Genomic DNA, 72089 nt, shown 5'->3' on the forward strand with positions numbered 1-72089 from the left:
CATAAAATTAAGGATCCTGGAAAACTAACTCTGCTCATTACTTTGTAAAAGGTGTTAGCTAAGAAGAGCAATGGTCCACATGAACTGGTCTAAGTTGCTTATATGTAATTCTGTAGTATTTCGATCTCACATCTTCCCGTGCAGCAGGAACTTCTGTAGCTGTTTTGTTTTAAATGTCCTGCTCTTTGGGTCTGCCCAACTTGTGAGGAAACAGAGCAAACAAGTCAGTTGTACAGGTAAATAACTGGGCTGACAGCTCAAAGTTATCACTGCTCTAGGATATTACTGAAAACCTTTTGTGAACTACATTGCTAATTGTAAAGGTAAAAAGAAAAAGAAGATAAAACTAAAGGGTGTGAAAAATATTATATAACATTTTAGTGGATACCTGAGCCTATGACTTATAAAGGGCTCTGAATTAACTGGTGCATAAAGTTAGAATACACATTACGTGTGGTTAATCAGCAGACATATTACATGTGGTTAATAACAGACTGTTATCCTAGCAGTATTAAAATTGGTTTTCTGTATTTTAGTTTTAAATGATTCAATCCTCAAAATAACCAACACTCCTTGTGTATTATTTGTTCGTTAAAAAATTGTAAGACAAGTTCACAGACTCTGTGTACATATCAGAGGCAGCACTGTGTAGTAAATTCCCAATAATTCCTATTACTCCTGGGAAAGCCAACTCTAAATTACATAAAGTCATAGAAAATACAAGGAATATTTTAATTTTTGGCTTTGGAAGGTGCTCTTTTAGTTACACGTAATGTAGCTGCAACTAATACTTGTGAATTCAGGGCTATAAAAATAAAGATAGGAGACTACGTTTGGTCTCAGTAGGCAATCTTTACCTATCTACCTAGTTTCTCAAACAGTCCCTAAACTCTAAACTCAATCCTGTTACACACTCTTAAGTATATTCTCAATACTAGCCTAGAAGAAATTACTCTTTCTCCTACTTCTGTTGTTTATATATTGTTTAGGGAGAGACAGAATGCCAATCATTGCTAAAAGGTATTATGTTTGCTTGTAGGTTGCATAGAAAGAGTAACCACAAAGATTTTGTCACAAAATGATTTTTGAAAAATCAAAACTACATGAAGCCATGCAGAGGTGATCAGGGGTTGAATTCCCTATGCTTTTTTTCTTACCTTCTGTGCTCTCTCTGTCCTCTGGAAGCTGTGATTCACAAAGGTCAGAGTTTATAATCCTCTAACAGAAACACAGCTCCAATATTAATCTTTCCTTTATCTCTGTGGGTCATCTGTCCAAATTCTGTGGATGCTGACTGATTTTTGTTCATTGACAGTGACACAAATGGACACTTACCTTCAGTTTTCAGTTCCCCAGGTGTCTGATTGGACACATCACTGACCGTGATACCAGGAGAGACCGAACCTGAAAAATTGGAAAACAAGATTTCCATGTATTAGTCTGTAAGTAATGATACAAATTTGGCTAACTTATGCAACGTGTTTATCAGAGAAGCACTCCCACGTCCTCCCCTCCCCACTGAGACACACTGCTCCCTCACCGCTTAAATGCCCTGTACTGCCATTCACGTAGGTAAGCCTAATTAACTAACCCCGTCTTCGCACAGTTGTCCAGCACAAGCCACTAGTGGTTGCCATTCTCCCAGGAGACGAAGGCCACCTACCAGCAAGAAGGGATGTTCTCGCAGCCACCACATGTGCCAGTTCCCCACAACTACCTCTATCGCCATGAAAAGGCAGAAGAATTTGACACAGGTAAGTCCAACCCAGACATCCTCCCCTGAGAAGGAATCTGGGGAGATAGACCTAACCAATCTCTCTGAAAAAGAATTCAAAATAAAGTTTATAACCGTGATAATGGAGCTGCAGAGAAACATGCAGGAGCTAAGGGATGATGTCTGGAAGGAGATAACACAAATGAAACAATCTCTGGAAGGATTTATTAGCAGAATGGAAGAGATGCAAGAGGCCATTGATGGAATACAAACCAGAGAACAGGAATGCATAGAAGCTGATGCAGAGAGAGATAAAATGATCTCCAGGAATGAAACAATATTAAGAGAGCTGTGTAACCAATCCAAAAGGAACAATATCCGCATTATTTGGATACCAGAAGAAGAGAGAAAAATGGATAGAAAGTGTATTTGAAGAAATAATTGCTGATAACTTACCCAAACTGGGGGAGGAAATAATCATTCAGAGCACAGAAGTACCCAGAACGTCCAACAGAAGGCACCCAAGGAGGACAACACCAAGACACATAATAATTAAAATGGCAAAGATGAAGGACAAGGACAGAGTTTTAAAAGCAGCTAGAGAGAGGAAAAAGGTCACCTACAAAGGAAAAACCATCAGGTTAACATCAGACTTCTCAACAGAAACCTTACAGTCCAGAAGAGAACGGCACAACATATTTAACGCAATGAAACAGAAGGGCTTTGAACCAAGGGTACTGTATCCAGCAAGATTTTCATTTAAATATGAAGGTGGGATTAAAAAATTCCCAAACAAGCAAAAGTTTAGAGAATTTGCCTCACACAAACCACCTCTAAAGGGTATTTTAGAGGGACTGCTCTAGAAGGAAGCACTCCTAAGGCTAAACAGATGTCACCAGAGAAAATAAAATCAGACCTAAGAAAGCAGAACTATCAAATATTAACTAAAGGCAAAAAATGAAATCAACTACCCCCAAAAGCAGTCAAATGAAACAAAAAAGAGCACACAAATAAACCACCTAACGTACAAAGAATGGAGGAGGAGGAATAAGAAGGGAGAGAAATAAAGAATCATTAGACTGTGTTTATAATAGCTCAATAAGTGAGTGAAGTTAGACAGTAAGATAGTAAAGAACGTAACCATGAACCCGTGGTAACCACGAACCTAAAGCCTGCAATAGCAGTAAGTACATATCTTTCAATAATCACCATACATGCAAATGGAATGAATGGACCAATCAAAAGACACAGAGTAATAGAATGGATAAAAAAGCAAGACCCATCTACATGTTGCTTACAAGAGACTCACCTCAAACCCAAACACATGCACAGACTAAAAGTCAAGGGATGGAAAAAGGTATTTCATGCAAACAACACAGAGAAAAAAGTAGGTGTTGCAGTACTAGTATCAGAAAAAATAGACTTCAAAACATGGAAAGTCACAAGAGATAAAGAAGGACATTATATAATGATAAATGGGTCATTCCAACAAGAGGACATAACCATTATAAATATATATGCAACCAATACAGGAGCACCAGCATATGAGAAACAAATATAGAATTAAAGGAGGAAATAGAATGCAATGCATTTATTTTAAGAGACTTCAACACACCACTGACTCCCAAGGACAGATCTACCAGAGAGAAATTAAGTAAGGACACAGAGGCATTGAACAACACACTAGAAAAGATGGACTGAATAGACATCTATAGAACTCAACACCCAAAAAGGACAGGATACACATTCTTCTCAAGTGCACATGGAACATTCTCCAAAATAGACCATATACTAGGCCACAAAAAGAGCCTCAGTAAATTAAAAATGATTGAAATTCTACCAACCAACTTCTCAGACCCAAAGGTATAAAACTAGAAATAAATTGTACAAAGAAAGCAAAACAGCTCATAAACACATGGAGGCTAAACAACAAGCTCCTAAATAATCAGTGGATCAATGACCAAATCAAAATACAGATCAAGAAATATATGGGAAGAATTGACAACAACACAAAGCCCCAACTTCTGTGGGAAAGCAGTTTTAAGAGGAAATTATATAGCAACCTAGGCATATTTAAAGAAGGAAGAACAATCCCAAATGAATAGTCTAAGGACACAATTATCGAAATTGGATAAAGAGGAAGAGATGAGACCTAAGGTTAGCAGAAGGAGGGACATACTAAAGATCAGAGAAGAAATAAATAAAATTGAGAAGAATAAAACAATAGCAAAAGTCAATGAAACCAAGAGCTGGTTCTTTGAGAAAATAAACAAAATAGATACACCTCTAGCCAGACTTATTAAGAGAAAAAGAGAATCAACACACATCAACAGAATCAGAAACGAGAAAGGAAAAATCACGACTGAGCCCACAGAAATACAAAGAATTATTAGAGAATACTATGAAAATGTATGCGCTAAGAAGCTGGAAAACCTAGGACAAATGGACAATTTCCTAGAGATACACAACCTTCCAAGAGTGACCAAGGAAGAAACACCAAATCTAAACAAACCAATTACCAGCAATTTAATTGAAGTGGTAATCAAAAAACTACCCAGGAACAAAACCCCCAGCCCAGATGGATTTACCTCGGAATTTTATCAGACATACAGAGAAGACATAATACCTCTTCTCCTTAAAGTTTTCCAGAAAACAGAAGAGGAGTGAATACTTCCAAACTCATTCTATGAAGCCAAAGACCCTACCAAAAAAAAAATTACAGACCAATATCCCTGATGAGCATAGATGCAAAAATACTCAACAAAATATTTGCAAACCGAATTGAAAAATACATCAAAAGGATCATACACCATGACTAAGTGGGATTCATCCCAGAGATGCAAGGATGGTACAACATCTGAAAATCCATCAACATTATCCACCACATAAATAAAAAGAAAGACAAAAACCACATGATCATCTCCATAGGTACTGTAAAAGCATTCGACATAATTCAACATCCATTTATGATAAAAACTCTCAGCAAAATGGGTATAGAGGGCAAGTACCTCAACACAATAAAGGCCATATATGATAAGCCCACAGCCAACATCATACTGAACAGCGAGAAGCTGAAAGCTTTTCCTCTGAGATCGGGAACAAGAAAGGTATGCCCACTCTCCCCACTGTTATTCAACATAGCAGTGGAGGTTCCAGCCACGGCAATTAGACAAAACAACGAAATACAACCAATCCAAATTGGTAAAGAAGAACTTAAGCTGTCACTATTTGCAGATAACATGATACTGTATATAAAAATCCCTAACGACTCCACTCCAAAATTAACACACAGAAATCTGTAGCTTTCCTATACAGTAACAATGAACTAATAGAAAGAGAAATCAGGAAAACATTTCCATTTACAATTGCATCAAAAAAAATAAAATACCTAGGAATAAACCTAACCAAGTAAGTGAAAGACCTATACCTTGAAAACTACAAGACACTCTTAAGAGAAATTAAAGGGGACACTAACAAATTGAAACTCATCCCATGCTCTTGGCTAGGAAGAAATAATATCATCAAAATGGCCATCCTGCACAAAGCAATATACAGATTTGATGCAATCCCTATCAAATTACCAAAAGCATACTTCAACGAACTGGACCAAATAGTTCAAAAATTCATATGGAATACCCAAAGACCCCGAATAGCCAAAGCAATCCTGAGAAGGAAGAATGAATTGGGGGGGCAGCTCACTCCCCAACTTCAAGCTCTACTACAAAGCCACAGTAATCAACATAATTTGGTACTGGCACAAGAACAGAGCCACAGACCAGTGGAACAGAATAGAGACTCCAGACATTAACCCAAACTTATATGGTCAATTAATATATGATAAAGGAGCCATGGACATACAATGGGGAAATGGCATTCTCTTCAAAAGATGGTGCTGGCAAAACTGGACAACTAGATGTAAGAGAATGAAACTGGTCACTGTCTAACCCCATACACACAAGTAAATTAGAAATGGATCAAAGACCTGAATGTAAGTCATGAAATCATAAAACTCCTAGAAAAAAACATTGGCAAAAATCTCTTGGACATAAACATGAGCAACATCTTCATGGACATATCTCCCCAGGGAAGGGAAACAAAAGTAAAAATGAATTAGTGGGACTATATTAAGCTGAAAAGCTTCTGTACAGCAAAGGACACCATCAATAGAACAAAAAGGTACCCTACAGTATGGGAAAATATATTCATAAATGACAGTTCCAATAAAGGGTTGACATCCAAAATATATAAAGAGCTCAGGCACCTCAACAAAAAAAAAGCAAATAATTCAATTAACAATTGGTCAGAAGAGCTGAATAGACAGTTCTCCAAAGAAATTCAGATGGCCAACAGAAACATGAAAAGGTGCTCCACATCGCTAGTGATCAGAGAAATGCGAATTAAAACCACAATGAGATATCACCTCACACCAGTAAGGATCGTCACCATCCAAAAGACAAACAACAACAAATGTTGGCAAGGTTGTGGAGAAAGATGAACCCTCCTACACTGCAGGTGGAAATGTAAATTAGTACAACCATTGTGGAAAGCAGTATGGAGGTTCCTCAAAAAGCTCAAAATAGACATACCACTTGACCCAGGAATTCCACTTCTAGGAATTTACCCTAAGAATGCAGTAGACCAGTTTGAAAAAGACAGATGCACCCCTGTGTTTATCGCAGCACTATTTAGAATAGCCAAGAAATGGAAACAACCTAACTGTCCATCAGTAGATGAATGGATAAGGAAGATGTGGTACACAATGGAATATTATTCAGCCATAAGAAGAAAACAACTCCTTTCATTTGGAATAACATGGATGGAACTAGAGCATATTATTCCCAGTGAAATAAGCCAGGTGGAGAAAGACAAGTATCAAATGATTTCACTCATATGTGGAGTATAAGAACAAAGAAAAACTGAAGGAACAAAACAGCAGCAGAATCACAGAACCCAAGAATGGACTAACAGTTACCAAAGGGAAAGGGATTAGGAAGGATGTGTGGGAAGGGAGGGATAAGTGTGGGGATAAAGAAAGGGGGCCTTACGATTAGCATGTATAATGTAGGGCGGGCATGGGGACGGCTGTGCAACACAGTGAAGACCAGTAGTGATTCTATAGCATCTTACTATGCTGGTGGACTGACTGTAATGGGGTATGGGGAGGGGTGTCTTGGTGAAGGGGGGCGCCTAGTAAACATAATGTTCTTCACGTAATTGTAGATTAATGATAAGAAAAAAAGTGTAAGACAAGTTGATAGACTGTGTACATATCAGAGGCGGCACTGTGTAGTCAATCCCAATATTTTCCATTACTCCTGGTCGAGCCAACTCTAAATTACATAAAGTCATAGAAAATACAAGGAATATTTTAATTTTTGGCTTTGGAAGGTGCTCTTTTAGTTACACTTAATGTAGCTGTAACTAATACTTGTGAATTCAGGGGTATAAAAAATAAAACTAGGAGACTAAGTTTGGTCTTTGGCTATCTACCTAGTTTCCCAAACAGTCTCTAAACTCTAAACACAATCCTGCTATACACTCTTAGGTATATTCTCAATAGTAGCCTAGAAGAAATTACTCTTTCTCCTAATTCCCATTTTACATGCCCTGTACTGCTATCCACGTAGGGAAGCCTAATTAACCACGGTCCCTCATTTTTTCTACTTTTATATTTTCTACTATCACTTACTTTGACTTGCTCATCAATCTCTGTTACCTATTCTATATTCTGTAGAGCTTAATGAGGAATTAAGATTCTTCAAGGTATGAATTTTATTATTAATGACATTTATGGGTAACCACTTATTTTATGTTTAAGCGTGCATACTGGTTATTGGGTGCTGTAAAGACATAGGTTTCATAAAAGTTGTCAGTGAGTGGCATCACTTTAATTACAGTATGCACCAGGATCTTCAGAATTCACTTGTTAAACCTGGAATAAGCACAGTCAGTTATGTGAGAAAAGACAGCCTTGAGTGGCCTGTTTTCCAAGTTAAAAGAGGGCAAGTTGACTCCAGAGTATAGAGTGCCATGAGTTAGGAAATGAATATATAACAAAATTATTTTCTTTAAGACAAAATCATCAGATTTAAACTCTAAATTTTAAGCAAGTGAGCAAAAAAAAAAACCCAAAATTTGGATGGAAACTTTGAAGCCCTTCCATCACAAGGACTGCTAAAAGTTTCATCCATGAGCCTGGCCTGGCTTAAAGTGGTGGTTGTGAAACATCACCTGGGAGTCCCTGGAGTCCCAAGATCCATCTGCTCATGGGGTCCAAGAGGTCCAAGTATTTTTGCTATAAAGCTCAATGTTACTTGCCATTTCCATTCTCATTCTCTTTACAAGCATACAGTGTAATGTTCCAGAGATATGGTATGTGATAACATCAGAGCTCTAATAGTTAATGCGATGTATGATCATGTACATTTGTATTTAGAATGTTTCAGTTTTAACTTCTAATGTCATGACTATCAATAGATACAACCCATTTAACTAAAACTTCCTAGGAATTCTCAGCAATTTTTAATAATACAGAGGAATCCTAAGACCAAAACATTTCAGAATTACTGTTTTAAAAGTCTCCCAATATTTATCAGGGTATAATTACTTTTCGCCGTTTTAATAATGAAAGAGCTCTCTCCCTCTCTCTCTCTGTCACAAATGGCCAACATTGGAAGTTGAATAAATTGAGCACCCGGACTGTGTTCATTTCAGTACCATTGGGTGAACACCTCAAGATGGGCTGATATGAGTCCAAAGAAACAAAAACTTCCTTTGGCTGTGTCACCTTCTGTGTTTTCCTTCACTGTGTCCTCTATATGAAGGGTCATCAACTGTGGCCCGCAGGCCAAATCCAGTCTACCATCTGGCTTCGGAACAGTCGTCTGGGAGCAGTCATGCTTATTCACTTATGTCTTGTCTACGACTGCTTTCAAACTATTATGGCCCCACTTAGCAGATGTGACAGCACCTGGCCTCTCTCATTCAGGTTTGACTTAATGAGGTATGAAGCTGGTAACAGGCCATGTTAGTGTAACAGTATGTAAAATAAGCTGTGTTTCTCAACGAGGCATGGCTTTTCTGACTCCTGTACTTCCAGCAGGAGTCTTTAAGAGCCTGTCTCAGCAGTACTGCTGCACACCAGTGAAGTTCTGAGTGTCTGCCATTTATGTATGGTTCTTCCAGGAAGGTATTGCTGTGTTCCCAGTTTTAAAGACAGTTATTATTATTAGTGAGATAAATCAGTATGTAATAAGAAACATTCATGTACTAAATGTAATTCACTGTTATAAAATATTCTATTTTTATTTATCATATTTTACCTTATTTTCTACTTTATTATGACAAGTTCAATTTGTTATAATGTGATTACAGAGGAAAGATACAACATTTAACTTAAAAATCTTTTATGTACACAAAGATATATGGGATTTTAGGGGTCATGACTAAATGAATTCCTTTTCAGACTATTGAAATAAACACCATCTCAAATTTTAAGTTACTTACATTAGCTTTAAGAATAATTCTGAATATTGAACTATTAAGAAAGAAATTAAGAAAGAACAAATATACATGTAACTTATACACCGTTTTTCTTCATTGGTCTTTCATTATCAAAACTCCCTTATTCTTACTTTATCTATGGTAGACCACCAAGGGCAATTCAGTATCTCAACTCTTACCTGGAGAAGAGTTTCGATTATTTTGAGAAGAATTTTTAATTCCCTTGTCCACTTTGTACATATCAATTAGTTGGCAAATGCTATGTGTAAAGAAAGGTTACAAATAATATTACTACTTTAGTACTGATTTGAAAAACATTTATCAAATAACATTCCTAAGAATATTTTGGATAATAACAGCTAATACAAAGCCTTAATTAGCCCATATACTCCAAATTTCTAAGTGTTACAAACTTTTTATCAAGCAAATAATTAAATATGACAAGCGGTAAGATAGTAAGGTGGACCAGTCATGAACTGAGGGCACTATAGCTCAGTAAATGAGTCAGACTTAGCGTGCCATAATGGATGGATGTGTCTTGAACTCAGAAGGCCTAGCTCTATAACCAACAGCTTTTTGTTATTGGACAAGCTGCTTCTCTTCAATTCAAAGTCTTGCTCTAGAAATTAGGGATCTTGCTCTAGAAAGTAGGGATCTTGCCGCCTCATTTTACAAAGTTGTTGCAAGGGTTTCATAAGCTACTATACCCCCAAAATGCTCACAGGAACACTCAAGGAATGGAATGATTTGCTCTTCAACTTGAAACTATTTTGGAATACCAAATAAAACCCAGTGGGTTTTCACATGTTCTAACAAGTTAGCTGCCGTGTTCAGAAGACGTAATTATTTTCGGTTAACTGTTCTTTCTTTTTGGTAATTTAGGTGATAAGTAACTTATAAATATACTACCTCATTAAGTTGGATGACAGCATTGTCCCCTATCACTGTAGCTAATCACACCGACGGCACAAACCAATAGAAGTCAAAACCTGGCGCCGACTGCTACTTTTTCCTCTCCATCTACTCAAACTTTGAACTAGCAGGTCTTTATCTGAATGATGTTTCATCTCCATGTCATCTCCAGTTGACTTGAAAGACTTACCCCTACTCTTGTACATGTGGACATGGATGGGGCTTAGCTCTCCTAATGCCAAGTAACCTACTTGAGATTCAGAGATTCCTGTTGAGTGGCTGGCTTTCTTGTGAGGCAGAATCTGAAAGTATTTTGAAACCTGAACTCCACTCAAGGCACTTTGGAAATTTTCATCATTATGGAAAACAGACCACTTAAGGGGTGAACCTTAATTATGGAATCTCAGGCAAACTGGTCCCACTATTTAGGTCAGGGCAATATGGGGTGTTCCATGACCTAAGAAACCTGCTACCCTGTGGGTACAGAACATCCTACGAGAAGGCAAGTCTAATCTCTTCCTGCAGCCTTATCTGAACCTCTCTGCTAATATCTGCAGCTAATGGTCCCACCTAATATCGGCAAACAGGACAGACAATATCCTCAAAGGGTGAGTCATTGTGAGGGTCTCAGGCTAGGGTGCAGGCTCTCCATAAGGCTTTTGAGGGTGTGCAGAAAAGTGTGTTGCTGAAGCTAGCAGGCCCAGCTGCCAGAACAGGGAGCTCATGCTCTGAAATAGTGGCTGAACATACAAGCATATGTATGTGAACTGAGAAAAGGTGTGGCTTTTCCAGTCTAGTGTGGATCACCATGAAGACAGGAATCTAGAAAGGCAAGGACATCCTGGGAGCAAAGGTCAATCAGCACTGCCTGTAGGGCCATTTCAGTAGCAATGCTGCAGCAGTACAAGCAGTGGAAACAAACAGAACATAGAGTGTCCTTTCCCGCCCCCTCCAAGGGACTTATGAAAGAGCACTGTCTCTTTGGTCTTAGGGAAACCCTTGGGTTCTTGGAAAATTCAGGGGGGAGAGTATAGGGGTAGTACCCAGGGAAAAAAGCAGGATTTTCTGCTATTGTGAACATGTCCAGGTAACAGTAGAAAATTCGGAGATGTGACATTATTTGTGCCTCATGCATAGCTGATATACATAGAATTAAATGGATAATGTTATATCTTAAAAAAAGTCCTGTGATAAAGAACTGGGCACCATTGCTACCAGTCTAGCTTTTTGCAGGGTTTCTGGCTGATGATGTGCCCTATGTGTAGTGCCAGTCCAAAACTGACTGAACCAAACTACGAAATCACCTGTTACATATTGAGTAACAGTTATTTTAAACATTAGTTCAGTGGTAGCTAGCATTTTAATGTAAATACTTACGTATTCAAACCTCTCTTATAAGCATAATTTTCTGCAGTCCATCCAAGGGTATCTTCCGAAAAGACATCAATATCTTGCTGAAGAAGCAGCCTGGCTATAACTGTTGATCCATTATCTATAGCAAGCATGAGTGTTGTTCTAAAATGACAGAGAAATAACTTCACCCTTAGGAACTTTGTTACTTAAATAGCTAACTTGATACACTTTACCAAGTTAAAATCTTGCCTGTCTGTGTAGAACTGACCATTCTCATGGTCAAGGGTTCATCTTTGTAAATTACCTCCAAGACTAAAAGGAATGGACAAAAAGGAAGCCTTTTGTCCCACTTGGCTATTATGTAGTAGAAGTTGCTACTTTCAAGTCCTCTGGTGGACAAGAAACTATAGTGAGGTCACTTTTCTGAAATCGGTGAAGATTTAAATGAAGAATCCCCCATTTCTTCCTTAGTCCAGTATATTATACTTGAAAAAGACTGAAGTCTGATACATTAAAGCTATTTGCAGGCTTATAACAATATTAGTAATAATGGTAGTACTCATAGTTGCAGTTAAGATGCTAAGTATGTGCTAGGCACTAAACTAAATGATGTATCTATAATCTTATACACAACCATTCTTGAAGGATATATTATAATCCTATTTTATATCAAACATATTGGTGCTGATAAGTAATGTTCCCAAGGTCACACGCCTAACAAGCAGGAAAGTGAGGTATCACACCCAGTCTTGTGAGAACCTAAAGCCCACCTCCTTTCTCTTTATCACCCACCTATGACTTGTCTTCAGTAAATGGAAAGTTTGTTCAACTAAAGCTATCTTTCTTCCTTCTACCATACCAATGAAAAATAAAAACATCAAAATATATTAGAAGTGAAAAAGGATAAAAACTCATGAGCCCATAGTATCTGGTAATAGTCATTAACAGTCACTTAGGAATAACCTAGTAACATCATTATTCTTTAAAGAAAGCAACTTAAAGCAAAGACACTTCCAAAAGACAAAAATCAATTCCTTTTTAAGCTCAAGAAGCATCTTTTAGGAAAAAATGTATGTAAAGTAGAGGTAAAAAAAATACTATAAAAGCATTAAGAAGTCCAAAATTGTGTCCTTAAAAAGCCTGTATTTTATAAAAACCAATATGAAACCCACCCTTTAGCTAATCTAAAAATCATGAGCAAAAAAGTCAGATTGCAAATGTCATCAGCTAATATTGTAAAAGAACCCTGCTGTACAGACTGTTGCCTAGTCAGAATCATTGCTTTTCTACTAATGATGTGTTGATATTTTCCACTACGTAATTATCAATTAATCCTACACTTAATCTTCTGATGTGTTTATCACGACGCTAGAGAAATACAAGGTTTAAGAAAATACTGTACCTTTTTTTCTTATCAACAGCATGTACATTTGCTCCTTTAGTTAACAAATACTTTGTCATTTCACACTTTCTTTGCCTTATAGCAAGCAAAAGTGGTGTGAAGCCTTCCTGTAAATCAGCAAAAACAATTTACAATTTAGAAAATCATATATTTCTAAACTGAATAAAAAAGTTATGAAAGATCCTCTGCCCTTAAACATATAATATAGAAGGAAAATAAAAAGTGGCCCCTTCCTTCTCAGCCCTCAGTTTTCACCTGCTGCTCCTTCTCTGGCAATGCCCTTCCTCTACACCTCTTCGACAGACTACCTGCAAAGGCATTCTCCACAACTCACTGCAAATACTGAAGTCTTCCAGGAAGTCTTTGCTTCCCTTCACAGTATTGACCATGGTGTGCTGTACTTGCCTTACTGCTTCCCCTCTAAACCAAGAGTTTCTTGAGGACAGGGGCTATTTCTTAATCTCTCTGTATCTCCAAGCTTTAAGATGTAGTAGGAAGTGCTTTAACTATTTTTACTGAGTTAACCGAAGTGAGTCTCTCTAGGGTACTGTTTCTTACAACAATTATTCCAAAGAATATGTACTTTACCAAAAGTTAATGACTATGCCACAGTGAGAATTCCATGTTCTGTATTTGAGAAATATTTTAAAGCTGTGCTTTATATGTCTAGTACTAAGGAAATCTGTTTAACTTTGCTTACTCCCTATCTGCCCAATACTTCTTTGTTGCAAACATTAACATTTGAGGAATTAAGTGTTTCAGGGATAGTTCTGACAGCTTTCCAGTAAAAATGAGGGTTTTTCCCATGTGTACAAAATTGCTTGATTCTTCTATCAATGGTGTCAGGTTCCAAGATGTCAATGTCAGGCACTACTGCTTCGAATGGGTCACTAGAAAATGGACTCTGAATTAAAAACGACACGCTTCGAATGAAAGGATTGCTTATAACCAAATGGTCCATGGGTTTTGTCCTATAAGAAGATAGTTTTGTTTTACCTTTGCTGTTAGTAAGCTCAATATGAAATTTTAATCCCAATTGTAATGATAACCCTGGGCCCACTAAAAAATCTTTTTATTTAGGATTCCATTTTAATTGCCACTTAAAATTGTATTCCATGCAAAATATGAATCAAATAAAAATATAATGGCTTATCAATAAAACTTCTAATACTGATCTACATGGATTATTTGTAGCATAATGGAAGTTAACTAAATCACTTGCATTTTTAAGGAACAATGCTGAGGGAAAAGATATAATATTGTCTACACTAAACAGATAACCTAAATGACTGTAACCATGATCAACCTCATTAGGTTTATAGACATTCCAGTGGGGATAGGATTACCAATAATACATGTAAAAAAAAGTCATTTAAAAAACCACTTATAGAAAAGATGGCAGCATAAGAGGTGAGACAGAGAACTCCTAAAATGACACATAATATGAAAATATAATTAATACAACTAATCCTGAAAGAGCAACAGGAAAGAAGGCTGCACCAGACTGCATACACATGGAGCAAAGAGCAGACCTCACAGAATATGGTAACATACCTGACCTGGTGGGACCCAACCCTTTCCCCTACCCCAGCCCAGCAGAAGAGGAAGAAACAGAGCAGGGGGTGAGTGGACGCCTGGGACTCCTGAACACCTAGCCCTGGATATCTGCTCTGGGAGCACGAACCTACATTGCACGCTGCTCTGATTTAGTGCGGTTGGAAAGCTAAGACAGGCTGAATACCTGCAGAGATGGAAATTCCAGCTGCTTGTGGAAAACAGGGATTCATATCTGGCTGATGTGGGTGGGCAGTCTGAGAGACTTCCTAAAAGTGAGAGGGCTGCTAAAGGGACAAGGATTGTGCAGAGCTTACTGCTCAGGAGAATGGACAGGTAGCCAAAATTGTCTGGGTGCACTCTTCCCAGCAGGTTGGGAGCTTAAACTATCTTTAGGCACTCCATCCCCCTGGCTACATACACAGCTCCAAGGCCCCCACCACCACTATGATACACAGCCTGCTGTGTCTTACTCCTGCCTGGCTAGCGTGCAGCTGGCTCGGGATCACAAACCAGCAAAACTTGCCCTGCCATCAGGCCAGCCAGAGGGAAGCTCCGCCTACGGCAGCTACAAACACACAGCATAGAGGCTTACACCTGTGTGTTTGGCCCACTGGTTTGGGCAGTGGAGACAGGCATAGCAGCCCGGAAGCAGGAAACAGCTCTTTCCTCCACCAAGGCACCAACACAGCTCTGCTGCGACCCCCGACATTGCTCCAGGCGCTAAACAGCTCCAGAGAGTAGAGCTTCTGGGCACTACAGGGCACCACAGACAAACTATGAACTGTCAAAGGAACTTGGTTGAAAGCAAAATGATGAATACACTTGAGAAAGATTGAAATGAAATCGACCTCATGAATCTTCCTGAAAGATATTTCAAAATAAAAATCATTGACATACTCATGGAGGTATAGAAAAATATTCAAGATCTCAGGAATGAATTTAGGACAGAGATCAAATAGTTGAAGAACACAATGGAGGGTATTAAAAGCAGATTAGATACAGTGGAGACAATAAATGAAATAGAAATTAGGGATATGGAAGAGAAATACAAAGAAGCTGAGGCACAAAGACTGGAAGAATACTGAGAGAACTGTGTGACCAACACAAATGGAACAATGTTTGATTATAGAGGTACCAGAAGAAAAAGATAGAAGGTGTCTTTTAGGAAGTAATTGCTGAAAACTTCCCCAATCTGGGGAAGGAGATATTCTCTCAGGCCATGGAGGTGCACAGATCTCCCAACACAGGGACCCAAGGACAAAAACACCAAAACATATAATAATTAAAATGGCAAAGATCAAGGATAAGGACAGACTAGTAAAAGAAGCCAGAGACAGAAATAAGATAATATACAAAGGAAAACCCATCAGGCTTTCATCAGATTTCTCAGCAGAAACCTTACATGCCAGAAATGAGTGGAATGATATATTTAATGCAATGAAGAAGAAGGGCCTCAAACCAAGAAAACTTTATCCAGCAAGATTATCTTTTCAATTTGAAGGAGGGATCAAAGAATAACCAGATAAGGAAAAGCAGAGAGAATTTAGCTCCCAGAAACCATCTCTACAGTGTATTTTGGAGGGACTGCTACAGATGGAAGTGCTCCTAAGGTTTAATAGCTGTCACCAGAGGTAATAAAAAGGGATAGACAAAAAGTACAGAATCTGATATATAATATATAAGGAATGGAGGAGGAAGAAAAGGAGGGAAAAAGAAAAAAAAGAACCTTTAGATTGTATTTGTAATAGCATACTAAGTGAGTTAAGTTAGAGTCTTAGATAGTAAGAAAGTTACCCTTGAACATTTGGTAAACACAGATCTAAACCCTGCAATGGCAATAAGTACATACCTATTGATAATCACCCTTAAAGTAAATGGTCTGAAAGCACGAATCAAAAGACATAGTCACTGAACGGACAAAAAACAAGACCCATCTATATGCTGCCTACAAGAGACTCACTTCAAAATCAAAGACATGCACAGACTAAATGTGAAGGGATGGAAAAAGGTAGTTCATGCAACTAATAGGGAGAAAAAATCAGGTGTTGTAGTACTAGTATCAGACAAAATAGACTTTAAAGAAAGTCACAAGAGAAAAAGAAGGACATTACATAATGATAAAGGGATCAATCCAACAAGAATATATAACCATTATAAATATCTATGCTCTGAACACAGAAGCACCTACATATGTGAAAGAAATACTAACTGAATTAAAAGGGAAAATAGAATGCAATGCATTCATTCTAGGAGACTTCAACACTCCACTCACTCTGAAGGACAGATCAATCAGACAGAAAGTAAGTAAGGACACAGAGGCATGAACAAAACATTAGAATAGATGGACCTAATGGACATCTACACTACTCTACACCCAAAAGCAGCAGGACACACATTGTTTTCAAGTGCACATGGAACATTTTCCAGAATAGACCACATACTAGGCCACAAAAAGAGACTCAGTAAATTAGAAAAGATAGAAATTGTGCCAACCAACTTTTCATATCATAAGGGTATAAAACTAGATACAAACTGTACAAAGAAAACTAAAAGGCTCACAAATACATGGAGGATTAACAACATGCTCCTAATCAATCAATGGATCAATGACTAAAGTAAAGCAGAGATCAAGCAATATATGGAGACAAATGAAAACACCACCACAACGCAACTACTTCTGTGGGATGCAGTGAAAACAGTTCTAAAAGGGAAGTATATAGCAATTCAGGCCTATTTAAAGAAGGTAGAACAATCCAAGATGAATTGTCTAAATTCACAATTATTGAAACTGTTCAAAGAACAAATGAGTCCCAAAATCAGTAACAGGAGGGACATAATAAAGATCAGAGAAGAAATAAATAAAACTGAGGAGAATAAAACAATAGAAAAAAATTAATGAAACCACTAGCTGGTTCATTGAAAAGTAAACAAAGCTGATAAACCCCTAGCAACACTTATTAAGAAAAAAAGAGAATCTACACAAATAAACAGAATCAGAAATGAGGAAGGAAAAATCACTACAGACCCCACAGAAATACAAAGAATTATCAGAGAATGCTATGAAAATCTGTATGCTAACAAACTGGATAACCTAGAAGAAATGGACAACTTTCTAAAAAAATACAACCTGCCAAGACTGACCCAGGAAGAAACAGAAAATCTAAACAAATCAATTGCCAGCAATGAAATTGAATTGGTGATCAAAATACTACCCCAGAACAAAAGCCCCATACCAGAGGGATTCATTGCTGAATTTTATCAGACATTTAGAGAAGACATAATACCCATTTTCTCCTTAAAGTTTTCCAAAAAATAGAAGAGGAGGGAATACTTCCTAACTCATTCTATGAAGCCAGCATCACTCTAATACCAAAACAAGGCAAAGACACCACAAAAAAAAAAAAAAGAGAAAACTACAGACCAATATCCCTGATGAACACAGATGCAAAAATACATAGCAAGATATTAGGAAAGTGAATTCAAAGATACATCAAGAGGATCATACACCATGATCAAGCGGGATTCATCTCAGGAATGCAAGGACAGTACTACATTAGAAAATCCATCATCAGCATCCACCAAATTAACAAAAAGAGGGACCAAAACCATACGATCTTTCCGTAGATGCTGAAAAAGGATTTAACAGTATTCAACATCCATTCATGATAAAAACTTTCAAGAAAATCGGTATAGGAGGGTGAGTTCCTCAATATAATAAAGGCCATATCTGACAAAACCACAGCCAACATCATACTTAACAGCAAGAAGCTGAAAGCTTTTCCTCTAAGATTGGGAACAAGACAAGGATTCCCACTCTCCATGCTTTTATTCATCATAGTACTGGAGGTCCTAGCCACAGCAATCACACAACACAAAGAAAGAAAATGCATCCAGATTGGTAAAGAAGAATTCAAACTGTCACTGTTTGCAGATGACATGATACTGTATGTAAAGAACCCTAAGGACTCCATTCCAAAACTACTAGAACTAATATCTGAATTCAGCAAAGTTGCAGGATACAAAATGAATACAGAGAAATCTGTTGCATTCCTATACGGTAATGATGAACTAGCAGAAAGAGAAATAAGGAAAACAATTCCATTCACAAAAGCAGCAAAAAGAATAAAATACCTAGGAATAAACCTAACCAAGGAAGTGAAAGACCTATACTCTGAAAACTACAAGAATCTCCTAAGGGAAATTAAAGAGGATACCTATAAATGGAAAATCACCCCATGCTCTTGGAGAGGAAGAATTAATATTGTTAAAATCGCCATCGTGCCTAATTGAATCTACAGATTTAACACAATCCCTAACAAAATACCGACAGCATTCTTCAATGAACTGGAAGAGTTCTAAAATTGATATGGAACCACAAAAGAACCCGAATAGCCAAAGCAATCCTGAGAAGGAAGAATAAAGCAGGGGGACCGCGCTTCCCAACCTCAAGCTCTACCTCAAACCACAGTAATCAAGACAATTTGGTACTGGCACAAGAACAGAGCCATAGACCAGTGGAACAGAATAGAGAGTCCAGATATTAACCCACGCATATGTGGTCAATTAATGTATGATAGAGGAGCCATTGATATACAATGGGGAAATGACAGCCTCTTCAACAGCTGATGTTAGAAAAACTGGACAGCTAAATGTAAGAGAATGAAACAGGATTATTGTGTAGCTCCATACACAAAAGTAAATTTGAAATGGATCAAAGACCTGAATGGAAGTCATGAAACCATAAAACTCTTAGACATAAGCAACTTCTTCATAAACATATCTCCGCAGGCAAGGGAAACAAAAGCAAAAATGAACAAGTGGGACTATATCAAACTAAAAAGCTTCTGTACAGCAAAGGACACCATCAGATTAACAAAAAGGCATCCTGCAGTATGGGAGAATATATTCATAAATGACAGATCCAATAATGGGTTGACCTCCAAAATACAGAAAGAGCTCAGGCACCTCAACAAACAAAAAGCAAATAACCCAATTAAAATGTGGGCACAGGATCTGAACAGACACTTCTCTAAAGAAGAAATTCAGATGCCCAACTGGCATGTGAAAAGATGCTCCACATCACACAAATCAGAGACATGCAAATTAAAACCTCAGTGAGATATCACCTCACACCAGTTAGGATGGCCAACATTGAAAGGACAAAACAACAACAAATGATGGTGAGGTTGTGGAGGAAAGGAAACCCTCCTACACTGCTGATGGGAATGTAAATTGGTTCAACCATTGTGGAAAGTAGTATGGAGGTTCCTCAGAAAACTAAAAATAGAAATACCATTTGACCCAGGAATTCCACTCCTGGGAATTTACCCTAAGGATGCAGGAACCCAGTTTGAAAAAGACATAGGTGCACCCCTATGTTTTTGGCAGCACTATTTACAATAGCCAAAAAATGGAAGCAATCTAAGGATCCCTCAGTAGATGAATGGATAAAGAAGATGTGGTACATATACACAATGGAACACTATTCAGCCATAAGAAGAAAACAAATCCTACCATTTGCAACAACGTGGATGGAGCTAGAGGGTATTATGCTCAGTGAAATAAGCCAGGCAGAGAAAGACAAGTGTCAGATGATTTCACTCATCTGTGGAGTGTAAGATCAAAGCAAAAAGTTAAGGAACAAAACAGCAGCAGACTCACAGAACCCACGAATGGAGTCACAGTTACCAAAGGGAAACGGAGTGAGGAGGACGGGTGGGAAGGGAGGGATAAGCGGAAAAAGGGGCATTATGATTAGCATACATAATGTGTGTGGTGGGGGGAGACACGGGAAAGGCAGTTTAACACAGATAAGTAGTGATTCTATAACATCTTACTACACTAGTGGAAAGTGACCTTAATGGGGTATGTGGTGGGGACTTGATAATGGGGGGAATCTAGTAACCACAATATTGTTCATGTAGGTGTATGTTAATGATGTATCAATAAATAAATGAATGAATAAATAAAAATAAGCAAATAAAAAGGGAATAAGTAAATATAAACCTCTTATAAATTCTAATTTAAGTCAAGCCTATTCCTGAGATTAATATATGACGTAAACTCTACATTGTAAATTAATACAAACCATCTCAAAAATCTTGAATATTTATCAAAAAATACTATAAAATAGTCTAACGTCAAATTGTAACCTCCAGTGTTTATAGAGGGCAAAGTAGGTGACTCAAGGAAGTAAAGACCCCAGGTGGGGACAGGGGAACAGAAAAAGGGGAAGCCCTCTGCACAGCACCACACCTCAGAGTAGGCATGATTCCACGTTGCAGATATGATCCTTTAAGAGAAGCCTGAAGCCCAGATTTCTACATGAGTCCCCTTCATTTTAAATATTGACTCAATTTATTGGGGCAAATTAAATGTATTCAGGGGCCACAGTTAGTCTATAGTTCACTTGTTTTACATTTTTCACATTTCCCAGTGGTTGTGTATAAAACAAATCGGTGTATGCAAAAATCTCCCCTTTTTTTAGTATCATATGGTTTACCAAAACACTGGGCCCCAACATGCTATTAAGATTCATAATACCCAGAAATAGGATCACTCCTACACTGTTGGTGGGACTGCAAATTGGTACAACCACTGTGGAAAGCAGTATGGAGGTTCCTCAAAAGACTAAAAATAGAAATACCGTTTGACCCAGGAATTCCACTCCTGGAAATTTGCCTGAAGAAAACAAAATCCCTGCTTCAAAAACATATATGCACCCCTATGTTTATTGTCACACCGTTTACAATAGCCAAAATGTGGAAGCAACCTAAGCATCCATCAGTAGATGACTGGATAAAGATGTGGTACATATACAATGGAATATTATTTTGCTCTGAAAAGGAAATCCTGCCACTTGCAACAACATGAATGCATCTTGAGGGTATTATGATCAGGGAGATAAGCCAGGTGCAGAAAGACAAATACCATATGATTTCACTTATTTGTGGAATATAAAAAGAAGAAAAAGAAAAAGAACAAAACAGCATTAGACTCACAGACACTGAGAAGCGTCTAGTGGTTACGAAGGGGGAGCAAACTAGGCAGGGATGTTGGAGGGAGGAGGAGGGGTACTATAGAACCATCGTGCTGTACATTTGATAAAAACCAAAAATGATTCATAATACCACCTCGAAGAATTTTTCCAATGCTTATGAAAGCTACAATCTATTTTTATTTAATTCTCCCAGATTGTTAATCAAATGGATAACTAGTTCTTAGGACTGCTGGACCTAAACTATTAAAAAAATTCCCACCTCTTTTGTCACTAACTACATGGATTTCGATATTTAAAATTGCAATTCTAATTATGCCAGGGATCTATGAATTTAACAGACATACTGAGACACTCTATCACACGGCTTCAGCTAAAAAGAAGGTCCATGATTTACTACTATTGCCATCGGAGAACCCTGCTTGTGATAACCAATTTGTTGGCCTAATGGCTTTAATGATACCAAAAGATGCAAAATCCTTCAAGGGTCAGCCTCTACTTATTAAGACTATCCAGAAGCAAATTACTAAAGACTCTTTGAGTGCTAGGAATAACTGATGGCTGGAAGGAAAAACATGTTTTGTTTAGGCCAACAGATATCGCCAGTAATATTCTTTTTAAACTTCTCAGTCACAGAGGTAGGGCCAGATGGAAGTCAGGCTAAAATTGTCAGAAAGGAGAGAGCTGAAGGAAGTAGTAACCTATCAAACTCCAACTCTTCTAGGGATTTCTTAAGTTTGTGAGATCTGCAAATTTATATATTACACTTATCCATTCAGTAGTTGTTAAGCAAGAGCTGTATCAGTACCTCAAGGAAATATTTCCAAATATACATACATATCCAGGCCTTACTGGACTTGGTTTTTTAAAGTTTCCCAGGCAATTCGATTAACCAGCACAACCCTAGCTGAGCACTGGTGCACTGGACAATCACGTCATTCTCATCTCTCACATATGTGGTCAATTCCTGCTATCACTAGAGGATTTTATCAAAGAAAGGAAAGCACAAGAGATGAGTCACTTAGCAAAACTGCATTCAATTTTTCTCGGTGGGGGCAGAACAGGGACTTGTAAGGAAACCCAAAATGTAACTTGATTTCGTTATTCATAAACTCCTCCCTTCCCATCAAGATGTTCTAGATCTGAAGGCAGAGTTTAGCTCCCGTCTACGTGGCTGTTTCTGAGAGAACGGGATATATCAGTTCATTACATCATCTTCCCTCGTTTCCCACCTCATCACCAACTGCTCCCTGCCAGTCTGGTTCCTCAGAGTCCTCCTAATGTTGATCTCTAAGCAAGTTTACAACCCATTCATCCTCTTTCCCAAACAAACAATTATTTTCCCTCAAGGCTGAAGACATCTTGCCTAAACAGAGAAAAGCAAGAAGGACAAAGCAAACACAAAACACCTCGTCTTGTTCTTTCCCTTCATGTGCCCAAATTCCAAATTGGCCTCCATATTTCTGATTGCACTCTCTCTCCTTTTCCCTTTCCTTTTTGCCTCTGAAACTTTAGCCAGTGAAAGAGGAATCGCTTTTACGTAAGTCAGTTTTTTTAATAAAATAGAAACTCGTCAAGAGTAGCCACAATTTCAGATGATAAAATGCATTTCTTTTGTTTTCTTTTTAGATAAAGCCTATTTCCAAAGCAAACTTGGCTTTCCTGTGTTGCTTGACACCAATTAGAAAAAAACTTGGGTGCGGAAAAAATATTTGAAAGAAAAGCTGTACTTCAGCAAATTCAGTGTTTTCACAAACATCTGCCATGAACGCATGTAACAAAGCTGTACTCTAATGCTTTCTTAGAAGAGCCATTATTTTGAGTGAAATCTTAGTTATTTTAAAATATTTTCAGTCAGGAAATGCTTGATTTTCCAAATATGTAAAATTGATCCTAACTATATTAACCTGTTGGGGCTGCCGCATGGGAGGTAACGTACGTCCAGAAGAAACAGCAGGCAGATCAGCTTCACCATCACCTGTTCCCTACATGCAGCTATAAGCTGGTGAGGAGCTGCATGAGGCTGAGCAGGAGCTACTTTGTGATATGAAAACCCTAAGGTGGTACATGGCTGGCAGAGCAGCTGCCAGTACAAGGGAATTGCCCTGCTGATGTCAAGATGTGACCCAAACCCCTCACTGGATCTTCAGAGCCCTGGGGTCCCAGAGTGCCCAGGTCCTGTGGTGTGCCGCTTCCACATCCCACATGCACTCACCCAGCTCCTCTGGCCTGGTACCAGTTCTCCACCTCTCCTTCCACCCATCCCCAGCAGCACCCATTTCCTAAGGCTCTGCAGAGCAGTCAGCCTCCACCATCACCTCACAGCCCCTCAGCCTTCAGTCCTTTGTGGGCTCTGAGCCTACCACCCCCTCCCAGGCAGTCAAGGGAAGGTCCTCCTCCTCGGGGAAAGCAGGGCCAGGAGACTGTTCTGCCCTCTGTATGGGCATCCTTTCTCTAGCCCTCCCTGACTTGGCTTTGGAGGTGTTTCCATGGTGACAGGGCCCGATGTCGAGTATGCAGTATATGTATGTGTCTACATACGGATGTATATGTAAAAGAATTTTATACATCAATGGCTACTAAAGAAATTAGAAACATGTTATTCAAATTTTTGTAGATAAAGGTGGTGGGTGCATACCTCATTGTTTGCCTCAATGTCTGCGTTGTGCGAAAGGAGCTGTGCCACTGTTGTTACACACTCACCACAAGCTGCATAGTGTAAAGCTGTGTTGCCATAGATGTCACTTACATTGGGATCGGCACCATGGTTTAAAAGAATATGTGCGCATTTCTCTTGCTGGCATTGCACGGCCTGTAGGTATTACACAAAGAAACACAGTATAAATTCTAGGATTTCAAAGTAGACACTCTACAGGTTTCACCAGTGAGTTATACTTAAATGAGAGAAATTGATTTATCTTCTCAGCTATTACATCAAATCCATCTCAGGCTGGCATCGACAGCTCCTACATACCTTGATCAGGGGTGTCCTCCCTAGGTTGTCACGGAGGTTAAGCTCACATTTTCTCTGTAGCAGAACAGTTACCACTTCTGCATGGCCGTTGGCACAGGCCAAATGCAGAGCAGTCCTAGGAAAGTGAGTGGACTTGTTAGGAACAATGCACTCTTCTCAAAACATACAATTATTCATGTAATTGTGAACATTAAAGAGCTAAGTCTTCAAAACAAGTCTACTTTTTCTGGAGAAGGTACAATATTTATCAGCCTTATTACTCACCACATTAATGAAAGTGCAGACTACTTGATAGAAATAGCATGACCTGGGGATTCAGCTCATCTTAGGTTTGAATCTTACACCTTAGTGATCAGTTGGCCTTTTGGTGCCTCAATTTCCTCATCAACATAATGGGGATAAAAGTAAGTTATCTCATGGGATACTACTGTTATATTTAAATAAGAATCTATGCTAAATGCTTTAGAACAGTTCCTAGCACAAACAGCAGGTCAGCAATTATTACACTATTGTTATAATTATTACTATTACTACTCCTTTATAAAGGGAATCCAATTTAGTAAAATGATATAATTGTGCCTACTTTACAAAAATGTTTTAATTAGAGCACTGTGTTTGAATCATTTTAAGATTCTCATTCCCTCACATTTTAACATCTCACATTGGAATGCAGTATAATTCATAACGCCTGATAACTAATTGGCAGCATTTAAAACGTTTCTTATTGGTGCATAAAATAGTACAGCATCAGACAATCCACTGAATTACATTAAATGAAATAATGGTATACACAACAGATCTACTGCAGTTCACATACTTGGATTTAAATAAATTTTAGTTCTTAAAAGCATTATGATATTCATAAATGACAGATCTGATAAAGGGTTGACATCCAAAATATATAAAGAGCTCACACACCTCAACAAACAAAAAGCAAATAATGTGATTAAAAAATGGGCAGAGGAGCTGAATAGACAGTTCTCTAAAGAAGAAATTCAGATGGCCAACAGACACATGAAAAGATGCTCCACGTCGCTTGTCATCAGAGAAATGCAAATTAAAACCACAATGAGATATCATCTCACACCAGTAAGGATGGCTACCATCCAAAAGACAAACAACAACAAATGTTGGCGAGGTTGTGGAGAAAGGGAAACCCTCCTACACTACTGGTAGGAATGTAAATTAGTTCAACCATTGTGGAAAGCACTATGGAGGTTCCTCAAAATGCTCAAAATAGACATACCATTTGACCCAGGAATTCTACTTTTAGGTATTTACCCTAAGAATGCAGCACCCCAGTTTGAAAAAGACAGATACACCCCTATGTTCATCGCTGCACTATTTACAATAGCCAAGATATGGAAGCAACCTCAATGTCCATCAGTAGATGAATGGATAAAGAAGATGTGGTACATACACACAATGGAATATTACTCAGCTATAAGAAAAAAACAGATCCTACCATTTACAACAACATGAATGGAGCTAGAGGATATTATGCTGAGTGAAATAAGCCAGGCAGAGAAAGACAAGTAGCAAATGATTTCACTCATATGTGGAGTCTAAGAACAAAAGAAAACTGAAGGAACAAAACAGCAGCAGAAGCACAGAACCCAAGAATGGACTAACAGTTACCAAAGGGAAAGGGACTGGGGAGGACGGGTGGGAAGGGAGGGATAAGGGCGGGAAAAAAGAAAGGGGGCATTACTATTAACACGTATAGTGTGGGGGTGGGGGAGCGTGAGGAGGGCTGTGCAGCACAGAGAATACAAGTAGTGATTTTACAGCATCATAATATGTCGACGGACAGTGACTGTGAATGGGTATGTTGGGGGAACTTGGTGAAGCGGGGAGCCTAGTAAACATAATGTCCTTCATGTAATTGTAGATTAATGATACCAAAATAAAACTAATAAAAAAAGCATTATGAAATAGTGGTTCTTCTGAAATATCAAAACAGAAGCAGAAATTTTAAAAAAATAAGTATTTTGATTTTCATGAAACTTTAAGCCAAAGGAAATTCAGGATTCAGTGATAAGGATAGCTGGTTTTACTCAATATTTACATTTACAGGTTGTAAGAAAATTAGATATGTGCGATGATCAACTTAGGACTGAATACTATTATAAACATTCTAGAAGGCAGGCAAACATTATCTTTTACAATTTTGTATGATCAGAAGTGCTTTTGTTTGAAAGAGTAGGAAAAGCTTCAGTTGAGATTAGATCCTAACACTTCAACTTAAAAATTTTCATCTTGTTCACATGGGAAACATGAAGTTTTTAAGAAGGAAAGAATCCTGAGAAGAATTTGTTTGCTGTTGGAGAATTAAGTATTTTTTTTGGAGTTTTGTGTGTTTTATTTAACAATTTAGGCCATAATATTTGTAACTTAAAACTCTCTATATACTATGTGCATGTATCAAAGAAACCTGAAGTAAATGCTTGATAGGAATGTCTTTCCATGGCTTCTTTATAAAATCCTCAGTTATCTTCTCCTTTTTACATCAGGATTATATCTAAAGAGATCATCAGCAAGGGATTCTTCTTTTGCATGTTGATTTTGCACCTCCATTTCCTGCTTTAACCACTCTTCTAATTCACTATTCTTCCGAGTATGATGGGCTATTAGATCTGATCCTCCAATGATGTGTGGAAGTTTTCCTGCTCCAGGAAATGTGACCTTTCTGAATTTCTTGAAGTTCTTTAGTTGACCATAATCATCACTTCCACCAGATGCATTTCTGGAGGTAGAGTTATTGACCACCAGTGATGTAAACTCAGTAACACCTTCCTTGGAAGCATCTGAGCATCATCCAGAAGTTCATCATTGTTAGAGAGTTCTTTAGTTGACCATAGTGAATCTTTCTTGAGCTCCCATTTCTTCCCAATTCCATCTCCTTCAGATACTTTGTTAGTTTCTGCTTTTACTTCATCATTAAAAATAAAATGCTATCTATACTCCGTTTTCCTATTAGTGATGTTTAGTTAAATGTCTGCCAAACTGTCCATAAGTGCTCTGTAATAATTATGAGTTAGTCTGAAATCACTTGTTTTTGTCTCTTCTTCTCATACTGTGGGCATGGGCACCAGGTACCCTTTGTCAGGCTTCCGGGACCCAGGTCCTGTGGGGCCTTGGTGCCAGGAGGCACGGCTCCCCAGGTGAGCCTGGAAGGTGAGCGCTTTCCCAGGTCCACCCACCTCCTCCCAGACCGCCTCTGGCCTCCCGGCCCCTCTTACCTATTCTTCTTGTCCGTGTCATTCAAGCCATTTTTCCCCATAAACAGAATCTGCTGCACTCTGGCTACTTTGCCCTTACTGGCAGCCATGTGGATCTTTCTGACATCTTTGCTTCGGATATGGTACTGGGCCTGAAAGTTGACTTCCCAGCAGTCAACCTCTGTGTTAGTGGAATGGTTTCTGAAGGAGCGCAAAGATGGCCAACACTTCAGGCCCTGGGATCCAAATATCCTCTCCATCATAACAAAGCCACGGGCTTCAGGAGACCTCAGCTCCCCTGTTGCCGTCCACTCCACAGCACTAGTGCTGTATAAGCCAACCTAGGGGCCACAACAGCCCAGACCCCTGTCAGCAGTTAGCACACAATAACTCCAGGCAACACAAGTGCCCCGCCCAGATGACATCACAGGGCAGGGCACTCAGAGACCAAGGGTGTGGAGAGTGTATGTGCTGGGCCCAGACAAGGCTCATTTCGGCTGATGCTTGAGAGGAGCATTGGGGGGCGGTGTGTGTGTGTGTGTGTGTGTGTGTGGCTGAGTTGGGAAATTGGCAGAAGGTAGACTAGTCCATACGGAAAAGCTGTGTATGGGGGCAAGAGCAGCGTGAAACTTCAGGATGGTGAAAGCCTCCTCCCCACAAAACTAGACCTAATATTGGAATTGAGCAAAGTTGCAGGATATAAAATTAATAGAAAGAAATCTGTGACATTCCTATACACTAAAAATGAACTAGCAGAGAGAGAAATCAGGAAAACAATTATTCATGCCTCAGAGCACACATTATCCTGGATTATCTAGGTGGCCTCAATCTAATCACATACATCCTTCACAGTGGCAAATGGAGGCTGAAGAGCCCATCAGAATAATGTAGCACAAGAAAGAACAGAGATTCAAAGCATGAGAGGGGCCTCAAGCCACCATTCCGAGTTTTGAATATGTAGGAAGCCAGACAAGTAATACAGCAATCTGGACAGCTAGCAAGGAGCAGAGGATCTCGGATCTTTGACTGCAGGAACTGTCCTCCGCCTACACCTTGGAAAAGTTGGAGAAGGAAACAAATTCTCTTCCTGAGCTTTAGTCAATGAGACCATGTGAGACTGCTCACCTCCAGAAATGTGAGATAATATATCTGTATATTTAAGCAGCTAACTTTGCATCAATTTCCTATGGCAGCAATAGAAAACTAATACAACCATACTACATTTCTACAGACATACCTAGAAGGGAGGCTGATGAGTGTGAGTCACTACAGTTCAAGTAGGAAAGGGTTAAATCCAGGGCCCATGAAAAGAAAAAGATAAATGGGAGTTTAGTCAATGTCAACCGCCCAAGGAAATGCCCACTGTGAGCCATGTGTCTTATACTGGTCGCGAGATGAAGGCAGAGAGAGACCCTCCTGAATTGTAAGACTGCAACATCCTTTTTGGGACCCAGTTTTACTATTACTATCAAAAGAACTGATAATATTCATATGTGAAAATAAAAACACATTTCTAAAATACATTTAAATTCATATCTGAAACACTGAACAATTTGTATGAGCCATGATGTTTATTGGAGTGTTATTAGTGAGAGCACCATAGTGTTCTCATTAGAGCTCAGTAATAAAGAATCTGCATAATAGAGAATTGAAACATGCATATAATACAAAGTTTAAATTAATCCCTCTGTCTTTCCGATTCTACTAAAACTACTAAAAGGCACAAAGCTCTATGTGATGATTTCAAAATACAATATTAAGCGTTTATTTCCATTGTAAACTTTCTACAATGCCCATTATGTTTTCATTTGTGCTTTAGAAATTTAAAGGTAGCCCAAAAGTAAAAGAAATACATTTAGTATGGTGTAAAATGGAATACCATAGTCATTTATTTTATGCCTTTCTTCTAATAAATTTTCCAAAAAGTTGATTATCATGCTAGATGGAAACCAGTCAGATAGGAAGCTGCTTAAAAAGTATGCTGTATATCTACAGTTTCCCTGATAAGTCCTAATTTCCATCCTTCTGCAGTATGTTCTGTGACTGGAAGGCTGACTTACTCCATGAACATACTCTCTTGCCCTCTTGCTTTGTTCTGTGAGAGAAACTAATAAAAGAAAAGAGGGCAGAAAGTATACCAGGTGATTGTGTATATTTCCCAGCCCTGTCCTGGCAGAGGCTGCTAAGGGTTCACCAAGACCGGCTGCCAAAGCACGTCTTTGTCAGGCATCCTTATGCATATAAAGTGTCCTTCTCATGCCTCTTCAGGCCCAGGTATAGCGTACATATACTACATGCCTTTTAGGTTCTCAAAATCAGCCTTATGTTTTTGTGAATAGTTTATTTAGCTTTAATACCTCAAATTTCAAGTTTTGTTTTTCACCATAACATCTACCAAAATTGTGCATGATACAAAAAAACATTTAATACTACTGATTTTTGAAAAGGTTAACAAGTGATAATTAGATCAAACAAGTCTAAAACTGGAAACGGTTGTCAAAAACAACCATTTCAGGTCTCTAGAGATTGAAGACAGATAAAAAACTGAAAAATGGTATTCTTCAAAGCCTGCTAGAATTTTGGGCATCTGTGGGATTGCTGCCTCAGTGCTTCCATCCTCCAACTCCATCCTCAGTGATCAGTGAAAATAATTACCTTAGTCACGTAGGCCTGGAAATTAAACCCAGTATCTTTGATACCAGAAGCTTAGAATCAACTGGGGCTGGTAGCATAACTTCTGGCATTGACAGCTAAACTAGCAAACTTGGTAAAATACAAATGGGTGGATGTCATAGTTTGCCAGTATGACATCGTGATATCTGTTGAGGAAATCATCAAATTGACAGATTTAACAGATTGACCCTGGAAAGGAGATAGTTAAATAGGCTCTCCATACATCCCTGGCTAACTGAGAAACTGTGGACAAGGAAGACCCACCAAAATGAAGTGGAAGAAAAGCCTAGGGCACTTGAGAGGAGGCTGAATTTCGACTCCATTTTCCAACCTAAACAGAATAATCAGGGTATAGTGGAAGCCTATGGGTTTGAGATGTCTTCACACAATCTCTTCCCAAATCATTCGCTAGCCATTAAGATACAAAGATATAGAAGTTATCCCTTAGAAGTGAGGCAAAAAATAAAAATAAGAATTAAGGAAATAACTGAACAAAGATATCAGTGACTGCTCAGCATAGGGCAGACAGATTCTGCAGCCAGGCATACTGGAAAAAAATAAAACAAATAAACCGTCAGAAAAAAAAAATCCAGAGCTGATAAAATGAATTATCTAAAGTGTCTAATTATCAACCAAAAATTATAAGACACAGACACACACATACACACACACAAAGGAAAATATGGTCCATTCCAGTCAGGGAGCAGTCCACTGAAACTGACTCTGAATGAACAAAGTTGGTGATATATTTAGTTAACAAAAAATTAAGAAGCTATTATAATATGTTAAAATTCTTTCTTAAGGAAAATATGGCAGTATCTCAACAAATAGGTAACCTCCATAGAGAAATTTAAATTAGAATGAAAGAACCAGATGGAATTTGAAAAGTTGAGAAGAACTGAAAACAGAATTAATAAGAAAGAAATAGACTCATAGATGAATAGAATTTATCAAAAAAATTATTATTGAAGAAAATTAAAAGGACATGGAGGCCTGTGTGACAATGATTAGCGTAGTGACATAAGTGGTGAAAGTTCAAGAAGGACAGAAGAGAAAGGGATGACATTATTCTAGGAAATAAAGGCTGAAAACTTAAAAAAATTCAAAGAAAACATTAACCTATTATTCAAGAAATTCAACAATCTTAAATAGAATAAACACAAAGAGATTTATGCCCAGATACATCATAAGTCAAACGTCTGAAAGACAAATATAAGAAAAAATATTAAAAGCCTCAAAACTTTCACTAAAAATCATCAGCATGCTTAGGAGCTAACTTTATATCAGAAATGATGTCAAATGACTGTGGAGTGACGTATTCAAAGTGTTAAAAGATACAAACAAAAAAGGTAAAAAAGGTCAAACAACATTTCTACAAAACTATCCTTCAAAGTAAAGACAAAATAAAAACTTTCCCAGGAAGGGGGTGGGAGCAGGGGAGGGGACAAAAAAAACAACAACAAAAAAACGTTTCCCAGATAAGCAAGAAGTGAGAGAGAATTCATGGCTACCAACAGACCTTCCATCCATGAAAGATTCAAAGAAATCCTACAATATGGACAAAAATGCTATCAGACAGAAACCTGGTTCCATAGTAAAGACTAAAAAGCACCATAAATAGTAAATATGTTGGCAATTATAAACCCTTCTTCTTTCAGTAACTTATGAAATAATGACTACTTAAACAATAAATATAATGCTGTATTTTTCAATTTATAACATATATGTAATGTATATCTGACAGAAAGAGCGGAAAGAAAGGAGGTTGAAATGGATCTATATTAAAATGAGGGAAAGTTTCTAAATAATACCAAAATTAAGTCAGTATAAAGTTAAAGTGGACTGTGTTAATTTAAAGATGCCTAATTCAATCCCAAGAGCAAATTCTAAAAAATAAAAACAAAAATAAAAGTGTACAGTTAAAAAAAATCAACATAGGTGTTAAAATACTACATTAAAAATACTTGATTAGCATAAGTAAGGCAATTAAAAGAAACAGAATAAAAAGACATGAACCCCCTACAAAAGAAGCAACAAAATGTCAGATGTACATCCAAGCACATCAATATATATTTTAAACGTGATTGTGTGGAAGAATTTAATCAAATGTAGATATTGTCAGACTGGATATAGGAACCATAAGAGAGGTGGAGCAGCAATATTAACATTAGAGAAAATAGACTTTAAGCCAAGAAATGTTATAGAGAGAAAAAACAGACATCTCATGATGATAAAAATGTCCATATCTTATGAATATTTAAGTTATAAATGTATATACACTTAACAAAAGAAACCTAATATATAATGGAGCAAATAACAGAACTAAAAGAAAAATATTTTTTTTAATGACAGAGATTTAGATATTACTATCAGAATAATAGATATGACAATTAAAAGTCTGTAGAAATAAAGAAGTTCTAAATAGTACTATCAACCAGTTTTACACACCTGAGACTTGAAAATCATTGTCCACCCCAAAATAACAGAGTATATCCATATTCTTTATAAACACACATGTGATATATTCCAAGATAAACCATAACATAAACCTCAATGAAATTTAAAGATCTGGAATCACGTGAAATATATTCTTCGACTAAGTCAATATTAAATTAGAAATGAAAAACAGAAAGAAATAGGGAAGATCCATAAACATTTGAAAATTAAACAATATCACTTTTCTAAATATGTAATCACACATTCTTCTTTAAGATTACACTAATTTTCAATGAACCTTTTAGGACAGAATCATTCATATACATAGATATTTCTCTATTTATATATAATTCTCTTTACACATACACACACACACCAGTAATACATTTCAAGTAACACACTTCATTTCTATAAAGGAAATGCAAGTGTAGGGTATATTCATGAAGGACTTTAGAAGAGAAGAGGAGATCCCCTCATGTTTAGTAGGTCACCTTAGTAGAAGTGTCCGGTGAAATCCTGTTTGCCAATCATGATTTATTTCAGTGGTGTGGTAGTAAAGACTGACTGGGAAGGTTGGATTCATGAAACACTAGCTGAAAGACAGCCTCACATTTTATCTGCCTCCTCTGTCTCTTCTAAAGATGAGGGAACTGATTTTTGGCCAAAATCATAGGTACTTAATGGGGTAGTTAGTACTAGACATTTATTTTAATTCACTGTATCCAGTTTTATCAACAATCCATCCAAAAAAGTGCCTTTCAGGTCTCAGATAACAAAGATGTGCAACCTCAAATACAATAAACAAATCAATACTGCCATTTATTAATGGCTTGTGGATTAAGGCACATAGTATAGATTGCAACTGGAAAAAGGAAAAATTACAAGTGTTTCAACATCAGTTAAAGGGACAGAATTTTCCAAGTTCTTTATATTTTTTTATCTTAGCCTGCTAAAAGGCCCAGCTTATTCTTTCTTTTTTAAGGTATCACTGATGTACACTATTCTGAAGGTTTCACAAGAAAAAGTGTGGTTACTACATTCATCCTTATTATCGAGTCCCACCCCATACCTCAATGCAGTCACTGTCCATCAGAGTAGTAAGATGCCACAGAGTCCCTACTTGTCTTCTCTGTGCTGTACTGTCTTCCCTGTGACACCACACACACCATGTGCACTAATCATGATACCCCAAAATCTCCTTCTCCCTCCCTCCCCACCTGCTCTTCTCCACCCATCTCCTTTGATAACCCTAGACCCATTTGTAGTCTGTGAGTCTGCTGCTACTTTGTTCCTTCAGTTTTGCTTTGTCGTTATACTCCACAAATGAGGAAATCATTTGGTATTTGTCTTTCTCTGCTTAACCTATTTCACTGAGCATACCTTCTAGCTCCATCCATGTTGTTGCAAATGGTAGGATTTGTTTCTTTCTTATGGCTGAGTAGTGTTCCATTGTGTATATGAACCACATCATCTTTATCCATTCATCTACTGATGGACACTTAGGTTGTTTCCATATCTTGGCTATTATAAATAGTGCTGCAATAAACATAGGGGTGCATATGTCCTTTTGAATCTGAGAACTTTTTTTCTTTGGGTAATTTTCTAGGGGTGGAATTCCTGGGTCAGATGGTATTTCTATTTTTAGTTTTTTGACGAACCTCAACATTGCTTTACACAATGAACTACTTTACATTCCCACCAGCAGTGTAGGAGGGTTACCCTTTCTACACGTCTTCACCAGCATTTGTTGTTTCTATTCTTTTCGATGTTGGCCATCCTAACTGATGTGACGTGATATCTCAGTGTGGTTTTAATTTTCATTTCCCTGATAATTAGTGATGTGGGGCATCTTTTCATGTTCCTGTTGGCCATCTGAATTTATTCTTTGGAAAATGGTCTGTTTATATACTCTGCCCATTTTTTAATCATTTTATACTTTTTATACTTTTTAATCCATTTAATTTTATACTTTTTAATCCATTTTATACTTTTTGGATGTTGAGGCATCTGAGTTCTTTATATATTTTGGATACTAACCCCTTGTCAGATATCTTGCTTCCAAATATATTCTCCCATACTGTAGTATGCTTTTTGTTCTGCTGATGATGTTTTTTGCTGTACAGATGCTTTTTAGCTTAATATAGTCCCATTTGTCCATTTTTGCTTCTGTTTCCCTTGCCTGAGGAGATGCATTCAGGAAAAAGTTGCTCATGTTTATGTCCAAGACATTTTTGCCTATGTTTTTCTTCTAAGAGCTTTACAGTTTCATAACTTACATTCAGGTCTATGGTCTATTTTGGGTTTACTTTTGTGTATGGGGTGAGACAATAATCCAGTTTCATTCTCTTGTATATAGCTGTCCAGTTTTACCAACACCAGTTGTTGAAGAAGCTGTCATTTCCCCACTGTATATACATGGCTCCTTTATCATATGTTAATTGATCATATATGCTTCGGTTTATATCTGGGCTCTCTAGTCTGTTCCATTGGTCTATGGGTCTGTTTTTGTGCCAGTACCTAATTGTTTTGATTACTATGGCTTTGTAATAGAGCTTGAAGTTGGGGAACATAATCTCCACAGCTTTATTCTTCCTTCTCAGGATTTCTTTGGCTATTCAGGATCTTTTGTGGTTCCATATGAATTTTTGAACGATTTGCTCTAGTTCGTTGAAGAATGCTGTTGGTAGTTTGATAGGGATTACATTTAATCTGAAGATTGCTTTAGGCACGGTGGCCATTTTGACAATATTAATTCTTCCTATCATGAGCATGGGGTGTGTTTCCATTTATTGGTATGTTCTTTAATTTCTCTCATGAGTGTCTTGTAGTTTTCAGGGTACAGTTCTTTCATTTCCTTGGTTAGGTTTATTCCTAGGTATTTTATTCTTTTTGATGCAATTGTGAATGGAATTGTTTTCCTGATTTCTCTCTCTGCTAGTTCATTGTTAGTGTATAGGAATGCAGTAGATTTCTGTGCATTAATTTTGTGTGCTGGAAGTTTGCTGAATTCACATATTAGTTCTAGAAGTTCCTGAGTGGATTCTTTAGGGTTTTTTATGTACAATATCATGTCATCTGCAAACAGTGACAGTTTAACTTCTTCCTCGCCATTCTGGATGCCTTTTATTTCTTTCTGTTGTCTGATTGCCATAGCTAGGACCTCCAGAACTATGTTGAATAAACGTGGGGAGAGTGGGTATTCTTGTCTTGTTCCTGATCTTAAAGGAAAAGCTTTCAGCTTCTAACTGTTAAGTATGATGTTGGCTGTGGATTTGTAATATATAACCTTTAGTATGTTGAGGTACTAGCTCTCAATTCCCATTTTATTGAGTTTTTATCATGAAAGGATGTTGAAATTTGTCAAATGCTTTTTCAGCATCTATGGACATCATCATGTGGTTTTTGTCCTTTTTGTTGATGTGGTAGATGATGTTGATGGGTTTTTGAATATTGTATCATCTTTGCATCCCTGGAATAAATCCTTCTTGATCATGATGGATGATCTTTTTGATGCGTTTTTTAATTCAATTTGCTAATATTTTGTTGATTATTTTTGCTTCTATGTTCATCAGGGATATTGGTCTGTAATTTTCTTTTTTTTAAGGTGTCTTTGCCTCATTTTGGTATTAGAGTGATACCAGCCTTGTAGAATGAGTTTGGGAGAATTACTTCTACTTTCTGGAAAACTTTAAGGAGGATAGGTATTATGTCTTCACTAAATGTTTGATAAAATTCATCAGTAAAACCATCTGGTCCCGGAGTTTTGTCTTTGGTAGTTTTTTGATTAGCAGTTCAATTTCATTGCTGGTTATTGGTTGGTTTAGATTTTCTGTTTCTTCATGGGTCAGTATTGGGAGGTTGTATTTTTCTAGAAAGATATCTTCTTCTTCCAGGTTATCCAGTTTATTAGCATATAATTTTTCATAGTATTCTCTAATAATTCTCTGCATTTCTGTGGTGTCCTTACTTAGCTGATATCAGCAAAGCTCCTATACCTTTTTTTATTGATTTCTCAGTACTTTTCTACACTTTTGTTTTCATTCTTCTAATACCTTCATTTTATACTTTCTCTGGTAAGAAATATATGGACTTTACTATCTTTTTCCAGTCTGACAATCTTTACAACTGGATAATTGGGTCCATTTAGCTCAACTACAAATATTACATGTATATTTATTTAAATTGCTACTGTTTTATGTGCTTTCTACTTGTCCAACTTGTTCTATTTTATTTTTCTTCCCTTTTCTTTCCTTGTGGCCTTCTTTTACTGTATTAATGTTATTTTTCCTCTTATTCTTTGTTAATTTGGAAGTTATACACTCTGACTATTATGTTAGGTCTTTCTGTAGTAAATAATACATCCATTTTTAACATATTAGAGTTCAATATTAACTACATTTACCTCCTTTGCACATATATGTTACTTTTGTAATATAATGCAATTCAGTTCATCTAAATACCTCAAGAAAACCATTATTATTGTTTTATACAGAAAATTTCCACTGAGATTCATTCACATGCTTATCATTTTCCTCCCTATTCCTTGCTTCCCACATCTCCAAGCTCATATCTGGAATTATTTTTGTTTGCTTAAGAAAACACTCTTCAATATTTCTTTTATTAAAAGTCTATTCTTGTTGAATTCTCTGTATCTTTCTATTTGATTGAAAATTACTTAATTTTACCTGGATTCTTAAAAGATATTTATAAGATATGTCAAGATAGGATAGCCTTTATTTTTTTTCAGTACAGTGCAGATATTTTTCAACTGCCTTTCTGCTTACATTTATTTCTATTGCAAGTAGCCATTGCTTCCAGTTTTAACTGAGAAGAAATAAGCCCACTGTAGCCCATTTCTCCATCAGACCACAACTAAATGCACTGGGCAAAATATAAAAGGTAACTACCTGAAAAATCTTTAAGAAGATAACAACAAAGACTCTGGGGATAATAATTAATATAATTATAGTGGTTCTCTGGTTTTTGTTTTGTTTTGTTTTTGCTTCCTTCATCTCCCAGAGTTGACATGAGATCAAGACAAATTAGATCATGAACAACAAAACTGTGATACAAGCCCATCTTTCTCACCAGAGGCCTGAGAAGGGACCCTCTGTGAGTCAGGGGTACTGAAAAAAACACTTAAGACATTTTATTTTTTTCGTTCCCTGCCCTGCTCCAAGGCCAGCCTGTGGAACAGCTGCTCATATGAATGTGGTGAGGAACTTGGAACCTGGGTCCCTGATATAGGAGAACCCCATATCATTTCCTCTCTCTCTTTTTACTGTGCCCTGAGGGGAGGTCACACCCACAAGGAAATGTACAACAATGCAGGAGGCTAAACTCTGAGAGAAACTCTGACTTTCTGGAAAGATCAAGGACAGATACTACCTGGGAGCCAGAGAGTGTGGGAGAACTCCTACAGAGAAGTGAGGTGGGGAAGGGGACACCTTAATTCCATGTGTGAACTGAGAGAAATTCTGGGTTCACCCCCTAGCAGTGTGGAATCAAAACTTGAAAATTCAACAGATAGCTTTCCCACCATGGAAGACAAGACAGAATTTAATGTATGAATCTAAGCATGTTTTTGTCTGCCCTGTTCATTCTTACCGTAGTCCAAAAAAATGACTGCTCCTTTTCCACCCCCCAAAAAATATATATATTCAAGCCAAATCCCTGGAACTTTCGAACGTTTCCTTATTTGGAAATAGGATCTTTGTGGATGTAATTAATTACGTATCTTGGGGTGGGATTATCCTGGATTATCTATGTGGGCTCTAAATTCAATGAGTATCCTTATAAGAGACATGTGAAGGAAAACAGGCACACAGAGGGATGTGACTTAGACTTCAGTGCTGTGGCATGAGCCTCGGAAGTCAGGACACACTGACGGTTACCAGAAGATGGATGAGGAAAGGGAGGATTCTGTCTTGGAGCCTCCGGTGGGAAGCAGCAGGGGTGTGAACACAGTCCTTATGCTGCATAACAACTCCATTACTTAGTGACACAGCACATGTTCACTGCCTCTGTTTTTTGTAGGTCAGGAACCCAGGAGTGGCCAGCTGGTTGCCTCCAGATTTCTCATAAGGCTACAATCAATCCGTGGAAACTGCAGTCTCTTCTGAAATTTCAACAGGAGAGCATCTCCATCTAAGCTCAATATCCAGCCCCAGTGAGGACAGGATCCATAAGGGTGTGCCTCCCAGCAAGGGGAGCTAATTAGGAGTCATCGTAGAAACCAGCTTGTCAAAGCTGGCTGGTCTCTGGGTATCCAGGTTCCTGCCACACACAAAATACACTGCCCCTGACAGGTTCTTGAGTTTCATCCCATTACAGCACCAGCATACTTCAAGATCTTCAATTATTTCAAATGAGTTGGTCATGGAAAAAAAAAGGTAATGACTTCCTACAGATACTTGATCATGTATCTGGTGAAATAATAAAGAATGGAAAAACATTTTTTTGAAGTATTTACTTGAAGCAAGTCTTGTTTTCACAATTCAAGAATTTAATTTTTGCAAATATATTCAGGTCTACCTTACCCAAAATCATAGCAAATGCCCAATGGGAGCTGGCTTAGGCTTTAGCTGGAACCCAGCACACTAAACCATAGCTCCTGCCCTTCCTCCCTTCCCATTGTGTGAGCATATAATTTAAATAAAATACATGAGCCCCTGTGCAAGTACAGCTTTAAGACAAGTCCCCAAAGCATCCTTTCCTACTGTATACCATTTACTAAATACATTGTAGATATCTTGGAGCCACCTTGAATAACAATGAACTTAAATTAAAACAGTGTGTCTGAATACTTGTAACTATTTTGTTCAATGATCTGCTGGAAAAAGAAAATTTTCAGATAGCCACTATGTTACAGAATTTCCACAAAAGTAGTTATGAAAATGTCCCTATTCCACAGAATTATTACTGCCAGACACCAGAAAAAAAGAATAGAAGGCGGTTGGCATATTGTTATAGTTACTCCAGTACAGTTTTTGTTTTCTTGTTTGCTTTCTTTTTAACTTTTCTTATGTCTATTCTTCAACTGGTCCGTATAGTAAAATATGATTCATTATTAAAAAATATTTCTATAATATTGAGATGTTAATATTCTTTTTTCAAATCATGTGTACATATATGTTTTATATAATTTCAGTGAAATTATTTTTAAACTTTTTACCTTAATCTTTTATGTGCATTTTCCAGTTGATCTTTTTTTAAATTTATGTTTCTGCATGCTAATCTCCTGAATAGAATTCCCTCAGATATTTATCTCAGTATTTTCCTTTTTACACTTATTAATAAGAGTCAGATTCATATAGGCCTACACATATATGCTTATACAAGATATTGTTTCTAGGTTCTTTTTTAGAGTGAAAATTAAGAGGACTAGAAAATATCCAGCTATCTAAACAAAACTTTTCTAGCTACTCTCAATCTAATTCTTTCTTTATACTAGTCAGCCTAGTCAGCTGTATCCGTTGTATCATCCGCACAGTCATTACACCTTCACTGAAGTCAGCACAACTTTTACATATTGTTATTATGCCTAATAACTCTTCAGCATTTATGTAGCACTATATGATTCCATATATATATATATATGTGAGGGTATTTTGTAACCATTAGTACTTTTGAGTGAGGGCTGCTTACAAGGTCCAAGGACACTTACTTAACTTGTGATCACAGGGAGGAGAAAGAACAGCTAGGTAACTGTTAGTAGAGCAATGGCTCTATCATACTGCAGGGCTCTCCCAGCTGCTGAAACAACACTGGATGGGAGAATCGTCTGCTTTCTTAAGTTTCGTGATGAGCATTTCTCACAAGGTTGAAACGCAAGCAGTAAAATTTGACTTCTCCTTCTTGTTCTTCTTTATCCTTACAGATGATAGAGACATTTGCATTATCACTTTTTTAAATATAGCATTGATTTTTCAAATGCTTGTCTTTTGGGTCACAGCATTCTAGCTGAACATATCTTCCAAGGAAACATAGTTTTCATAAGAGTATTCCTAGGATTATTTGGGGTCAATGCAAATTTGGATGTAGATAAATAGAAAAAAACTTGGAATTTAAAATTTAACATTCTGTTCTTCTAATTTTTTATATAAATATAGGATCATAGCTCATTTTTAGGACTCTAATTATTGCATGTGATGAAATAAGAGGCAATACTTTCATGAGGTATTTTTCTGATTTCTTTAATCCTAGAAACAGCCCTAAAATGTAGGTAAAGCATGAGAGGGAGAGGAATGCTCCTTAGAGAAGTACTGTACTTTGGTGTTTTTGTCCTTGCCAGTCTGAAAACTCTCGCCATCTTCTATGACTTTAATATGATGACACAACCAGATTAGCAAAGACTGGGTTTTGGGGATCACTATTGTCCAAACTAGGCCTCCTTGTTAGTTGAGGTTCCCAGTTAAGTCTTGGTGTATTTGTACCAATCTGGCACCATTTTTTGGAAAAAAGTCATCTGCCTTTATTAATACCACAATGCAATATAATTTCACACATACCAAATAACCAAAAATTGAAAAGACTGGTGACACCAAGAGTTGAGGTGATCTGTGAAAAGAGAATGGTCAGCTACTGAGTAGAGAGTAAATTACACAGCCAATTGGAAAACGTTTGCATTACCAGGAAATGTGGAACAAGTACATACCCATGTCTATCAATTTCATTTCCGGACATCCACTTCCACATCCCCTTAGGAGATGGGGGCATAGCCATTTATGATGGCACTGCTGTGTTTAGTGGCTGCTGGTCCTTCTCATTTTAAGAAGAAATATTTGCTACACTCTTACTTAGATTTGGAAGCAAAGATGTTTATGTCTGGAGGGTTATATATGTGAGGAGAGCAATGACTTGAAAAGCATTCTGCTTGCAGATATGTCAGAACAGATCAGATCAAAACATCATCTCATTTACCTATTTGCATGAATGTTCATGAATTGGTGAAAGACTTACATATTTCTGCTAGACCATTTACATGTTAGACCTCTGAACTTTCCTTGGGATTTCTTAAACGCTCCAACAAGGCATATAAGAATTTTGGGCAGAAGAGAGTTTGACACAGGCATAGATGATATTTAGTATTTTTCAAAATAGATATCAAATAATCTATTTGATTTTTAACTTTAACTGATATCAAATAATCCTTAATGACCTACATCAAAACTCAATATGGGTTATGGTTTTGCATATTTTGTTACACTATACTTCCCCTAGAAGTAAGGGGGAGAAACGATTTGATTTGGTTATTAAAGAATAGTGATAATGAGAAGATAGAGATAATAAAGAAACAGACTGGGGAAAGAAGAAAAGCCTAGAGCAGGAGGAGAAAAAGTTGAGAAACCTTTCCTAGCAACGTAGACATGGCTCTAAGGTTTGATTTCTGGGCCCCACGATGACATCTAACTATTCTTGTGCCAGCACAGCCTCAGGTGAGAGCTTCCAGCTCCACGCTGACTCCTTTCACTCTCCTCTCCCAGCACGGCAAACATTTCCAGCTGCAATTCTAAGATCATTAAAGGAATATCAATAATGCTTTCTGAATTCAGTACTGCTTTAGTCCAGAATGACTTTACATATATATACACATTAGGGATTACATGCTAAATATTTATTTCTACTTATTTAACTAATGTAGATGTTTATGTTTGTGAATGGAAATGTATATGTGAAAGTATTCTTGAAGTGATAAATCAGGCTAAACTCTCAAGATAAAATGATTGCCCTTAGGTAAGTTTTCCAGAATAGCTTTCATGTTGGAAAAAAAAATGGCTCATTCTTAGATCAACCCCAGAAAGTTGATGCAAAATTACATATATACTGAATTTACCAAGGCTGCATAACTCCAAGTATTTCTTGAATCACTACTTACATTGTGCTTTGTGAGGTTTGAAATATTAGTTGCTATTGCTTGTAGCCAGTCAATACATTCTTCACCAGATAGGCACTGAATGATCCCACTGCAGACCCCATCCACAGCAATGACTTGAAAAGCATTCTGCCTGCAGATATGTCAGAACAGATCAGATCAAAACATCATCTCACTTACCTATTTGCAACTTGAAATATCTGTTGATAGCTCTTCCTTCACACAATATGAATACAGCTTCCAATTCACATTTGCTTACTTCTCTTTATGAATATTTCTGTGTTTAGATGGAACACTAAAGATGAACCCAGACAACATACAATTTCAAATATTAGACAAAATCTTGAAATGCAGATAAATTTGGAGCACCTTTGAGAGGTATTATGTAAATGGAAGTGTAAGAAATTTTAGAAAGGTTCTTTTCCCAGTTTACCATAAAATTATACATAGAAGTCTATCTATTAGTCTGGCTACAAACATCTCCTGTTGAATTTTTTTTCAATACATTTTCTGATTTATATTGGAAAGATTAAAAAAATCATACAAATATTAAACATCATATAAATAGCACTTTATGTCATAACCGGCAGCATTTTGTCAGTTGTTTAACCACTTTCAATCTCAGCTTATTCATCTTCTCAAAGACAGTTTGGGACAAGAAATTCATTGCTCACCTTTAAATCTGAATTTTCATGGTCTAAATTTATGTGAATGTTATACATTTTGTTAACAACCAACTTTTATTTAAAATGCAATAGCCAGTCTAAATATCCCTATGGCCTTCTGTTGATTTTTTATTGTTTGTTAGAGAAAAGTAGATTATGCCATCCTAAATTGTTTACCAAAGTGCTAGAGAATCTTAAGTGGCTCCCTATGGCTTTAAAGATTTACTTTTTTTTTCTTTATCAAGTTCTTGCACTTTTAGAAATAAGCTTAATGGACAAGTATAGATAGAAACCCCACATTAAATGGAGTGCCTCATGCTTGAGAATTGCCTTGTTGTCCAATAGGATACACTTTAGAAAATGCACACATTATATTTAAATCCCAGTGAATTACAAAGCAATGGCGAAGTTCTGTAGTTCATTACTTAAAGGCTATGTAAACTGCATACATTTATATATTTTCCTTTAAGTTCATGCACTTACTGTCTTCTCTGAGCTTTACAACTAGGTATTTGTAGATATTATACATGTTTTCACTTCCGTAAAGTCAGCCACAGAGCATATGTCTGGCTCAACGTCATCATTAAGCCTGTGTCCCCACTCCCTTCTCGGAAGAGCAGTCTGTGCCTCAGAGCCGGGCACGCGGTAAAGCCTTTCAGTTCTAAGGCACTCTGCATCCAAATTAACGTTTTTGAGAAATTTACTTTCATATCCTTGACCACTTTCAACTGATAGCAGGGAAGTGTTCAAATATAATTATTTGTTTTATCTTAAAAACACATGAAAACATCTAAGAGGTACAACTACTGTCTGTCGCTATGAAATAACATTCTTTTGAATTTATGACAAAAAATATGTATAATAGCAAGAGTATTACAACTTCACATGACTTTGTAAGCTTTAATTTTGATATTCAGCAGTGAGCAAGACATTTAAAATATACAGACAGAAGCTCAACCATCCATGGAAAATGAGAGCTAATTTGAGTTTAGTAATATACATTTGTTTCCGCTCTCTGATTATCATAACCTTTGCTTCATGTACCATGAATTAAAGCATGTCTTGAACATATTTGTCCTCTGTGCCTTAAATTAATCATGACTGCTTGATATTTTTAGCTGATTAAAACACATAGATTTGAAATCTGAAATCTATGTAATCGTATATTTTACGTAGTCCCTATATGGAATAATTCTGAGTGACTATTCTTTTCTAAACCCAGGCTTATATATGAATATACATCACTTTTGACATTCTGTTTCAAAGGTTGATTTAATGGAAACCCTTCCATGAATGTAAGTGAAGTATTTGAACAGTTTCTTTGTCACATATGGCCTGTTATAAAATAAGGCTGATCATAAAGATTTCAGTCTGAGTATATTTCTGCCTTTACAATTGGATAAATGAGAGTACTGGCAAATTACTCCATTTAGATGTGCCTCAACATTCCGTATAGGAAAATGTAATAATGTGCTTTACAGCTTTAACAAGTATTTATAGAGTAAATGACAAGATCCAAATACTTTCACAAATAACTGGAGCTCTGAACAGTTTTCTTCTGAATAATCCATTAACGTGGTCTTGATTGCAATGTTTGAAGTGTTTAGTAAGAATGTCTCTTATTCTTTCATGGAGCACTTGGGATGAACTGAGGTGCTTTTGTTTTTATTTGTACTGTTTAGAAAATGTAATTCTTTGGAAATAATAATAGTAAAAAATTTTATTTGTTTCATCTTACTTGATGGTATAATTTCCATATCAATAGACTCCATTACCCATTGATTTAGAATTGTGAGACATTAAACTTTAATAGTATTTACAATGGTTTGAAGATATTCAGTCAAAATTATTATTCTTAGTACACACACACACACACACACACACACATTTGCCAAAAAAAGTTACAAAATTGAAGAGTTAGATGATCTGAAGTTTTAAATTCAGATTATTTTTTCTACTCCTTACTCAATATTTTAAGTATGTTTCTAAGGATCCTTAATCATTACTCTGACAATGAAAATTATTTCTCAAAAGTTGCTGAATTTCAGTGTAGGTTTATTCATTTAAAATACAAACTTGGTTTTCCTTGGTATGAAAAATATTCACCTCACTATGAAAATTCATAAATAATTTTCAGTATTAACACAGGTAATAATTTGGGTTTAGATTCACTGTGGATTTTATACCACATGAAGAGATATGTAGGAAAATGTTATATGTGTGAGGAGTGAATAGGAAAAGGCAGAGACAGGAGGCATTCCAAGCACACGGAGCAAAAGTTGTGGAGACTAATGTATACACACTTGGAGTGGCTGGATTGGCACATCCAGGGGGAGTGTGGGATATCATCATGGAAAAGCAACAGGCTCAGAGTAAGAGGACTTTGTGTGTCACGCAAGGGTGTTTAAGTCCACGGAGAAACCCTGCTGACCTCTGCATACAGGTCAGATTTGTGGAGGGAGCGGTCCTCTTAGACCAGTTAGGACAGTATTGTAACTGGTCAAATATGAAATGACATAAAACTGAAATGAACACGAGTGAGAGTGAAATAGGTGAAGGGGATTAAAAGTATAAACTTCTAGTTATAAAGTAAATAGTTATGGGGATGTAACACATAGAATAGGGAATTTAGTTAATAACGTTCTAACAACTATGCATGGTGGCAGGGTTTCTAGTTTCATTACGGTGATCATTTCTTATGTATATAAGTGTTGAATCACTGTTTTGAACACCTAAAACTAATATAATGTATGTCAATAATACCCCAGTAAAAATGATGCAATGTTAAACCTTCTTTTAGGTGTATTTGTATGCAATTTCTAAAATCTGTTATGTCCTGTATAGTTTTATCCATCATGTTTTAAAATGTGTCATAGAAATAGCCAAATTTCCTTGTAAATTGCAGTATAATAAACTCTCATCAGATTTTTAACTATGGCCATTTTTGAGTCTTTGGCCATTTACAGATAGTTATTATTTTACTTCGATGCTTTTGCCAAAGTGTTCTTGTAAAAATGCCTCATTTTCAAGGAGATTCACGGAAAGACTGACAAGTACAGGTTTCTGATAATGAAGATCAATTTGGGAGAGGCAACAATGGACCTTTGAGGTGCTTCCCAAGGCTACCTGCAGAGCCCCACAGTGTGTCATGGGATGTAGACCTGAGATCCGCCCCTTTTTCTCTTTCCCCGCATCAGTAAATGGGCCCTTTGCACTGATGGTAAAGCATTAACGTGTAGATGTGTCTCTGCTGCAGGACATTCTACAGACTTAGCTGGAGCATCTGCAATGGAGAGCATGGGTAGTGCATCCACAGAAAATTAAAGGTCCAGACGCTGCCATAAGGAGTCTGGGAGTCTGTCTGGGTGAGGTGTTAGTCATTATAGAAGCAGTGATTGATGAGGTACAAGCCTATCCAACCCCCTAAGAAGGTGAAAGAGGTGTAAGCCTTTGTAGGGACTTGGGGGTTTTGGAGGACTTCTATTCCCCATCCGGCACAATTTCTTTGCTCCTTACACTGCTTGGTAAAGAAAGGATATATATGGGAGTGGGATTAGAGCAGCAAATGGCCTTTGAGAAGACAAAGATACTAGGAACACAGATGAGTGCTCTGAGCATTTCCCAAGCAGGGCTCCCATTCGAGTTAGATGTGTCCATGACTCCAGAAGGTATGGCTGAGACAAGCAAAGGAGAGAACACCCCTGGATTTTGGTCCCAGCTCTAGAAGGGAATGGAAATGTGATATACCCCCATAGAGCAATCACTTCTTCAGTGTATATAGCACTTCAGATATAGCCTTTCAGGAAGGAGCATCATATCACAATAATATTTTACCTTCCTATCAAGGGGTGGGTTAATAGGTGGGTTGACTCCAACCCACATTTTGACTACGTGGCATCTCCCTCCTGCAGCAGGGGAGTACCCTGTCCAGAGCCACTGTCTCTAGAAATGCAGATGCTATGAGGCCTTGTAGAGCATGGAGATGCTCCAGCTGCCCCCACCCCTATTCCTATGGCAGCCCCTATGTCCTGTAAAGAGGGTTCTGGGGAAAATTCCTGCTAATTCCTCGTATACCCAAGGCTGGAAAGAGGAACAACCTACAGTGGGCAGTGGGCTGAACTCAGAGGAGTCTAGCTGCTGATCCCTTAGGAGCCCTGGCTGTTAACCCTTTGTATGCACACTTGGGATGTCCTACAGGAAGGAACCCAGGCTTGGAATGGGAAGCTGAGCAGTGGATGATCACAAATAAGTCCTTGTCGAGTCAGGATAGGTAGAAAGACATTTGGGTTTGCCTGTAAGCACTTGAGGCACCCTCACTGTCTTCTGTTCCCTGGCACACTCAGACAATTACGAAGCTTATACTCTAGTCCAGGAATGAGGCCTAACAACGGACCGTTCCATAGATACAGCTGATGGGGTGGACAGCAAGAGCAACCACTATGTGTCTGGGTGGGATGGCATATTGCCCAGGATGCCAGATTACCCTTGAAGTACAAATGACTTGGTTAATTCAGTAACATCATGTTATGTGTGTGCTAAACAATACCCAGGGCAGCTGCCAAAGAGTTCGGCCATTCACTGCCATTCCTAACTGGTAAGGGATTAGCAAATCACTTATATTGACCGCCTTCCTCCCCGAGAGGGTTCTATGTTTTGGTCTGTGTGGACACTACATCTAGCCTAACCAAGCTTTTTTTGTTTCTGAGCAAACTAGGCTGCTGTCACAGGGGATTAGAGAAGCTAAACACCATGTATGGATACTTTTGTCAAATAGACAATGACCAGGGATCATATTTCGGAGATCATGATGAGCAATACTGGGAAAAAGCACATAATGTTGAATGGAGATTCCATTTCCCCTATGACCCACAAGCAGCAGGGTTAGTGGAAAGGAAGAATGGAATAATACTGAAACAGCAGATTAAGTTACTGACAGGTAAAACCACCTTGCTCAGGAAAACTGAAGTAATGCCCCAGGCCTTGACACATTTGAATGATCAACAAGCAGGGTTCATTGTTCCACATGCCAGACTGGGGACACTACCAAAATACCCAGTACTGTAAAGACATGGAGACTGTGGAAAACAGCCACCGCCCCAGCTCTCACTGTGGACCCACATGCTATGCTGTTGAGAGCATCAAGCTCCACCATGGCTGGAAAGGAATTATCTGCTAGAATGTGCAGGGGGTTGTCCCACCCGATGGTGAGTTACATCACACCCCTGGGTGAGGGGAATTAGTCAGTCTCCACTGGGATCCCATTGTCCTGCTGCAAGCAAGACCCATGGAAAGGCATTATACCTGGGATGGAACATGTACCATTGAAGAAGGTAGAAGGTGGGGGACTAGCTGGCGTATCCCACACCTACTTACTCCATCTCCTTACATTGGACATTGCTTTCTTCCCTGGCCAACATGTGTGGTATGGATAACCAGGTGAGGTTCTTAAAGCTGCCAAACTCCCTCTCCTCAAGGCTATGTGGGCACATTCTGTTTTTCACTGGTAAAATCATTTGGCCACCATGTTTGTCCCCTCCTTTGGCCTGGAGGACATAACAGTGCACATAGAACTCCTTACTAACCTCACCCAACAAGCTTTGAATGACAGCTGACAAAGCCTGTCTTTATAGAGCACTGAATGTCTCTAATGAGAAAAGCTGTCTGTCCTCCAAAATAGGACAGAGTGGGAGCTGTTGCAAGGATGCAGCCCTGAGAGAGGAAGGCGGTGCTGAGACCATCTGGACGGTATATGTGACTGAGCCCAGGTAAGGCCTCTCCATAAACTTTAAGATTCTGGCAGGTGGGGGCAGACATCTACTGGTCTTGTGACTACCCAAGACGAGCCTTGTGAATAAGTTCCCTTGCTTATTCCATCTGCCATCTACCAACTAGAGTGGTCTTCCCCTTTCTTTGGCCTCTCCTTGTCCTCCATGTAAGGGAGCTAGTCTGTGATACAACAATGTGGAACAGGCAGAGTATATATGAAGACCATGCTAGAAAAAGACACACTTGCCACAGATTGTGGAGTAGGTGAAGCCAAGTAGGGTTTAATGCTGTATAATTAAATATTTTTTTGAAAATATTGACTGTTCTTGGTTTACATGGAGCACAGGCCTTGTGGACTTACTGGCCTACTGAGTAAATGGAAAACACCAATCAGTTGACCCACTCAGGAGCTGCATGCTTGGACCACATGTAAGAAGACAGAGATGGAAGAGCCAGGGTGTAGGACCCCCATGAAGGGAAGCTGCTCCTCCCCTGGCCTCTCCTTCCCCTCCACACCCGTGGCGTGATGTGCCTTGAATGTGGCGTCCCTTCTGTCCCATCACATTACAAGTAGCAGGTTCCTACACTTGGTTTCCTTTTCTTTCCTGCCAGGATCCTTGCAGCAAAACATTTCTCAGCTAATTCACTGCAGCAATTACTCTACCCAAATTCACCTCAAAACTAACCACTTTCTCAGTCCTCTTGGTATTTCTTTTCTGTAGTTGATCTGATCAAGCCCTCTTCTGCCCTTACAACCCTGGTGTCTCCGGTCAGGGTCAGTGCCTTTTCCTACTTACTTGTTTCTTCCTATTTCATACAATCACTGATTCTGCTTCCTCCTCAGATCCTGTAAAATATACATTCCTAAAAGTCCAATCCTTCAATGAGCAACAAAAATTGAGTACTTATTATAAGCCAGGGTCATAGTCTGTTCTGTCATTAGACACCCTTTTGATAAGACTCTTGATAACAGCACATTTTTCACAGCCACCACTCTTTCATACTGTTCAGATGTGAAACTTCATCCATAGCTGCCCACATATCCTCACACCTCAGCAGAAAAAGGCTAAGCACTCTTGGAAGGGCACTGGGAATTGTGCTATCACTGGAATTTTCCAAAATAACAGCACAAATCAGTAGACTTTATTTCAGTACTGTTGATTTTCAGAGTACTTGAGAAGCATGCAATAGATGATACTCTACTCAAAAAAAGAACCAGAGAGATGGCATTCTGCCTCAAAAAAACTCATTTAATTAATATTTATTGGGTGCTTTTGGGCCATAAAGCCTGATAACCACTGGACATACAGAGATAAATAACGATGTTTCTAAAACTAAAATACACACACACACACACACACACACACACACATATATAATACATATTTATAATTATATATATATATATATATTATACACTCAACAATAGACATCCTCATATCCTTTTTTTCTACATAAGGAAAATGAAGCTTAGAAATAAAAAAAAACAGTCAAACCCCCCAACTTCTATGCCCCATTCTAATACCCTGACACTGTAATGTCCTGCAGCATTATAACCCTTCAGCATTGAAATACATATTTCTAAATCACGGTCAGTGCCATATGATGAACATAAACTATCTCACACTAAAAAAAAAATACTGTGATGCTTTAATTTATATATGCAGAATAGTATATGACTGTAACAGCTCTGTTGGAATTCCATATGAGAAGTATTAAATCATTGAAATTAAAATCATGGGCCTTGGGCAAAACCCACTACCAAGTAAAATCCTCGATTTGGAACCAAGTAAACAATTTTCTGTATTTGTCCTCATGAATTAGTAATTTATACTTTCCTTTTTTTTCCCTCACTGCCCTGTGAGTTCCTTCAGGGAAAGAACCAAACACAATGCCTTCCAATTATAGATATTAAATCATTGTTTATTGAATGAACAAGTGCACAATAAATTAGCTCTCGACTCTGAATTGCTATGCAGTCCACTCTGAGCAGTGCTATACTTATAACTTCTTATTACTGTAATATTTATTTAGTGTAATTAATTCAATCGATAAAAGTTGTTGATGTGTTGAGATGTCATAAAAATAAAAATGTATAGTCATTTGGACAAACGCAAAGGATTTCTTTTTTATCATAAACTGACTTAGCTAAAGACTTTTGCATTATGTATCTGCATAATTTTTTTTTAAGTAAAAGCAAAACAAAACACAAACATACATGTTTTAAGAAAATATCATTAATGGAAATATCCAGAGAGTTCTTAAGGAGGATGGAAAATAGAACCAAAAGAAAGAAATAAAGAGAAAGAGAAGATACATTTAAATAAATACTTATGTGAAAAGAATATACATCTTGATGAATTTTTAAATATATATAATTCTAATCATATCAGAAATACACCCAGACAGAAAAGAAATTAAAGTGTTCTAAGTCTCTAGCTTTGTTGTAAGAAGTAAAATCAATAAATTATATTAAACTGTAATAAATCATGTGTATATGGTGTTATGGTCTTAATGTTTGTGTCCCCCTCAGATTCATATGTAGACAGCATAAACACCAGTGTGATGGTAGTAGGAGGTGGGGCCTTTGAGAGATGCTTAAGCCATGAGCGTAGAGCTCTAATGAATGGGATTACTATTTTATTAGAGAGACCTCAGGGAGAACCTGGCCCCTTCCACCCTGTGAGGACACAGGGAGAAGACAGTAGATATGACTCAGGAAGACAGTCCTCATCAAAGAGTTTGACTGTGCTGGTGCCTTGATCTTATAGCATCAAGAACTATGAAGTAAATTACTGTTGTTTATCCACTCAGACTGTGTTATTTTGTTATAGCAGTCTGAAAGGGCTGAGACATAAGGAGTAATATTTAGGCAATAACCAGAATAAAAGAATGTATATGTAGCAATATTATAGAAGGAATATTTAACAATAAAATCATTCAACTATCATAAAAAGTTTTAAAAAAAGGAGAATATAAAAAACTGGTGTGTTGAGACAAAAGGACATTTTCTTGAAATATACAAAATTCAAACCTCAACAGTAAATAAAAAACAAAAAGTCAATCACAAAATGATCAAGAGACAAAGAGACATTTCACCAAAGATTTCATGTGACAAATAAGCACATGAAAAGATGTTCAATACATTAGGATATGCAAATTCAGGTCACAGTCTTATATTGCTACATACCTATCACAATGCTAAAATAAAAGATAGCAACAACACACCAAATACTGGCAAAAATATACAGAAACTGGATCATTTATACACTGCTGTTGGGACTGTAAAATTATACAGCCACTCTAAGAACAGTTTACTTGTTTCTTTAAAAATTAAATGTGCTATTATCAGACAACTCAGTAATTAAGCTCTTGAGCACTTGCCCAAAGAAATGAATGTATGTCGACACAATAATGTATGCATAAATATTTAGAATAGCCCAAAACTGGAACAACCCAAATGTCTTTCAAAGGGCAAATTTTTAAAATGTGCTACGTCTATATAATGGAACAATATCAGAAATAAAAATGAACTGGAAAATGCAACACCTTGGAAGGTTTAGCAGAGAATTATGCTGAGTGAGAGAATGCAATCCTATGAGGTTACATGATGTAGGTGTCCATTTGTATAACATTCTTAAAATGACCAAATTGCCAAGAAGAACAGATCAGTCTGTTGTCACAGGTTGGGGACATGGTAGGCCATGGCTATGGAAGGGCAACAGGAGGTCTTTGTGAGGATGGAACTGCGCATCGTGGCTGTGTTAGTGGACACAGGAAACGAACGTGCGACAAAGTTCTGTAGAACTGAACACACGCACACACACACTCACACATGTGAAATCTGAATGAGTAGTAGATTTAACAACATCAGTTTCCTGAATGTGGCATTGTATTGTAGTTTTGCATGGTGATACCCCCTGGGAAAATGGATAAAGGGTCAATGGAATCTCTCTGTAGTATTTTTTACAACTATATGAGAATCTACAGTTACATAGAGATAAAACATTTAATCATATAAAAGGTAGAGTACTGAATAGAGAATAAATACTAGAACATCAGATATAGTCCCAAATATACCAGTAATTACATTAAAATTTACTAGAATTAATGATCCAATTAAAAGACTAAGATTGTTACTTTGGATAAAAGAAGGAAAAAAAACCAAATATATATACAGCTCTGAAGAGACACATTTTATAGAAGTAGGACAAAGAAAAGTTGAAAATAAATGGATAAAATATACAATGTAAATATTAACCAATAGATATCATGTGCAATTCTTGAAGGCAAGAAGCAATTCCAAACTACAGAACATTTCATAATGATAAAAGGTCATGCATCAGAGGTTATAAAAATTCTAAATCAGCTTGTGTCTAAGAATGCAGAATTATATATATATATATACAGCAAATACTGACACACTAAAAGGAGTATCACAAAATAGATACAGCCATCATAGTGGGAGATATTAATACACCTTTCAATATCTGATAAAATAATCAGGCAAAAATATCATTGGTGATGAAGAGGATCTGAACCCCTTAATGAGAAATATGACCTTTTTATATAAATATATAGAACACTGCACTAAAGGAAAATGGCAATGCAGTCTTTCAAATGCATATATAACATTTGCCAGTTATTCATATACTGGATCAAATTAAATCTCAACAATCAAAGGATTTAAATCGTTCAGCATGAAACTGTCCTTAGTAACAGAAGAGATAATTAGAAAATCCAAAAATATTCTGAAACTTTGCAATTCACTTTTAAATAGTCTTTGTGTCAAATAAGTAATTATAACCCAAATTAGAAAATATCCTTAAATGAATACTAAAAAAAGATGTTAATATCTGTTCTTATGGATACCCAATTTTAGCCCAGTTCTAGCCCCGTTCCTCCCAAATTCTCCCTCATACAACTAAAGAACCTTGGACATAACCCAACAACAAAAACAGGCCGTCCCTGAAGGGTAAGATAATAATGTTGATTGCCTAGGGACTTTGGACTTAAGAAATGACAAAGTAGCAAGTGCCCTGGGTTTTCTGCCTGCCTCCGAAGTATCTTAGGCAGTGTTCTAGAAGCCTCCAATCCCAGGACCACCAATAGCAAGACAAAACAAGGCTCCATAGAAAACCCATTCTACCTTGCTAAAGGCCTAGGAAATCAGTAGTCTAAAAGTATTTGACCTTTTTGACAACTTTCTCTAGTCCCATCAAATGTCAATGGAATCACTGTCCCTCTCCCTAAGGTTTCAGCAAGCTGAATGGGGAACTGGTCTCCCACCCATCCTGATTCCACCACCTGGTGGTGTTTGAAGGGCCACGCAGGAAGCTGATCTTCTATCCCCTACCTGAAAGAAGCAGGCAGCACTCCAGTTCTACCCAGGATAGAGTCAGCGGGGTCCAGGAGAGAGCTGAGCCTCCGTACCCAACCCCAGCAATGAGGCTGAGGGAGGTGGTAGGAAGTGGGGCTGGTCAGTGCTCTGCCTCGCCCGTGCTGACCGCCACGGCGGAGCAGGGAGTTCAGCGTCTACCCACTGTCCTCACCAAGGAGGAGTAAGGGGGTGACAGGTGTGGCTGGTTGCCTCCAGTTCTCCCTCCACACTCCACCCCCCGTAAGCAGGATCTCGCCATGGAAAACTGAGCTTCTACCACCTCCTGTAACAACAAAGCAGTGGGCATCAGCCCTGCCCATCCACCCTCCAGGAGGCAGCAGGGAACCGAGCTGACACCCCATTCAAAGGCCCTGAGGTGATGGAGCTGGCCTCTGCCTGCCACCAGGATTCGGTAGGTGGGCCTGAGAGGTGGGCCACCTTACACCCTAGCCATCTGCCGAGAGGCAGTGTCAGTGGGCATTCCACTGCTTCTGGGATGGTGTCAGCAGGCAACTTGACACACACACCCATCCAGTCTCACACTTCACCTCCACAAAGGGATTGCCTGCTAAGAAAAGAAGATTACAACCCAGAGTCCTGTAATTTAATATCCAGAAGTCCAAAAGGAAATTTAAAAAGTCACTTATTTTACCAATGCCAACTTGAAAGAGAGGAGACAATCCAAAGACACCAGTGCTGAGGAGAACAAGGTACTGAGATTGTCTGATGAAGATTTTAAGTTGCCATCATAAAAATACTTCAAGTAATTACAAATGCTCTTAAAACAAATGAAAAAAAGAGAATTTTTAGCAAAAAATATAAAGACAGGTTATAAAAGAGAACCAAGTGGACATGATAGAACTGAAAAACACATCAACAACAAAAAAAGTAAAATGCTGAATGGGCTCAGTGGCAGAGTAGAAATGACAGACGCTAGAATAAAAAATCTTGAAGACAGATCAATATAACTTACTGTCTGCATAACAGACAGAAAAGTGGTTTTTAAAAAAAGAATACATTTTCAGGGATCTGTGGAACAAGAATACAAATGCCAGCATTTGTATCAACAAAGTGCCAGAAGAAGAGAAGAAAGAATGTATTGGCAAAGTATTTGAAAGCACAGTGGCCAAAAACTTCCGTCATTTGGTGAAAGTCATAAACTTTTAGATTTAAGAAGCTAAGTGAAGCCCAGGGAGAATAAATCCAAAGAAATCCGTGCCAAGGAACAGCATAATTAAACTTCTGAAAACTAAAGAAGGGAAGAAAATTAAAACAAAACAAAACAAAGCAAAACGTTTTTTTTATGAGTGAGTGTGGAGATTCAAAGGCAGTGGGACAATATTTTTCAGGCACAAGAAAAGAACTGTCAACTCCAAATTCTATATCCAGGAAAATGATCCTTAAGAATAAAATAAAGATATTCTCAGACAAAGGAAAACCAAGAGAATTTGATATTAGCAAATTCACCTTTAAAGAATGGCTAAAATATATCCTCTAAATAGAATAGAAATGTTAACAGAAGGCTTGGAACTTCGAGAAGAAAGAATGTTGGGCTATGAAAGCCTTGGGTTAAATATAATAGATTATTGTTCTTTCTATGAGCTTTTTAAACCACTTCTGATGATTGAATCATAAATCATAATACCACTTGATACAATTCTTGATGTATATATAGGAAATTAAAATAATTTCATTTACCAGGTGGACAAGATAAAAGGGCCTAAATGGAAATAATGTTTCTGTATTTCATTCAAAGTGGTAAGTCATTAACAACAGTAGCGTGATAAGATATGTACACATATTGTAGTAGCTAGAGCAACCACTTCCTTTGTAAAACTATACACAGTGAAATACTCAAAAATTCTATAAATAAATCAAGATGTAATAGTAAAACTATGGGTACTGCTAAAGCAGACTTTGATGGAAATATGTAGCTCTGATTACATATATTAGGAAAGAAAGTCTGAAAAATTAATGACCAAACTAGGGCTTGACAAACTATTGTCTATGGGCCAAATTCAGCCTGTTTCATAAATTATTATTAGAAAAGAGTCCTGCACATTCATTTATACATTGTCTATGCCTGTTTTCAAGATACAAAAGCAGAGTTCAATAGTTCAATAGTTCTGGCAGAGACATTAGGGCCTGCAGAGCCTAAAACGCTTTACAGAAACATTTCTGGACCCCTAGAACTTCCATCTCAAAAAACTCTAAGTACAAAAAGTCAAGCCAGAGAATTTAAGGAATGGAAACAAGAAACAGAAACTCATGATTTGTAATGTATGCACATATGAAGAGCTTCAACAAAGTCCAAAATTAGTCCTTTGAAAAAACAAACTGATAAAATTTATAATCCCTTAGTAAAACTGACCAGGATAAAAAGAGAAAAATTGAGTCTATCAACTATGAGAAAATAAATTTTGCTATTTCACTGAAATCTACCATTTCCTTGAGAGAAAAACAACTTACTGAACTAACACACGAAATAAAAAACAAAACAATAAAACCAGCACTGAATCCATTATGATAATTTAGGAATAGAGGCTGGGTTTTAGCTAAGGATGTTCACCGTCAGATTTGTAAGCGGCTTACTGTATTCTAACTCTTTTGTAGTTCTTCCTCCTACTATTAGAGATGTGCTGAAGGTAGGAATCATAATCATTACACTCAAGTTATAAGTTTGACTGTAGGTCTCATTTTCCATCAGCAGACAGTCAGAACACAGTAACACAAACTCACCGACACAAATCTGTCCCAGGCACATACTGAGAGAGGCGCGAGTGCAGCAGGGGGATCAGCCTCAGGTCGCACCACCGCTTCTCCCATCGCAGGCCCGGAGACGCTGGCCATGAGGAACATGACAATGTGTCCTGAAAAGATACAAACATTGGTAGTGTTTTCTTTCTTTCTTGTGTGTGTGTGTTTTATTTAAAGTTTCTGTAGTTTAAGTTTCTGTGTCACAATCCTTTTCATTTGGGGGATATTTTATCCCCTAGATACTCAGAAGGCATTTATAGAATACCACAAGAAATCCATGCGCATCAGCATACAGTTGTACTTGTTGACTTCTTTAGTAATGGAATTCTATAAGAAAAGTGAGGTTAAAAAGGGTAGTGAAAGCATATGAAAAATGTGGGGAGGGGAGAAAGAAGGAAAAATAAGGTATGACAGCACCTAATTCACTGAAGAACAGGACAGATGGGCCAGATGAAATGGCAATGAATTAGTGAGTGACAAAAACAAAATGGGTTGTAGTCCATTCAATTAGCCAAAATTTCCTGAGTATCTGCTCAGCACTAAACACTGGTATAAGTTTTTGTAATTTATCAGTAACTTGTACATACTTTAAGGTAGAATGAGTATTCTTATACAACAACTTTTAAAAAGTACTGAAGGAAATGCATGTCCTTGGTTTTCATGTTAATTAAATATTTGTCTTTTCTCATATTGTTTTCATGTTATGTTGAATTAACTACTGCTGGTTTAAAATTACATGTATTTTAAGTTTCACTAGAAGTGTGGGGTTTTTCCCTCATGTATAGAGAAAACATATATTTGAATAAAATATGAGCTTTCACTTGATGAGGATGTATGCTTCTTTCATTGTTATCAGCTTCACAGTTGAAATTTCTTCCTGGGACCAGTACCTGTATTTGTGTGGACATTTGTGACAGCCCAGGGTATAAGGATTCCAAGGCTCAATTTGATCTGGGAACTGTTGGCACTGACTTTTTCCTAATTTATAGATTCTTTAATTTTTGAGTGACGATGTCAAAGAAGGTCCTATTTTAGTCTAGATGTTGAAACCCTGTTAGTTGAAATATTAGCCTTCTCTTTCAGGTATTAATTCCTTCAAAATTGCTTGGGAGAAAAAAAAACTTCCATTATTTTCACAAAAGGTTGAGTGTTCTTTGACACTGTGTTATTTGTCACCACTTGTGCTAGTAAAAACCTGCTAAATTCTGGGATCAGTTTAGAATACCCAGAAGGGTGACCTGGTGAAGACTGCTCAGTGGGGCCCTCCAGTGGTAATTAGCCTCTAAGACACCTATCGTTTGACACAAGACCGTTTTTTTTAATGCTTATCTGGTAATTACAAAGGCACAACCTAGTTCCATGTTTATGTTTCTCTTGGTTTTTGTCCCGTCCAGCGGGACTTAGTTATTCGTGGGGACGAGGGGGATCCGACCTGAAAGAAAATGGGGGCGAGAGAAGAGCGAAGGCAAGACAGTATTCTGATCAAGCCTTCAAATTTTATTGTAAGACGGGGGTAGATATACACCAGTGTTCAGGGGCAGAGTGGGCCATAGGATACTTGTAGGCAGGGGATTGGCTGCATAGCAGGGGTGGCGCAGCGAGTTACATTCTGATTGGTATATGACAATGGGGAAGGAGGGGGAGAAGAGTATCTCTTGGCGCGCGCGGGCTTCCTTGTTGGCGCGCGCGGGCTCGTAGCTAATCTCCAAGAAGTGAAGCAGGAACCTCATGAACTGTGGCCATCTTGTTGTCTTTGTGTGGCTCCCAACATCTCCTCTCTTTCTATTTATTTTAGAAAGGTGGGCCTTAATCGAGTGAGGGAATAGAGGCCTGGCTCCTCCAGCAGGGTAACATCCTGCAAATGCTCTCGGTATCTTTTAGGGAGGAGAGGCAGAGCTGAAAGCCAAATTGACCTTAATATATCAAGGCTTTATGTACATATGGATACCAACCTCTATGCAAGCCAGGCGTATTCTCAGGGAGGACCAGAGAGGTTCTAGGAAGAACCCTCCCTTGCGGTACTTTGTCTCGCACTCATCTCGATGCCCATACCCTCATAGTTAGGGGTATGTCTGGCTCTGGCTGACCAGCATATGGGCCACATTAAGTACGGTGCCAGAATCGATGGTACCATGGTTGAGACGCCTGTAAAGTTGAAAACCGGAGACCGGGAGCATTGGTTGGCTCGGTGTAAGACTCTTCATCACAGGCCGTAAGTCTGTGATAATGAACAGCAACCGCTGGCTTGACGAGCTGGTCAACTTGCTCTCGAATAAAAACTGTCAGTTTTCTTAAGGCCCAAGGGCCAAGAGACACTAAAAGGAAGAATCCTGCCAAGGGTCCAAGGATGGTGGGGATCAGAGTAGTTAACCAAGGGGTGGCAGAGGTCCAGTTTTTATACCAGGCCTCATCCTTTTCTCTTTGTTTTTGCCTGGCTTCTAGGTTTTTCTTAACTTTATCAATGCTATCTTGCACTAACCCTGTTTTGTCTTTATAGAAGCAACATTCTTCTTTAAGAGCAGCGCAGAGGCCTCCTTCTTTCAGGAAAAGGAGGTCTAACCCTCGGCGATTTTGGAGCACTACCTCAGAGAGAGAGACAACAGATTCTTTCAGGCTGTCTAAACCCTCTTGCAGATTTTGTATGTCTTTATCAATAGCTTGACTAAGAGCATAATATTGTTGTTTAGAAGTAATTATGGAGGCAATGCCTGTTCCAGCCCCAGCTGCTCCTAGTCCTAATAATACAGATAAGGTAATGGCGGTTACTGGCTCACGCTTAGTGCGAGTAGAGCCCGAGTAATATGGAAGGAGGTCTTCGGTGGGATGTATGAAAATCTTGGGCATGAGCATGGCTAAAACACAATATTCATTGTTAGATATTAATAAGCGCGGGTTAACAGAGGGCGTTATGCCAAAGGAGCAAGCAAAATAAGTACCGTTGGGCGCGACAAGGAATTCATAGGACAGCGGGGGTGAGAAGGAGCTGTTACAAATGGGTACTAGCTGAGGGGGTAGACGCAAGAGGGGGCTATGTATACAGAGGCCTATTCCCGAAAGCTGCGTCAATGTGAGACCCGGAGAGGTCTCTGAAAAACGGGAGGGGTCTGACCAGCGAGTCTTGCTGGAGTCATTGGTAAGTATGAGGTCTGCTGAGGTGTTTACTAAAACTGCTATCCCTTCGTAAAACGGGGGAACGGGGGAGAAACATAACCAGCACTCGCTATATCCAGTGGAGTTAAGGGATTTTGCAGTCATATTAGCCAGGCCTTTAAGGATTTCGCCTGTGGAGGGTAAAACCGGGGGGAGCAAGGCCTGGAAAACAGTACTAGTAGACAGGGGAGAAGGGTTAGAAGGTCTTGGGTCTCTTGCCTTAGGGGCAATAGGGCCAAGGACAACGTGCTTGTTGGCGTTTGGAATGGATCGAATTAATTTGATTTTAAAAGTGAGCCCAGGGTCTTTTCCTGAAACATAAAGCCTTAGCCCCCATTCATGTCCCCTGAGCCATCCATCAATAGGGGCCCTTTTTCCCTTGTCAGTAAAGGTAATGGAGAGCGGTGTACATCGCCCTCTTGTGGATTGGGTGCTTTGACATTCTGGGGTAACAGTTGAGTTAGGCTTGGGATTCCAAGCCCTACTTACAGTTATATAATCCCAGGTGGAGCTAGGCTTCCAACTAGCATCTCCCGTAGTCTCACACCCCCAGGAGTCACAGAAATAGGAGTCTCTATATCCACATTTATAGTTAAGGGCTCGATCTCTATGAGCTCCCGGGCAGACATAAAATTCTGTTTCTCTGAGGTAGGTTCTCCTAGGGGTGTTGTTACACCCAGGAGAAGTGGTAGATTGTCCCTCAGGGTAGGTCTCAGGGGAGGTGGAAAAAGGAAAGTAAATGTCTGGGGTCCCCCAGGCCGCAGAAGCTCCAGCGGCCAAGTCACAGAGATCAGGGGCAAGAACAGGCCATGGGGGGGTACTTGCTAAGGTGGAAGAACTGAAAACGACGTCTCCTGCTTCATTGGTGACTGTCCAGGTGAAGTTGGAAATCTGATGGGTCCAAACGGGGCGAAAGGTCATGACGAGGGTCAATAGTGTACATATCTTCATTTTTGCCTCCTGAAAATAAACAGAAAGGGAAGGCTTCTCAGGGGTTAATATGCCCTGGACTGGAATTATTATTGTTTTTGCCTCTATTTGTGTCTAGGAGTTTAATGAGCCTATCTGGGAGCCATCGGGCATTTTGTGCCTTAGCATCATATATACAAGCATGTCCTTTCCCCCATATGAGCACAGGGTCAGGCCCGTGCCATGTGTTGGTCATCGGATCTCTCCACATAGCCTGTGCATAATTATCTGCCGTGGAGGGATGCCAAAGGCGATCAGCAGCGGTTTTACCCGCGGAGTCATAAGTAAGGAAATTGAGAACAAACAGTGCATGATTTAGGAGTGTCTTTGCATTACCTGTTCTCGGATAGAGTACTTCTCCCCCCGACTGAAGTTTGAATAACATGTTTTTAAGGGTTAAGTGGGCTCTTTCAACAATGCCTTGGCCTTGGGGATTATAGGGAATTCCTGTTACGTGCTTAATATCTAACTGCGCACAGAACTGTTTAAAGCTAGAGCTGGCGTATCCAGGCCCATTGTCAGTTTTTAAGATTTTAGGTTGTGGTAGATATGCCAGGCATGAGAGAACATGGGTAATAACATTTTTAGTTGCCTCTCCCGTTTGCAAGGATGCACATAGGAAACCACTACATGTGTCAATAGACACATGGATATATTTTAATTTACCAAAGGGAGGGTAATGAGTGACATCCATTTGCCATATCTCTCCTGGGACTAACCCCCGGGGGTTGATTCCGTTATGAGGCTCTGGGAGGAGAGTTAGACATCCTTGACATTGTCGAACTATTTGGCGGGCCTGTTCTCGGGTGATTGAAAATTTGAGTCTAAGAGTGTGAGCATTGAGATGATGTAGTTCATGAGCCCGTTGGGCTGCAGCCAAGGGTGAGTCTGGCGTGACAGAGGCTACTAATTGAGTCGCCAGATCAACCCTGTCATTGCCTTTGGCAAGCGGCCCTGGAAGGCCAGTGTGAGCGCGTATGTGCCCGATGAAAAAAGGGGCATCGCGGCTTAAAATTAATTTTTGCAATTTTGCGAATAGGGGGGAAGCATTTGTAGAGGGACGTATGTAAGGCACTGTCTCTAATAGGGGAACAGAGGTTGCTACATAGGCACTATCAGTGTAAAGGTTAAAGGGGGCATCTATTAAAAGCTCAAAAACCTTGATTATTGCAGTTAGTTCAACAAGCTGTGCAGAAGAGAGGTCTGTCTGTATTCGAGTAACTTGCCCATTAATACTGAAAGCGGCTATGCCGGAGGAGGACCCATCAGAGAACACCATTACGGCCCCAGCAATTGGCGTGGTTTTAGTCCTTTTGGGAAAGACAACCGGGGTCTTTTGAAGGAACTGGACTAATCTGTCTGCAGGGTAATGATTGTCTATTGTCCCCTGGAAGGAGGTGCAGCTAATTGCCCAATCATCATCATGTTGAATAAGCCATTGTAATTGAGATGTATTGTATGGGAGGGTTATAACTTCAGGGTCTCTCCCAAACAACTTGAGAGCTGCCTCTCGGCCTAAACGTAAGAGGGCAGCAACTAATTGAGGATAGGTAGCTAAGACTCTAGGGGGGGAGGCTGGCAAATGAACCCAAAATAGTGGATGGTTTTGCCAAAGGACTCCTGTAGGGGAGAAGGGGGTAGGGAAAATGAGCAGCCACAAACTTAGATGTGGAGAGAAGTAGCTAATGGTCTGTTCAGAAATAGCCCGCTCTACAATGGTTAATGCCCTTTGTGCTTCTGATGAGAGCGAGCGGGGGGAAGAAGGATCAGGGTCTCCACGTAGGACATCAAACAAAGGCTTTAACTCTCCGGTGGTCAGCTTTAAATAAGGCCTGAGCCAGTTGATGTCTCCTAGCAGACGCTGAAAATCATTAAGAGTGTTTAAGGAGCTTCTCTTTAACTGAATTTTTTGAGTGAGGATTTTATTAGAAAATAATTCAAAGCCTAAAAATAGTTGGGGGGGGTGGACCTGGACCTTTTCTGGGGAAATTTGTAGTCCTCGATCTCGGAGGGCAGTGACTAGCTGTTGACTGGCCGCATAGAGCTGTTGCTGGTCAGGACCGGCAAGAAGAATATCGTCCATATAATGGATAATATACAAAGTGGGGAAGAGCAACCTAAAGGGGTCTATAGTCTGGGCTACAAACTTTTGGCAAAGAGTAGGGCTGTTGGCCATTCCTTGTGGGAGAACTCTCCACTGAAACCGGGGAGAAGGCCCTACACAATTGGTAATGGGTATACTAAAGGCAAAACGTTTGCAATCATCAGGATGCAAAGGTATGGAGAAAAAGCAATCTTTTAGATCAATTACTAATTTGACATACCCTTTAGGAATGGCTATTGGAGAGGGAATTCCCGGTTGTAATGCGCCCATAGGGACCATGGTCTTATTGACCGCCCTGAGGTCTTGTAGGAGCCTCCACTTGCCTGATTTCTTTTGAATTACAAAGATTGGGGTGTTCCAAGGGGATGTAGAAGGTTCAATATGTCCAGCAGCCAGCTGTTCCTGCACTAACTCTATGGCTGCATTTAATTTTGTAGTGGTAAGGGGCCATTGATCGATCCAGACAGGAACATCACTTTTCCAAGTAATCTTATCTGCCTGGAGTGCAGGAGGAGCAACGGCCCTTACGAAAAATGTTTTTCAAACCCTAAACCTGAGCGGTCTACCTTAGGCGTGGCCAGTATCGGGTTGGGATCTCCCTGTTTTAGTTTGCCCAACCCCTGACCAGGGAGGTAACCCTGTGAGAGCATCTGCTGTGTTACAACTTCATTAGGGCTACACATGATGACTTTCATTTGAGAAAGGATATCTCTTCCCCAAAGATTTACTGGCAACCCAGGAACTACGAAGGGTTGAATGAATCCGGTATTTCCTTCTTCATCTTCCCAGTTTAGTAACTGTGAGCTCTGTAAGGTGTTTCTTGACTGCCCAATTCCTTGTAGATGGGTCAAGGAAGCGTGTAAGGGCCAGCTGGAGGGCCATGAAGCCTGAGATATGACCGTAGAGTCGGCCCCCGAATCTAAAATTCCTTCAAATACTTTTCCTTGGATCTTAAGCTTAAGAGTGGGGCGTTCTTTAGTAATAGCTTGGATCCAATATAAGTCTGAAGAACCTGGGGTAGAGGAGCCTCGCTTCTTATGAATAGCAGGGTGAGATGTACTTAAAGGGAGGGGGAGTGCCTGCGCAAGGCGCTGACCTTTCATAATGCTGACAGGGCACTGGGGAGCACTAGCAAGAATTTTTATTTCTCCAGTATAGTCATTGTCAACTAAGGAAGGGTGGACAATAAGGCCGTTTATTGTGGTGGAAGCTCGCCCTAAAATTAGAAAATAAGTATCTTTGGGAGGTGGGCCATAAATTCCTGTGGAAATAATTGTAACTCCCTCTTCAGGCGTTAATATTGTTGAGGAGGAGGCACAGAGGTCAAGTCCTGCACTCCCGGGTGTGGCCCGATAGAGGGCGGGAGTGCTACAGCTAGGCTGTTCCCCGAGGCCGGCTGAAATGGAATTGGCTGGGGGGCCCGGGGCTGGCCCCTCAGCCCGTTTCCCTGAAAAGGGGGGGTGAAAGGATTTGTGGTACTATAAAAAGGATTTGTTGGATTGTTACGGCACTCTTTGGCCCAGTGCCGCCCCTTATGGCAGCGAGGGCAAATACCGGGGACTGACCCAACTCTAGGAGGAGGAGCTGAGGTAGGGCATTGGCGAGCGAAATGGCCTGGCTGTCCACATTTAAAGCAGTTACGCATAGGCGGTGCGCCCCTGGGGAAGGAAGGAGGATAAGAAGCTGGGGGAGTCTGAACAGCGGCACCTACAGCTAAAAGGGCTTGGACTTTGGATGTAAAAGGATCGACATCTCTACACATTCTCAGCATTTCATCAAGAGTTTTGTCTCGAGTCTTACCGCGGAGGACGGCTCGACATGCCGAATTGGCGTTTTCATAGGCTAGCTGTTTTACAATCTTATCATTGGCAGCCGCGGAACCAAGGGTCCTTTCGGCGGCCTCTAACAGTCTGCTAACAAATTCGCTATAGTCTTCTTGCGAGCTTTGAGTGATCTTAGTTAGAGGAGTGTTAGCAGTCCCGGAAGCAGGGAGTGATATCCAAGCGCCCAAAGCGGCATCTTTCACTTGAGATAAAAGACCAAGGGGAAGGCGCTGCTGCCTGGTTTCAGAGATATATCTGCCCTGTCCCGTAAGCTTATCAAACGTCCAGGACGCTGTTGGGGAATGAGGGTCTTTTACATTGGCAGCAGCGATGGTCTGACAGCGGTCAGCAAAATCTGCCTTCCAAGTTAGAAACTGACCACGGGTAAGCACAGCCTGGACTATACGCAGCCATTCACCTGGGAGTAAATGTCCTCCTCGAGACAGCGAATCAAGAACAGAAAGGGTAAAAGGGGCATTGGGGCCATAAGCTTTAACGGCCGCGTTCAGCTCTTTTAAGCTTTTGAAATGGATTTTGTGAAATTCTCTAGGGCCATCGGCAGGCTCGGCCGGCTCTGGCTCAGCCTGCTCTTCCCCCTCACTTTCTAATTCCTGAGTAGCAGGGGCGTCTTCACCATCGCTTTCAAGATCGCCTTCTTCTGGGCTACGTGTTGTGGAGGTGGGGCCAGAGCGGGCGGAGGCCCGGGTAAGAACAGGAAAGAGCAGTTTTTTAGGTTTTGTGGCTGTAAGCGGTTTCTTAGAGAGGCTCCTTTGCGAAGATAATGAGGGACGAACTGGTTGGGAGACAACCAATTTTTGGAGATGGCAAGTTATTCTTTGTTCTACTATCTGTGCTATTAGGTCTTCAGTGCTGGTAGGGGGGCTAACAGGACCGGGAGCCGGAGGGGGTAGCTGAGGGGCCGACGGGGGCAAAAAGGCCGGGGCGCAAACATTGGGAGGCCGAATAGGGGGAGTGTAAGAAGGGGGGTTAAGCGACGGGGCGGCAAGGGGCCAATCTGGGTTGTGATACCTGGCCGCCTCGTCTTCTAGTTCGGCCGCGTCTCCCGGATCTAAAGGTTCGCTATTTTGGCTCTTAGTCACGACCGGAAAAACCTTTTGTGTATCGACAAAGTCCGAATCTCGAGGGAGAGGCGGATAAATGCAACATTTGGGAGGGGTATCATGGAGGGCACCGAGCAAAGATGGTGTCAGGCTAGGGGAGGGGGATTTAGCTGATTTTGGAGCAGGGGGATCACTCGAAAGAGACGATTTTGAGGCCGCCCGAGATAGGGGGCGGAGGCAATATTCTGCCACTGACAAGAGTTGACGTTTATCAGGGTCAGTATTTTCAACAATATCTCTGATAAGACTCCAATAGGAAAATACTGAAACAGGAACAGAGTCAGGGCCGTTTTTGATAAGATAATCATTTAAATCTCTACCTACTTTCTGCCATTTTTTAGGATGAATTTCGGGGCCATTAACAATAAACCACGGACAGACTTCATCAACAAAAATAAAAAACTTTACCAAGTCTTTCTTTTTAACTCGAACTCCTCTCTCCCTAAGCGAACTTTTTAGGTCTCTTATGAAGACCGCTTCTTTACTTAATCTAGTTCCCATTTTCTTATAAGGCGGCCGGTACTCACCAGGGACGACGACCTCCGTGAGCGGCGAAAGGCGTCTCCTATTGTTTCATCAAGAAGGGGTCTGGCCAGACGATATCTTACTCGGGGGTCCACCTGCGAAGGATCCGCGCCTCTGGCCCCACGTTGGGCGCCACTTGTCCCGTCCAGCGGGACTTAGTTATTCGTGGGGACGAGGGGGATCCGACCTGAAAGAAAATGGGGGCGAGAGAAGAGCGAAGGCAAGACAGTATTCTGATCAAGCCTTCAAATTTTATTGTAAGACGGGGGTAGATATACACCAGTGTTCAGGGGCAGAGTGGGCCATAGGATACTTGTAGGCAGGGGATTGGCTGCATAGCAGGGGTGGCGCAGCGAGTTACATTCTGATTGGTATATGACAATGGGGAAGGAGGGGGAGAAGAGTATCTCTTGGCGCGCGCGGGCTTCCTTGTTGGCGCGCGCGGGCTCGTAGCTAATCTCCAAGAAGTGAAGCAGGAACCTCATGAACTGTGGCCATCTTGTTGTCTTTGTGTGGCTCCCAACAGGTTTTCATGTTATAGATGGTCAGCATGTGACATGGGGTCAGCTGGGTGGCAGTACAAAGGGTGGTAAGGGCTCAGGCTCTGAATCAGAATCAGATCACGTGGGCTCAAGATCCACCTTTCCCAGTGAACTAATCCTTCCACCTAGCAGCAAGTTATTTAAACTCTTTGTGCCATACTGTGCCTATCTCCAGAAATAAGGCTATCATAAGGCTCTTCTAACAAAGGAAAAACATAATGCTCTTTAAGAAGCATTAAGTTATTGCTTCCCCACCTTTTCTGCATGAAAGCCATGAAGAAACAATAATCCTGTGTGACAAGGACACTGGGGTTAACAGACTAGGTTCCTACGGAGGGAACAGAACTGACCACAGGGTGTCTAAGTGCCCAGGTCTCACCAAGCTGCCCTATAACCAAGCCCATGTCAGCTACAGGAGGAACTTGCTCACAGGATCCAGGGCCCAGGGGCTTCTGCAGAGGTGTACAGTAGAGAATTTACCCAGGTCATCCAGCCTGCAAATGATAGTGCCTGGGGCACTCAGACCTACATCTTTCTGATTCCAGGGACCTATCATAACACAACATTAAACAGTCATGATCGGAGGCAAAAACATGCAAAGAATAACTGAGAGCTCTCTCTTGAATATTTCACAATTTCACTATGTAATTTTAGGCAAATTATTTAAAGATGTTTCCTGATCTGTCTTGAAAAGCACAGAGAGTTCCCCTTACTTTATACGTTCTATAAAGAAATGGGATAGAAAATGTAAAAGAATATTAAAGACATGGGCAATGGAACATTGGAGAGTATGATGTTTTACAAATTGTATTTTACAGACTTTATAGACTGGCTGATATGGAAACACCTGTGATCTTTGACATTCCTCTAAGATAGCATCTCAGCTTGATGTCTTTGTGTATCAGAGTTATAAAACATCACTTTCAGCTTCTGAACTGATCCAGCTTAATGTATTTCACTTTACAGATATGCTATTTACAGTGGAATACCTAGTATCCTTTGAAGGTTATCCTTATTTATTTGAATTATGAAAATAGAATATAAATTTGCTTTCTAGTCTTCTTTCTGTAATAGTCCTAGAGTTATTTTTAAATGGAAAAAAGATGATCTAAGAACATAATGATTTTTATGGTTTTAAGGCCCTCAACAGCTATTTTCCAAGAAATTTGTTCCTTGATGCCAAAAACGTTGTTTCCTACAATATTAATAAATGAATGGGAAAGATAGCATTTACATAGTCTCTGCTTTAAAACAGACTCTTTTCCCAAGACTTAACACATTTCAAGGTATACTGTCACACAATAACTTCAAGAACAATCATGTTACCAAAATACAATTGCATACAGGGCAAAATACTAATGTAAATTTTGTTGAGGACCTGGCATAGAAAGTATTCATTGAAGTTATACACTTAGGAAAAATGTTTCTCAGAATCTGGCTAGCTGATTATCTGAATGTAAGTCTCCCAGTGAGCACAAAGCAAATTCCTTTTCTCCTTGGCTGGGAAACCAGATATTCATATACCCTAAAATTTGGTGATCTCAAGTCCTTAGAAAGATAGACTATATTTTTATACAAGACAGTGGAGTGATGTTAATATGAATTATTTTCCCATATGTTTAAAATGCTGTTTCAGAAAACTAAAATAGTGCCTACTTTACTCAAAATTGGCTTCAGAGAATAACTGAGGCATAGGTATTAAAAAATGGAGTTTCCTGGGTCCAGGAGAGAACTCAGGATTTAGACATAGATTAGGGGACTGAATGTTTCTCTGAAGGAGACTTTCTATAATATGCACATATTCTTTGGAAAATACGTGTCACAATGCATACTTCCTTCCAGGTTCCCACTGTTCTTTGTTACTTAGTGATAGGTCAGAAGAAAACATGCCTTTGCTCCTAATTTTACAAACTTGTGAGTAGAAATGTCCTCCACTCTCCACCTCATCAGAGCCTACTCAAGATAGGAAGAGAAAGAGAACAGCACCATCTGTGGGAGTCTGTGCGACCCCATCAGGACCAAAGACTTTCCCCTATGGGTGACAGGGCCAATATTTTGTTCATGGTCCCTCAATCAAGTCATATGTTCAAAGTCTCTAGCAGCCCTTTTCTCCAGTATTAGAATGTTGGTATCCTGGTATCCAGTGTTCCTATCCTACTTGTATTACTTACAGTTCACTTTATGCATTTGTCTGTAGATCTGAATTTTAAATTTTTTGAGTCAGGAACCTTAATTAACTTTTCTCCATGGTACCTAGAGGAGTATTTCTACAGAGTAGGTTCTCAGTAAACACTCATTTAATTAAAATGCATTGAGATTATTTTCTTATTTTTAATGTGCTTTATTTGAATTTTCTTACATCATGGATCTTATTCTCTATAATCATAAGTATCATTAATTCCCTTGGACTTAGATATCTTCAGCAAGTCAAAAGAATGTTCAATCTTCATGCTAAAAAAGGAAATAAAATGTTTCTCTTAAAAATAGAAAGACATAACTCCAGTAAGAAAAATGTATGAATAATTGGTTAAAATTTTATATGGCTGGATTTATGTAGAACAGTCTTGTACAGAATTACTGAGTGATTTTCTTGCTTTAACTATGTCTTTCTGAAAGAGGACATTATATCAAGCAAACACACAGAGACACAATTCATAAATCAATTACATAGGTGTTTTTGTGTATGTCAATGGAATGAGTTAAAAACAAATGTGAGTTCTTCTTACTCATAGACCTCTACTCTGACTTCTCTACTAATTATTATTACAAAGAGTGCAAGGATGAGAATTAGAATAAAAATGTTACCAAACACTCTCACAGAAATTAGCTCTTCCTTCTTGTCTTAGGAGCAGAGGTGAGATGGGGATTCTTGTGTGAGTAACATGTGGAGGGAGAGTTCTCAGGAGAAACCTATGGGGACGAGGGAAGCAATAAATGAGGCAGGAGCAACCTGGCGAGTGAGATAGACCTATGGGAGGCTCTGTGCCATCTGCCAAGGCCCTGCCTTGGGGGGGGTCTGCCTTTCCATTCCATCAAGTTCTTGGCTGCAGCCACTGCAGGGGAGGCACGTGGGTCCTGAGTCTCAGGCAGAAGCTCCTTAAGGGAGGGGCAGCTGGGGATGGGGTGGCCACACTCAGCAGCTGAAGGCAGAGGCACCAGCCCAGCAAAGACACCGGAGGGGCATCAAAAGTATCAAAGCATCTACATTGCAAGGAGAAAGGTGAGAAAAGCCATTGCTAACATAAGAGGTGAAGATCTGATCGGAGCCTGTAAGAAGATTGTAGAATTGAGAAGGAAGCTGAGGGCAGCACTAATTCAGTCATTAGGATCTTGCCATCTTCTGAAGATCAGTGCTTTAAACATCCTCTATAATGACAATTATTTCTCTGGCAACGAAAAGAAGGCGGCCAGATGAAATACACCCAGGTGGTTGGCTTACGCTGTACAGGTTACTTGGTCTGGGGGATCTGCGGCACAAGGTGAGGGACAGAAGTGGAGCAATGAAGGCCATGCAGGCCTGAAGATGTTCAAGTGCAGCATTTGAAGTAAAATACACAATTAGGTCAAGAATTTCAACTGGAGGATGAATCATACAAGTCAGAAAAAACTATATGTCTCATATATACTAGTTTGTAGAAGAGAAAAATAAAATTCTACTTAAAGCCAGCTCTGCTGCTCTTCACATTTGTGAGCACAGGGGACAACTGTTAGGCTTAACATATGACCAGAGAGAACTGTTTTGTCCTTAAGTGTGGGAACATTTTGAAGGGTAAAATACAAGGGGTTTCATAGGAGAAGATATTTATTTAAAAAAAAACTTGTTTACTCTAAAATCCAAATGAAAAAGATAATTGAATATTTATAAAACATATATAAAATGAGCATGCCAACTTTATCAATTATGAAATACCTGCATAATTTAATATTCATTACATTTTGACATAATGAGAAGGTTAGATATCCTCACTTTGCATTAATTCCTTGGTATACTTGACAATTGCTAGAAACCTTAGCAAGAAGATTGCTAAGAAATTGCTAACAAGTAGCACATTAAATTGCTACTTTAAACCATCTGATTTTGAAAGAAAAATGATAAAAGTAATGTCAAATCATTTAGAGCATGAAAATACATGGAATATACAATGTTACAAAATGATTATATGACATTGTATGTGACCTCTCAAAAGTCTCTATAGCTTACAAAGGGCTAAATATAGATATGAGAGGAGAAAAATGATACAAAAAAAACCTGACCTACTTATTTTTTCCTTCCTGGCTTTATCATAATACTCAAATGATGAAGCAACCAAGAATTTCAAATATATCTGAGAAAGCAGGATTAAGGGCAGTTTTGCACACTACAACTATATATGTTCTCTTAGGCTTTCTTTGTTTTACATCCTTACTAATCTGAACTGTGGCTCATCTTACTGTATTGTTGGAATGGTAGTTGAGGTGTAAGCCACTGTCACAGAGAGGGGAAGAAGTTCCGCTGCTCTGGTCACTGGGAGCACGTGTGGGGAGAAAAAAACAGCCCGCTGGTTAGAATGTTCCTGACTGACGCATTCCACATTAAATATTTTAGCATACTCCATATAGCAAGCAAAGCAGGTAGTAAAAATACATTTTCATTTCACTTACATCAAAGCTAGAATTTTGACTGTAGGCTAA

General features: G+C 38.9%; 1 long non-coding RNA gene across 2 annotated transcripts; it reads right to left on the reverse strand.

Moving 5' to 3' along the window:
• Positions 1-9280: 9280 nt before the first annotated feature.
• On the reverse strand, positions 9281-24303 carry LOC140847916 (uncharacterized). 2 transcript variants are annotated; one of them, XR_012128192.1, is made up of 4 exons: positions 24077-24303; positions 12885-12991; positions 11507-11644; positions 9281-9476 (listed from the first exon to the last, which is right to left on the reverse strand). It is a non-coding gene; the product is annotated as an uncharacterized lncRNA (long non-coding RNA). The 2 variants fall into 2 exon arrangements; XR_012128193.1 differs by having other exon boundaries at positions 11517-11644; positions 24077-24301.
• Positions 24304-72089: the final 47786 nt, after the last annotated feature.

The sequence above is a fragment of the Manis javanica genome, chromosome 2, assembly GCF_040802235.1.
Source record: "Manis javanica isolate MJ-LG chromosome 2, MJ_LKY, whole genome shotgun sequence".
Classification (NCBI taxonomy): Eukaryota; Metazoa; Chordata; class Mammalia; order Pholidota; family Manidae; genus Manis; species Manis javanica.